Source organism: Gossypium hirsutum, chromosome D11 (assembly GCF_007990345.1).
Source record: "Gossypium hirsutum isolate 1008001.06 chromosome D11, Gossypium_hirsutum_v2.1, whole genome shotgun sequence".
In the NCBI taxonomy this organism is placed as follows: domain Eukaryota; kingdom Viridiplantae; phylum Streptophyta; class Magnoliopsida; order Malvales; family Malvaceae; genus Gossypium; species Gossypium hirsutum.
In genome coordinates, this window is record NC_053447.1 from 28,559,311 (window position 1) to 28,631,399 (window position 72,089).

The window sequence follows — 72,089 nt, forward strand, 5'->3', positions numbered from 1 at the left end:
AAACAAACGGCATCAGTATTGAAGCCCCGTGCAGGGAGATATCCAAGTCGTAATGGGCAAAGGTCAGTGTAGTCGACCCCTGCAACTTGGGGGACTTTGACTAATAAACTGTACTAATTGGCCCAACCAAAAATTCTAGAAAAAAATACATAGATGGGCACATGAGTCTAGTTTCTGGGAAAAATTACGAAACTGATTTTTGAGTTACGAAACTCAAGATATGATTTTTAAAACGACTAGTACACAGATTGGGCAGTGTCTGGAAAAATAAATTTTGTAAGGGGTTAAAGCCAGTTAACACCTCGTGTTCGACTCCGGTGTCGGTTTCGGGTTCGGGGTGTTACAGTGTCCCACAAGAAAAAGGATAAGACACCATATGATTTATGGAAATGTAGAAAACTATCCTGCAACCACTTGAAAGCGTGGGGTGTCTTGCTAGTGTAATGTATAATGGTAAGTCGAGACACATGCATCGTCAACATAATACTGTTAAACAACTAATCTTAAACGAAGCTATCTCTATTGATTTTGTAAAATCAAAAGGGTAACATTGCGAATCCCCTAATTAAAAGCTTAAATTGAGATCATGTTGATAAAACATCGAAAGAAATGAAACTAAAGCCCATGATCTAGGTTCAAAGGGACAACTTAATTAAATAGACCTTTTGAGGTCACTGTGGGGGTACTTATCCCAAGTTCGTTCCTATGATGTAAACAATGACTAAAAAGGGGAAAGGTTAAGTAATGCTTTTAATGACCATTGTGTGTTTCGGTGAGCCAAACAACATAAGTCACCTATGTAAGAGTGAAGTAAGGCCGCTTCGAGGAGACTATTGGGGCATAGTTCTCTCAAACTCTTGCACAACCAGAAGATGTTCGCGGGTATATGAACATACCCATGAGAACTAAAATCTTGCCAAGAAGGTAGTTGTGTGAGGTATATCATCGTTTACACAAAAGGCAGAATAGTTCAAGGACATCACGTCTACTGGTCAGCTAGTAAAGTAAATGTACTTTCACAAAGGAAGGTTTAATACCTATCCTATGCTACTATCGATTATAGATTTTATCACCACATCGAGTCAATGTTTTTTCAATAAAACTATCAATTTTCATTCATGTGGAGGATTGTTGGAAAAATTGTAATTTATGGGAACTTTGAGGTATATTCTCAATAGGTAAAGGTAGAGAGTTGAATCATAAAATTATGGTTTCATATTCTACTCCATGAGACTTTTACAACAGTATATCATATGCTCAAAATGGTTGAGTGATGAATGAGAAATTAATGCTCAAAGTAAGCTACTTGGAAATATTTGTTGAGGAAAAGAAAAGCTTAGATCCCACATTGGTTAAATATTAAGTGTGAGATGCGTATATATATGAGAACCCTCTTGAAGGGTGATTGAATGACTAAGCTTGGAACCCTGCCTTGTGTACAAGGGGGTGTAGGTCCAAACCCGTCGGGGTTAGAGTGCACCCACAAATAAAATCTCCTCAAATGACTAACTATCAATACTGGAGTATCTCGTAGTAATGAATATGCACGTGATTTGGGATAGAGTAATATTGTTTGTTATATCTATGTAAGACAAAAAAACTCCACCTTGGAACTTCTAATTGAGATATGAATACACTACACCGGTTGCACAAAAAAATGGGTTTTGCACCAATGTAAGTAAAGTCTGAAAAGAGTTTTATAAGATTAAAAAGGTCCGTTAAGCGCTTCATGGATATGTCATAATAGATCCGAACACTTGCCTCGGATTGACTTCCAAATCATAATTGCTCTAGTGAATAACTAAAGAAAAAAACAAATAGATAAAAAAATAGATATAGATAGATGAGAGATAGAAGAGAAAGAAACTAATTATAAGCGTCTCTCATAGGTTCACTAATTACTGACTATTGGCAGGTCTCTTTGTATGTGTTGTCCAGAAAGAGGAGGACTCAATGATTATTTGTTCGCCGAAACTAGAAGTAAAAATTTTGGTAGATAGGGATCCCGTAAAAACTTCTTTCGAGGAATGGGCTAGGCTAGGCCATTTCTCAAGAACAATAGCTAAGGGACCCAATACTACCACTAGGATCTGGAACCTACATGTCAATGCTCACGATTTCGATAGCCATACCAGTGATTTGGAGGAGATCTCTCGCAAAATATTTAGTGCCCATTTCGGCCAACTCTCCATCATCTTTCTTTGGCCCGCACGACGTGGGCGACGCGAAATGTCTGGATCAGTTGGGGACCAAAATGGGCCTACTGATATTTTAGCCCAACACGAAATTATTTTTTCTCAACAAACATACAAAATCTATTTATAAAAGGACATTTATCTTATTTGATTCCAATCAATTTGATTTAATTTTAATCAAATTGATTTATTGGCTCCTTTAATAGTAGCAGATTTTGTGGAAATTTCCAAAATTCCACCATACTAAATGCTTGTAAAAGGCTATGAATTCTGATGAATTTTTCCACACTCATAGTCTCTCACACCGAATTTATTTTACTCTCAAATTTCTTCTTTTCCTCTACATATTTTCCAACGTTCTAGTAATAGAAAAATGCAACGTTTATTCATTGATAACTGCAGAGGTGCTACTGTTTTGATCATTGTGTTGTTGTATCCTGGGAGACATTCGACCAACGTTTCTCCAAGTACCGTAGGAGCGGCCAAATCTGTCTTAAGGAAATTATGTTAAACAGGCCTCAACGTTTAGTAAATCTCTATTCTTCTTTTGGATTTCAACTTTTTGTTATGATTTTTTTTGTTCACGTATTTGACAATTTAAATATAAATTATTCTATTTATATTTTATTTTATTTTATATATAAATAATATAAATAATTATTTATTTATATTTATATATTTTGTTCGCTAATGTATTTTGTCCAACATTTTGCATATCGAAAGAAGGTGCACCGAAATCCGGTAGCTGTTTAGCATCAAACTATATATTCTTCTTCAAGTAGTCAGCGAATATATGCAAGAGATTCCTTTATTACAGCAACATGATTAAATTTGTTCATTTTTCTTGTGCTATTTAAAATTCAACTAAAATCATATTCAAATATAATTTATGCTGTGTTTGTTTACCTGTAAAACATTTTACGGAAAATATTTTCCTCCTTTTCCACTGTTTGTTTGGTGGAAAATGAACTCCCATTGTAAAAGCTTTTCCAAAACACGGGAAAAGAACTCTTCATTTTAGGAAAATGTCTTACCGTTTATCATTTGGTAAGACATTTTCCAAAGTTTTTCTCTTCAGCAGTAAATGTAACCCAAAGCCTCTTCCCCTTCCCCCTTCCTTCCCACCCTGATTTAGTGCTTGCCGCCAGCCAGCAATGGTTCCCAACACCAACCGCCGGCATTCATCTTTGATTTTCCTCCTTTCCGCCTTTCGTTGTCGAAATCTACACTGCACCAATCGACGATGGCGTTCATCTTCCTCTCTCGAAGGTATGAATGAAAAGGAAGAAATATGTGGTTGTTTTTTAGTAGCAACATGTTGTTTTGGCCCAATTGGTTGCTGGTTAATCCCTCTTTTTAATTTTTTATGGTTTTTGTTATTTACCATTTCATCTTCCTTGAACTGTGCAAGTTGGATTTTTTTTTGTGGTAATGAAATAATTCAGATATAGTAATGGTGGTGGTGGCCGAGACACAACTAATGAGAAAAAATTCAAAGTCTTTAAGTTCACACATTATTTGTTCAAATGGGATTAGTGGGAATGTCTTGTAGCCGTTCCCATTCTGTTAAACCTCAATCTAGAATATTTGATTCTACATCTATGGAGTGGTTCAAAGAGACTATATCAATCTATTTGGTATATTTGGATATTAATCCTCATGTGTCATAATAATTTTCATTTTCTTCCTCGGGGAAAGATAACTTCTGCCTCATTCATGTCAGCCTAATTCCTGATCTACTTACATGTCGCTTAGCTCAGGTACACTGCCTCCTGTGTACTTCTTGTGGTAGGTGATTTTTCATTAGAATCGTTTGGGGAATTACATCATTGTATTTTATCTTTCTGGAGTATTATTGTGTTGGCTCATTGTAGCACTTTTATGCATTTTTATTAGTTTTTAAATGTGTTGGCATGAACCTATGTAATCATTATCATCTTTGTGGGGTGCGGCATTATGTTGGCGCTTTACTTGCATAAGTTTTGCTGCAAACTGCTGTTGAACTTGTCGTATAAAACTTGGCATTGTATCTGTAGCATTCATATCATAGAAATATTTTGTGAACAATTGCATTTTCTCAGCTTTAGCCCTTGGGTTTGCTTGTGTTTTCTCCTATCTTACTGGATATCCTTTTGATTTCTTTGTTTTCTTGATCTGAGCTTTGTCCTAAATTGATGGTAAATACACCCTTTTGGTTGGTGACTTACAGCCATTATTGGATAATACAAAGATGAAACTTTCACAATTTTGTCACGTTGAGGTAAATTTGATTGCAAAATTTGGTTTGTATTCTTTTGGGTTAGTTTGGTCATCTTTACTAAGGATTGTGTTTATCCTTCTGGTTCTTCACAGGTTGCGAACATCCTAAATATTCATTATGTTCTGAACATTTGGCATATTCCTCTCTTACTTAGAGTATGTTCTATAGCAGTTCTTCCATTTGTCTGGAACTTAAAGATTCCTAGTCTCATTCTTTTATTTTCTTTATGATGATGTTACATATTGTATATTGCTTCAGAACCAAAATGCGCATCATTCAATTCTGAAACAGCTCAATTTGCTTAATTTAGTTTTTGGTTCAACATTTCATCATCCCTCTTTCTCTAAGTATCATCAGATAACTAAGTTTGTTATAAATTTTACTTTGTTATGGCTTAACTCTTTACTGCACAATACGGCTGGCCTAGGCAATCAATTTGGATTGAGGTACTAATTGTAGGAAGTTTTGATCAGTTTTACTAAGAGCTATAAAGTTCTGTTTCAGCATTGCCACACCTCCAGATTTAGAAGCTTGGACCAAGAGAGCAGAAATAATGAAGTGTTGTGATAAGGTTAAGAAATATGATAAGGTTAATAACTCATGGAGTGTTGTGAAGAGACTACCTGTGAGGGCGGACTCTTCCTACGGTTGGGGGCTGGCATTTAAAGCATGCGGAAACAATTTACTAGTAATAGGAGCTGGAGATCATGGAGGGCATGATGATGGAGTAATTGTTCTGCATTCTTGGAATCAAGATGAGGAAAACAGGGATGGACAAGAGTGGAATGTGCTTGCTGTCAAGGCACGGGCAGGTACTTTTGTGTATAATTGTGCGGTAATGGGCTGTTAATGAGAGTTGCCGCATCTTTAGTGCAAACATTGACATCTGGAAGACCAAGATAAACGATCATCTGATATAATCATTGCAATATATGTAAAAACAATTTAAAATATAAAAATTTATTAATATATATTAATATATGTAAAAACAACTTTTTCGAAAAATATTTTCAGGAAATCTGCCAAACAGCAGAAAATATTTTACACAGATTCAATCAAACACCAGAAAATATTTTCTAGTAAATCATTTTACAGAAAAGTAAAACATTTTCTAGAAATTATTTTACGGAAAATATTTTACTGGCAATCAAACGGACTCATTAATGTCAAATATAATTGATATTTTTAAATTTTTTATAGTTTGTAAATAAAATATTTTATTTGAAATTAAATTGTAACTGAAATAATATTTTTATACATAAATCGTTAACTTTCTTACAATTTAAATTTATTTAATTATTTTCTAATAATATAGGATTAAATTTATTAAATAATAATAAATGGACTAATTTAATCTATTACCTATAATACAAAATTCCTAAGAACTTTAACCCAAATAGTCCACCACCGTATTCACCTCTCGATTGAGATGACCAAACCGTACAATCTATTTTGACCTGCCAGTTCTTCATTGCTTAAAAAAAATACTTCTGACTCCAAAAGTACTTTTGAAGGAAAAGCTGTGAAGAACAAGCTGCTTTTGGCTGAAATTTTTAGTTTTTCAGAAGTACTTTTCAAAAGCACTTCTGAAAAGGAGCTGAAAAGGAGTAGTTAAAAATTTTAGCTTTTCTTCTCCCAAAAGCACTTTTGGTACTTAATTACTTTTTCACCCCTCTAATAACATGGTATTTTTATTTTTTTTCTTGGTGCTTAATTGCAATTGTGTTAAAATCATTAATTAAAAATAAAAAAATATTTTTTAAAATACTAATTACAAATATTTAATGGTTATATTTAAATATTTAAAATATAGTTTATATATTCTAATTAAATTTTATAAATAATTAATATTTATTACTTAAAAATATTTAAAATTTATATTTCATATATTAAATATTAACAACAAGTTATAATAATTTTTTTATATTCTTACTAAAATATAATAATATTAACTAATTTAAATATTATTTAAATGCATATTTGTTACTTGATAATAACATGTCTAAAATGGACATTTTATTTCTCAAAAGCATTTTTTGACAGCAATGCTAAACACTCAAATTTTAAACTAAACTTTTCAAAAGCACTTCTCAAAAGCACTTTTCCATAACACTTTTTAAAAGCACTTTTCAAAAGCACTTTTCAAAAGCAATGAAGAACTAATCAAATTCTCGGTATGGTCATAGCACGTTGTGCTCCTGTCAAATGAGTAATAACCTTCTTTTTACGAGCAAATGGAAGTTTTTTTCTTCTAAAGCTTAAATTTGTATAACTTTTAGAATCTTTCCAAAAATTTAAATTTTTTTAGCAATTTTTTTTATAGTTTTTAAAATTTTTTAAAAATAATTTTAGCTTAAATATTAAAAATAAACCTTGTAAAATTAAGCTCCTAATAAAAAAATCTTGTCATCATTTTTTATCTCAATCGCTCACGTCATCACTTAACAAACAGTTATAAACTTCAATGAAAAATTTAACTTCAATGGCTCAATTGATTGCTAATTTTTCTTAATTGAGTGTCGGATGCATCATATCAATATATTATTTTGAATCCTTGCCTATAGATTAATGAAGTTCACATATTATCCTTTCTTAATTTGCCTACTTGCTTTGGAGTTTAAATTGTCACTTGTATAGTTTAAATTACGTATGGTTTAAGCCATATATAAGTAATTTACCAGAAAAAAAGTATTATGTACAAGAGAAACCCAAAACATACACAAAAGTCTTAATAATTTTTTGGGATCCCTCTAACAACATTTTCATCTTCTCATACATTTTCAAATCAACAATAAAAACTGCTTAGATATGCTAAACCCTTAACACCAACTAACCTAACCCTTAAAATTAACTCCCCATCATTTCATCACTCAAAGCACAAATCTAGATTCCTCTCTCTTTCATTCTTTCCTTCTCTATTGTTCTAACTTTCTTTAACAACCCCAGCAAAACTATCCATGAACATGCCGTCAGTGGTGGATCACAAGCATTTCGAAATCCACTGCCATACTTCTTGAAACCAAAAAACCTCCTACCTGAGCTATTATTGCACCAGGAAGTTCTTAACATGGTTAGGTTTCCATAATAGCAATCTGAGATCATAGTGGGTACATTCATATCTTCTTCTTTTCTTCCTTTTTTCCTTGATTGTTTCAAAGTCTGAAAAATCAATTGAAAAAATTAGCTTCTTTAAGGTTTAAATATACTAATAAATCATTAATTTTTTAAAGTCTAAAGAAAACATAAATGGGTCTAAATTACGTGGAAATCCACGTTTGCAATAAGTGGCAACTAAACGTGTCATATCACATTCACGTTACTTCAGTAACAATAATAAACAGTTAAGTGGAATTTCTGTAACAACCGAAAACGTTTGTGGTATCTTTGTAAGTTTTAAAATGTCAATGACAAAAATGAAAAATTAAACAAAATTCAATAATATATAATGTAGTTTACCCACATATAAATATAATTTGATAAATTTAAAGTAATAACAAAATATTTTCTATTTTGAAGATTGATGGTTATTAAATTAACTATAATTACGACAAAGACAAGCGCACCTATCGAACAATAGTATAGCTATGATGAGTAGAGAATATCGTATCCACGAGGACTAAAACTACTAGTAATTACGGTTTTTTTATTATTTAGCCGACAAATTGGAGTGATTGTTTTTAATCAAAATTTACTAATTTAATTTATCTAATAATGCAACAGATAATGAAATAGGAAAATAATCAAAGATAACCAGTGAGATAGACAATACCCAGGAAAGAATCCACCTAGATTTCACCTATTATTATGAATCTGAACTAAACGATTTATTCACTTGTGTCTTGATCCGTAGAAATCCCTAAATTATGTTAATATCTCTTTCGTGAGTAAGAACAACTGACTCTAGGTTGATTAATTGAAATCTCTTTCTAGTTAAAACATCTATCGTTGCATTAACTTGATCTATGGATTCCCCTATTAGATTTGACTCTAATCCGGTAGATTTATGTCGTCCTATTTCCAGGATTGCACGCAACTCCACCTATTATTATGAAAACGATTTATTCACTTGTGTCTTGATCCGTAGAAATCCCTAAATTATGTTAATATCTCTTTCGAGAGTAAGAACAACTGACTCTAGGTTGATTAATTGAAATCTCTTTCTAGTTAAAACATCTATCGTCGCATTAACTCGATCTATGGATTCCCCTATTAGATTTGACTCTAATCCGGTAGATTTATGTCGTCCTATTTCCAGGATTGCACGCAACTTCACTCAATTATGCTAGAATTACTCTTAAACAGGGACTTTTGCTCCACTGAAATAAGCACATTAAACATGAATTAATATCCCAGAAATATTAAAATAAGAAATAAGCATACATAATTGAGAACAAGAATCAAGTATTTATCATGTAAGTTAGAAATCAAATAATAAGATTCATCATAGGTTTCATCCTCCCTAGGTATCTAGGGAATTTAGTTCATAATCCTGAATATAAACATCTCAAAGTTAGGATAACCACAAGACATAAAGAACCTCAATAAAACTCCAAAAGAAATTAAATGGAGATCTTCGATCTTGAGGGAGATCCACTTCCGAGTTGATTCCGACGGCATTCTTCGAGTGTTTTCTTCAATCTTCTCTGATTGCCCCCTTAGGTCTTCTTCTAATTGGTATTTATAGACTTTAGAATGCTCAGAAAACCTAAAAATTAGATTTTTTTCACGTATCTGAGAAGCAGGGTGCGATATCGACATGAGCTGGCACATAAGCGTGTGGCTAGCCCGTGTGGAATGCCCAAACCGTGTGGATCCTGAAAACAGCTCTTGTTGTCCGATTTTGGCTTGTTTTTCGCTCTTTTCACTCCCCTATACTCACCCAAGTATAGAAACATGAATTTAAAGGATTAGGAGCATCAAATTCACTAATTTACATAATAAATAATCCAAAAACGCATCAAGAATGTATTAAAAATGTCACTTTTATGGCTTATTAAAGATCAACATTCAAATACAAACATTAGAAAAATATCATTATATTAAAACTAAATAAAATATTTGAATAAATAAAGTCTAATCAATATTAAATTTGTTATGAATATTTTATTTTTAAGTGGATGTCCATCAAGATAAGTTTGATGTACTTTAAAACTCTAATAGTCATTAAAGTTGAGTTTTATATCATGTATACTTCTTATGTATATAAATATAATCTTTGGAGAAGCTTTGTAAACATCTCAATTGATTAATAAAAGATACATTCTCTTTTGCTCTCATATTGTTCTTTTACTCTTTTTATTATTTATTTCATAACACGTTATAAGCACGATACTTGATTTCTTTTCTTCCTTCCTTCCCTTCTTTATTTTTATTTTATAACCCTTTTCTCTCTTTTTTAACTCGATTTTTAAAAAAAATCTTTCTCACAACCATCCCAATAGATTGAACCCAAAACCCTTAAAGAACTAACTTCATTCACTCCATGCTCACCACTCACCTATCATGAGAATTTTAATTTTATATGCGAAAAAAATCTATGAAAATCAATTAGATATGGATTCAACAAAAAAAATTCGCACTAAGGATGGGATTTGAACTTGCAACCCTAATAATGTTGCATCAATCAACCTATTTTAACCTTTTTACCTTAGCCACTAAAATGTTATTGATATTTTGTGTCAGTCATTTATAAAATCCATTGATGCTAGAGAGTTAAAATTACAAAAAAAATATTTGAACTCACGACCTCTTATAACCTTTAACATCTTTTACAGTCAACCACCTTTAAACCTTTCAAAATTTATTTTATGCCAAGAAATATGTAAAACATGTTTATTCACATCTGGTTGGATTTATTTATTCGAGAATCGAAGATCATATCTATTCTCTGAGGTCTTAGACACAATATGCGAGAATTTGTCGAAAGTTTTTACTTAATGTTTCATATTGAGATTAATTTTTTATCTATGATTAACAATAACTAATTTAATTAACTTGTTTTATTTCTATGTTGTTAAGGATTCGACCTCAGAATGGATCTTAATTCTTATTCTTGACATTTGATTTACCATTGTATAAGCACAGGTAAAGTTCATATTTGGTAAAAAGCTTTTATATTTCGACTATATTTTTTCAATTGTGGTATATATTGAAATTATTAAGTGATTTTTTGTGTGTGCACTATTAATGAATAAAACAATTATGATCCTATTTTGCTGATCTTATTGGTTTATTTTTCTGATATTATAGAATTTATATTATCATAACAATATTTTTATGTATGTATTATGAGGCAGTATTCTATAGTGAAATAGTTTGAAGTAGGTGGTGTTTCTCGATGAAGCACTAAGAAATTATATATATGTTTTTTATATTGATTCTTTTTACATAAATAATATATTGGGACTTTTAGAAGTCCTCCCTACTAGATCTTTTGCATTCCTCAAAATGAATGCAAACATAAAAATAAATTTAAAGGATATAATTATGGATATGATAAGTGGAATAGGAATAACCACTAGAAGTTGAAGCATGGTAATAAATATGAGAATAATGAGAGTTCTCAAAATAACCCTTCAAATGGTAGAGATAACTTATGTTACCAATGTGATATTAAATATCATTGGTTGCATACTTGTTGTATGCCCAAATATTTTGTAACAATGAACATCATCCTTAGAGGTAGAAAGTATTTATCTTATTTGGTACTGAAACAAACCAATATTATTACAATATATGATAGTACAAAATAATTGAAAGCTCCAAAAGAGCTAATATATCAATGCTAAGATTTTATTGATCAAACTTCATCATTTGGTCATTTATTTATTTGATTAGTTACATATGATCCCTAAATTAAGTTTCTAATTATTCTATACTATTCTAATGTTATTTTACACGTTTAGAAGCCCATTATATTGAATCACATTCCCTAAAGTGAATGCAAGCATAATAATAAATTTAAAGGGTATAATTGTGAATATGATAAAAATTTCACAAATAAAAGTGGAAGAGAAGCAACTTATGTTCTCAATGTATGACATGTACCTATTATACATCTAAATATTTTATCACTCTATTAAGGAAACATATGTCTCGTATATAATACAAAAATGCATATTGTCCTTTGCGAAAAAAAACAATTTTCTTGTTTGGTAATGAAACAAACTAAACTTTAATAGTGCAAAATTAATTTAAGGCTCTACAAGAGCTAATATAATGTCACCCTATGTTCAATATGACAATGAAACACACTAATATTTTGAATTACAAAATTAATTCAATGCTCCAAAAGAGCTAATACATTGTTATCCAAAGAAATAAAGTAATAATTAATATATTATGTTCTAATCAGTCTCAGAGAAATTATTTTGTCTTAAAAGATATTCTCTGTGATGAATCTCATATTGAGATTGTGATTGAAAAAATAATATTTAGTATGACCACTCTTGCAATAAATATCTACATCTTTTATTGAATTATATTATGCATAATACTAGGATACTTGATAAGCTATAAAAGTAACATATTTTAATCTCACTCTTAATGCATTTTTGGATGATTAATTACCACTCTTGCAATAAATATCTACATCTTTTGATACAAAAATATTAAGTTATTGAATTATATTATGCATAATACTAGGATACTTGATAAGCTATAAAAGTAACATATTTTAATCTCACTCTTAATGCATTTTTGGATGATTAATTATGTAAATTAGTGAATTTGATGCTCCTAATCCTTTTAAATTCATGTTTCTATACTTAGAAGAGTATTTGGGAGCGAAAGGAGCGAAAAACGAGTCAAAATCAGACAAAAAGAGCTATTTTCAGGATCCACATGGCCTGGGCATTTCCACACGGCCTGGCCACACGCCCGTGTGCCAGCCCGTGTCGATATTGCACCCTACTTCCCAAATACGCAAAAAAAAAACTCAATTTTTAGGCTTTCTGAGCATTCTAAAGTGTATAAATACCAATTAGAATAAGACATAATGGGGCAATCAAAGAAGATCAGAGAAAAGACTTGAAGAACACCATCAGATCCATTTCAGAAGCGGATCTCCATCAAGATTGAAGATCTCCTTTTAACTTCTTCCGAAATTTTGTTGAATTTTTTTATGTCTTGTGGTTTTTCTGACTTTGAGATGTTTTCATTCAGGATTATGAACTAATCCCTTAGATACCTAGAGAAGATGAAACCTATGATGAATCCTATTATTTAATTTATGTTTTACACGATAAATACTTTATTCTTGTTCTCAATTATGTATGCTTATTTCTTGTTTTAATATTTTCGGGATATTAATTCATGTTTAATGTGCTTAATTCAGTGGAGCAAAAGGCCTTGTTTAAGAGTAGATCTAGCATAATTGAGTAGAGTTGCATGCAATCCTAGAAATAGGACAACATAAATCTACTAAATTAGAGTCAAATCTAATAGGGGAATCCATAGATCGAGTTAATGCGACAATAGGAGTTTTAATTAGAAAGAGATTTCAATTAATTAACCTAGAGTCAATTGTTCTTACTCTCGGAAGAGATATTAATTTAGGTATTTCTACGAATCAAGACACAAAGCGAATAAATCGTTTAATTCAGATTCATAATAATAGGTGAAGTCTAGGTGGATTCTTTCCTGGGTATTATCTATCTCATTGGTTATTTTCGATTATTTTCCATTTCATTCTCTGTTGTGTTCTTAGTTAGATTAGTTTTGTAATTTTAGATTAAAAACAATCACTCCAATTTATCGGCTAAATAATAGAAAAACGGTAATTACTAGTACTTTTAGTCCTCGTTGATACAACATTCCCTACTTACCATAGCTATATTATTGTTCGATAGGTGCGCTTACCTTAGTCATATTTGTAAAGTCCAAAATCTGCCCGGGCCTAACAGTCCAATTACAAAAAATAAACCCAAACAATTATAGCCCAAATAAATCAAAAAACCCTAGCCCACAAAACTTAAAAGCTTTTCAGCCATCAAAGGAAACCTTAAGCCTCTACGCCGCATGCCCAGGCTCCAGCAATGCGCGCTGTTCCACCTCCTCGCACGCCGCCACCGCCCAAGGCTCACCTACCACTGGTCGCCCACGCGTCTGACACCTGCAAAAATTAAATGCAACGGCAAAAAGGAGGCACGCGGGTAGTTAACAGACAGTAAAGAAGAAGAAAGTGTTTTTTAATTCGGCTATAAAAGCCCGAATCTAATCGTTGTATTTTTTTTCACGAACGCACATCAGAAAATCGAAAGTCAGAAATTGAAATTCTAAAGGTTGTTTTTTAGAACTGTTCTTTCGTTTTTTTATATAGTCTTTTTATTATTATCTTTTTTCGTTTTTAATCTATCTTAAAACACTAAGTAAAGATAAGGAAAAAGAGGAAAAAGAACTACCTGAATCGGCCCTTAGATCTGCTGTCGATGGCGCTTCACCGTCGCCGAATGCGGGTTGAGGGAGGGGCCAAAGCTTTCCTCTTTCCCTTCATCTCTCTATCTCGTGGCTTCGACCTCTGAATGCGCTTCAATGCGCTGATGGGAGGCTTTCTCTCGTGGCTCCGGCCACCGGGCAGTGGAGGCGTGACGGCGGCGGGGCTCCTAATCTTGGAACCCTAGCATAGAAAAGGGACCCCCCCTCTCTTTTATTTTTTTTGATTCTTTGCAAAAGAAAATGGAACTGCAGGAGGCGTTTTTTTTAAGCTTTATGTTGATTTAAACGGCGCCGTTTGAAAGCTTGGAGGGCTGCGCATCATTGCCCTAATGGGTATTTTACGCAATTAGTCCCTCTAGTTCTGTGGCACATTCAATGCACTCTTTATTTTACTCGATTTCGGCCATGTAATTTCGCGTCTTTTCCAATCTGGTCCCGCGCAAATCAATGCGCATATGGTACGGGGAATATTGTGCAATCGGTCCCCCAGGTCCTCAGCGCCTATTATTTCAACCCCTTTACCACCTATTTCATATATTTGTAGTTTAAGACCCATTTCTTTTTTATTCTGTTTCAACCACGTCCTTAATATGTTTAATTTTTTTTATATATACTATTTTACCATTATTTGTTTTAAGCCTTTATATTTATTATTTATTTGAAATTGCTTTGCATTAAAATTTTTTATATATTTAAAAAAAACTGTTTCTTTTATTGTTTAAGATTTTCTTTTGTATATTGTTTTATTTTAAACTATTTTAGATTGACTAGTATTTATCTAAAGTTTTTATCTTATTTATTTATTTGGTTTAAATTTATATATTATCATCTTATATATTATTATCTATGTTAAAATATTTTAATATTAATAATTTCAAATTGTTCATACATTTTTCATAATATATATTTCCGTACATACTTTTCATTTATTATAAATATATACTTTTTATATTTCATATTTCATATTTTCATATATACATAGATATAGGTATAAATATACACATTTTAATTCATATATATATATATATGTGTGTGTGTACTTGTACATATTTAAATATATTTTTCATATTTCATAATTCTTATATGCTTACATATATGTATACATATTTTACTTCATATACATACTTATATATATTCTTTATATTCTCAAAAATATTTTTTTTATAATTCACATACATATATTATTATATTATTACAATTTGTAAATATATATACACGCACATACTTACATTTTTATTTTATAATACTTACAGATTTTTTATTTAATATATATATTTATATACATTTTTATACTTATAATTTATATGCATTTCTTATTTTCATAACTTAAAATTATACATGCATACATATTTTTTACATAATTGTATTTATTTCATTTATCATCATTGTTATTTGGTGTTTATTTATTTATTCATGTACATTTTACTTTTCTAAATTGTTAGTTCTATTTATTTATTCGTTTGCTTTATTTATGTAATTGCCTCGTCATTTCATTTTGCCTATTATATTTATTTATTCGTTATTGTTTTGTCATGCTTATTAATACCAAACATCAAAAGGAAGGTTTTTCTAAATAAGGCAATATTTCGCGTTTGGAAAATCGAGAAAACGTGCCCTAACGTGCTGGGTTTCGATTTCTCGTTCGACCAAATAGCCAAATATCATTTTTAAACTTTTAAAATCAATATTTCGCATTTGAAAAATCGAGAAAACGTGCCCTAACGTGCTGGGTTTCGATTTCTCCTTCGACCAAATAGCCAAATATCCTTTTTAAACTTTTAAAATAAGGCAATATTTAGCGTTTGGAAAATCAAGGAAACGTACCCTAACGTGTTGGGTTTCGACTTCTCGTTTGACCAAATAGCCAAATATCCTTTTAAACTTTCGAAGTGAGGCAATATTTGCATTTGGAAATTTGAGAGAACGTGCTCTAACGTGCTGGGTCTCAATTTCTCATTTGACCAAATAGCCAAATATCTTCTTAACTTTCAATCTATTATTCGAGTTTTTTAAGGATCGTATTTTTAAAACTCTTCAAAGTTTTCAATCTTCGACATTAAGACATTAACTAATCAACTAGGTACCAATTTTTGGGCGTTACGAGGGTGCTAATCCTTCCTCGTATGTAACCGACTCCCGAACCCGTTTTTCTGAATTTCGTGGACCAAAATCGTTGTTTTAATAAAATTAAATCGTTTATTAAAAATAACCATTTTTCAAGGTGATCCGATAACACCTTATCAAAAAAAGATTGGTGGCGACTCCCGTTTTTTAATTTTCGTTTTCAAAATCCAAGTCGACCCCGTTTTAAAAAACATGGTGTCAACAATATTTATAGTTACTTTTGTGACCATCAATACCTATCTTTATTTTGAAAAGGATAGAGAAAGATTGAGTTTTGATTGTGAAAGATCCACTTGAATTGTGGATTAATTTGAGAGAAAGATATGACCATCAAAACATGATAAATTTGTCTAAAGCTCATTATGATTGGATGCACCTGAAGCGATATTTTAAATTTGTAAGTGAGTATAATTATGCAATATTTAAGATGAGTTCTCAATTATGTAGGAATAATATTACTATTGAGAACTTGTTAGTGAAAAACTTTTTCAACTTTTCATGCTTCAAATGTACTTCTGTAGTAGCAATACCATATGAGAAAAGTTTTTAAGATATATTATGAATTAATGTCATGTTTACTTATGATTGAATTAAATAATGAGCTATTAAATGAAAAACAATAAAGCCCATTGTATTAGATATGTTCCATTCCCTAAAGCGAATGTAGCAATATATAAAGACATAATCTTGGGTGTGGACATGACAAGTGGCTTTATAGTAATCGTAAAAGGGATGGTTATAATAATTCTTCCCACCACTAGAAGAGGAAAAATAAAGATAATGTAAAGATTGATGATAACATTGATGTTGAGTGCATTTGCGGTATGATTATTTACTTTGTTTAATTTTGCACATATAGCCATGCAAAGGAAAATATTAGTTTGTGCACATTTTGAAAACTGATAAATTCTATTAGCAACAAATGCATATGGGCTGGGCTTTTATTTTATTGTATTGAGTTTGGATGTTTCAAAGATGACATCTATGACTACCTCTAGTCTTATTAATTTGGTGTTTTCTTCGATACAATGCTAGTATATTTGTTTGTTTGATCACATGCGATGGTAAACCAAAAGGTTACATTAGTATTCTTGAATCATCTGCATAGTAAAACAAAATTTTATTGTTCCAGATATACTAATTAGTTGGCATGACTGACTAGATCGTCCCAATCAATAATGATGCGATAAGATACGGATTTACATGGATATTTAACAAAGAACCTGAAGATTCTTCATTTATCAAGTGTTATTTTTTCTCAAAGAATATTTATTAAACCTCATTAGCAAAAGTTGAGATTGAATCTATTGCATTTATGAAAGAAATATAGACCCATTTTATCTAGCAAATTGATGATTTGATATGATTTTAGTATATGCGTTTACAAGATAATCATATATGAGATAATCAACGCGCAACCTATAGTTTGTAGGATTATTTGTTCAATTATTGATTTAAGAACAAAACTTTCAGAGTATGCAATCGAGATAATTTTTGCTAATGTTTGCGAGTTCATTACTTAGGCTTTAAATGATTATTGTAAGCTAGATTGTTGATGCAAGTAGCGATTGCAAAAGTTTGTTGTTTATACATACAAATGGTTTAATATAATTAATAATTAAATGCCTCTAGTTAGTAGCTAAACCATATTTTTTAGAACAATTTTTTTTGTATATATGTATAAGGATATTATATTTTACATGAATCAACATTTGTAAGCATCATGCCAATAAGCTATAATAAATACTCCCCATTGGAATTGGCTTTTGGTCAAGAGTGAAATACAACCAATTTTAGAATCTTTGAATGTGCAATGTATGTTTAAGTTGCTCCACCATAATACAGAAAATGGGTATTCAAATAATGTTGGGTTTATATATTAATTATGAATCTCCTTGTATTATTAAATGATCTGATTGAATTGGAGATTCAATTATGACATGATTTGGTGATTACAACTTAGATTTGACAGTTTGCCCGACATCAGGGGGAGAGAAATAATAGTTGGATAAATAAAATACTTAGAATAAATTATTATTATCTAGATCCTCATAGAAAGTAATTTGAACCAGAATTTTAAAAGGATAATTCACTTTATTGCAAGTTAACTACTATATTTATTTACTGACTTAATGAGAATAACCTTGTGTTATATACCAACTAATATTTTTATTTGAATCAAAGTCTCAGTAGGACAATCTATTAGATTAGATGAAAGTAAAACATGCTTGAAGCATGGTAGATCGATTGGTTCTATAGACAAAAGTTATCATAAAAGAAAAGAATAAATCTAGATGGTCATATAGTGGAGGTGGTGCTCCTAAAGAGACTTAATACATAACTAATTATTAAAACTCCAGAAGAGATTCAGGTATCTGAGGATGAAAATAACGGAAATAAAGAGATCTCGATGAATTATGTCAATACAAGAAAATATGGAACCGTGAAAATAAAAAGTTGTCGACTATGATTTTGCAATGTTGAAATAATGAAAGAAAATGAAGGTCTTGAATATGTTGAAAAATATAGACATTGAATAAACTGACCAAAATGGAAATATGCAATTCAAATAGAATTAAATTCGTGAAGTTTTTGGACTAAAGTTATAAAGCTAGTAATGGTGCAAATGAAGTAGTTTTGTAACACTCCTAACCCGTGTCCGTCACCAGATTGGGGTTACGAGGCATTACCATACTTAATGCCTATTTCAAGTTTTTTTTAACAAAAAAATATATATATACAAAAAGATATAAACAATTATATCAAATTTGCATGCTTAATATTTAAACCAAATACACATACCTATAATTTATTATTAATTTATAAACTTAAGAATTTAATTCCAATTAACATTATAAAATTAATTATAATATAAAACCAAATAAATAAGATCGAAAATAACATACACATAAATATGCATATCTTCCACTTCCAAATTTTGCAAAATCATATACACGGTTTGGTCATTTCCAAAGGACTTCATTTCATTTCATAGTATATTAATATTATATTATAAACTAAAAAAGTTGTGACTTGTCATTTTATATCATTTCATTAACCTAATTTCATTGTAACATGTCATTTCAATTCAGATATAAAACCTAATTTCATAGTTCCATACTTACCGAATATACCACATGCATTTACTTAAATAGCAAACCAAATATAAGTAGTAATCAACCTTTGCAAGCCTATTACAATTTATAAATCATAACCTATACTTATTTATTAAATCCAAGCATATCATACATATCACTTATGTATATTTATATATATATGTATATCACCTAACCAATGTGAATTAGCTTAATATTGTGTGTTTAAATACATATGATCAAATTATCCATTAATAAGCTTATTGCCGAATCACATAGATAAATATCATCTTTTTATTCAACTTATGTCTCAAAATTTTAATTCCTAACTTAAACCATTTATGTCACATACTTGTAACTTTAATATCTCATTCGAATGCCAATCATGTTCCAACGTAATCAAATTCAAGCATAACAATTAGACAAAACAAGCATCCATTCAAAATCACATGAATTCATCTTGAACAAAATGATCATGGACAACCATTTTTAAACCAAACCGAACATATATAATCAAGATATACCCAAATACATTATCAATACAAACCGAATCAATTTAACCTATACTTCCAAATTATAATCATCCAACTCAATTAATTACCAAATCAATACTTGCTACCATATTATAAATATACGTATATATATCATCCATTCACCATATTATCAATGAAACATAACTACCATATACTACATATAAATAAACCATAGCTGAAATGATATAATTAAACACATTAAACACTTAATCAAGAGTCCATAAAATCAAACTAATCACTAATGATCAAATACAAGCCATTTTCGCATGACTATGTATATTCAAGTCCCAAAATCAAATATTTCATCTAGGCTATACATGCCATAAGCTCAAAATTTAACTTAGTAATATACCGAATAAAACAATCGATAGTGTGATAGGCTTTGCTGACGATCCCGGAGCTCGTAACGACTTCAAAATCTATAAAACAAAGATAAATAAAAATACAAAGTAATCTAACTTAGCCTAGTAAGTCTTTAGCATAACATATAAATATATGAATCATATAATTCCTTAGATAATTTTACTAAAGCTGAAAATACATCATACAACATTACCAAAACATTCATTAATCTTAAGACATTTAGTCACAACTATTTAACATTATATAAACTTTCAAAATTATACCTAACATTAACATAAGGCCGAGTATACTTAACATATACATAGGCACACATAAGTATTCTTTTGTTACTTATAATCGACCAATGTACTTACCTAATCATCAAATAAGATATGAAATATCACATAACTGGTTATATTACTTCACAATCCCATTTGACATCACATTAACATAGAAATTTCTAAGCACATGTCTTGACATGATGCACCGGCACGTAGCCTACTAGGCCTGAAGCCTGATTTAGTTCACCGGCATAAAGCCTGCTAGACATAAAGTCTGAAATAATTCACCAGCATTAAGCCTACTAGGCATCGAGCCTGAAATCACAGATACGAAGTTGATCTTTCACAAAATTCTTTATAAGAAAATTTAAATATTCTTTATGATTCATATAAATTTTCTCAATAATCAAATCTCAGCAAAAATCGAATTATATTCAAATATTCGTAGCAAACATACATTCGAGTAACATATGTATAATTCATACTATTAAATTCGGCTCATATAACTCGAAACATACATTCGGTTATTATCTATATATATAATTTATACTATTAGTTTCAACTTATAACACTCAAGCATACATTGGCTAACATACATATAATTGATACAATTAATTTCAACCTACAGAATTCAATACATACATTCGGCTAACTTATATGAAATTCATAAAATTTTATTCAGCTTATAGAATACATATATATATATATATGTATTAATTTAATAACATTCGTTTGCTATTAGACTTATCTCGGACGGTGAAAATCAAAATAAGACGATTAATCGACGATTTTGGTTTTTCCTCGATCCAGCTCTGATTTCTTTTGTTTTTGATCTAAATATATTCAAAATAAACTAGTTTAAATATTATTCCATTCAATTTAGTACAAAAACGCATAAATGGGTAAATTACCATTTTCCCCTGATATTTTACACTTTTTACAATTTAGTTCCTATATCATAAAACACAAAATACACAAAATTTGCACATACTATGATGAGGCCGAATGTTCCTTGTCTTTATAAAAATCCACAAATTTCATTTATTTCACATTTTAACCCCTCAAAATATTATTTTTGTAATTTAGCCCTAATTACTCAATTTCATCAAAAATTCCAATACAAAACATATTAATCTAAAATATATCTTTCATTATTCATCATCAAACATCACATAACACAAATGCTCATTAATTGCACAACTCAAAATATTCATCAAAATTAAAAATTCAATCTTGAGTCGGATAGCATTCGAAGCAACGATCTCAAAAACGTAAAAATTATCAAAAACCGAACAAAGAACTAACCTTAATCAAGCTTCAAGCTTCAAAATGGCCGAATATTGCTTGGCTTCTTTTCTTTTTTTCTTTTACATGAATTCGGCTAAGGAAGATAATAATAACCTTATTTTTATGTTTTTTATTTTATTTAACATATATTATTCATTTATTGTTTTACTTATTTAGCCTTTATTAATTAAATTAATAAACATATAATATAAGGGTAATGTTAACTATAGTCACCCACTATCTTAGTTTTGGTCTTATTGCACCTTTAAACCTCCCATTTAAAAAGACAACAACAATTAGGTGCTTTTAGATCTGACCCCTAAATTTTCATTTTACGCGATTAAGTCATTTTTTTAATCGGTCATTCAAACGATAAAATTTAAACACGAAAATTTCACACAATCAAATTCACACATAATAAACACACAAAATAATATTAAAATATTTTTTGACTCAGATTTGTGGTCCCGAAATCACTATGTCCGATTAGGGTCGAAATCGAGCTGTTACAACTTTTGCGAAAACAAAATAAGGAAATTGTAGTTTTTCACCAAGTCCTATCATTGATTATGAAAGATACTCTTTTTGTGGTGGATGCAATAACTTTTAAATATTTTATTAGTTTGGCAGTTTATGAAAATTTGCCATGCGTCTAATGATTGTTGTTATAGTCTTTTATATGAATCGTTATATAGTGAAGTTTATATTAAAATCTTTGAAGGATTTAGAATGTTGGGAGCATATAAAATTCTTGGAAAATTTTTCAATATATTTGTGTAAATATTTATATGAATTGAAATAATTTGAACATATGCGGTAAACTTCACTTAGTGAATAGTAGTTGAAGGAAGATTATAAAATGATCCAAAATACCTATTTGTGTTTTTATAGAAGGATCATGATAAAAATTTATTATGATTATTGTTGGAACTCCTGAAGAGATCAAAATATATTTCCCCAAAAATCTTACTCACTCATGACTTCAAGATTGGTTTAAGTGATGGTTTGAAAAGTTAGTATTCAAGATTAAATACATAAAATATGAGAGATTATGTGATGTTGTCTTGAAGGGGAGTAAATACGTGTTTTACTCTTTTTCCCTTAGCTGAGGTTTTGTCTTACTAAGGTTTTTAATGAGACAACATGGTATGCGTATTATAGATAAATGTACTCTCTTTTTCCTCACATGGTCTTTTATCTTAGTAAGGTTTTAACAAGACACATTATCTACCAATAAACATCTAAGGGGGAGTGTTATAAATATTTTATCATTAAGTGGATGTCCATCAAGATCAAGATAAGTTTGATGACTTTAGGACTCTAATAGTCATTAGAAGTAAAGTTTTATATCATGTATATTTTTTATGTCTATAAATATAAACTTTGGAGAAGCTTTATAAACATCTCTATTGATTAATACAAAATACGTTCTTTTTTGCTCTCCTATTTCTTATTCTTTTACTCCTTTTATTATTTATTTCGTAATTAAATTTACACTTTTTATCATCATAAATTGCACTTTAAATTTTTATAATTTATTCAAATTTTTATATAAGTGATATATTATTATTTGAAATTATTTATTATATTAAAACTAATAAAAAATTGAATAAATTAGCCTAATAAAATGTTGAATTACACTTTATATTCATAATATTTCATTATAATTTGAACTATTTTTTATTAGGGTAAACTATCAAAATAGTCATTTTTGTTTGTCTCATGTTACATTTTAGTCACTTATGTTTGAAATATTACGTTTTAGTCGCTTACGTTGTTGTGTTGTAACATTTTAGTCCCTGAGCCGTTAATTGCCGTTAACAGTGTAACGGTAAGCTAACGTGACACATTAAATCATCATTTATGGAAAACATAAAAACTTACGTTAAAAGAAATAGAGAATGGAGGAAAACAGAGAGAGAAACAGAAAAGAATGGAAAAAAAAAAGGAAAACTAAAAGAACATAAACAAAAAAAATTAAATTGCTCAAAATGAAAAAATATAGAGACCAATTGTAAAATTTAACCTAAAAATTTTGTTTAAAATGATGATTTAACGTGCCACGTTAGCTTACCGTTACACTGGTAACAGCTCAGTGACTAAAATTTTACAACACAATAACTTAAGTGACTAAAACGTAATATTTTAAACATAAGTGACTAAAATGTAACCCGGGGCAAACAAAAGTGACTATTTTGATAGTTTATCCTTTTATTATTATATTCAAAGTAAATAAAAATAGATAAAAGTTTGATAAATATTTAATTACAATTTATATTTACTTTCATTATAATTTAAACCATTCAACTCTAAATAATCAATATTATATTATTTTAAAATATTTTTTACTTAAACATAAAAAATATATATTTATTATATTAAAAATAAAAATTTGAGTAGATAAAATCCGATAAATATTGAATTACGCTTTTAAATTCAATTATTTTCTATCATTATATCAGCATTACTAAAATTTTTAAATAGATCAAAGCCTGAAGAATATTTAATTAAACTTTATATTCATCTCGAATTGGAAATTCATTATGATTTAAATGGTAAAAGTACTCCAAGAATCACTGTATTATCAATAAAGGAGCAAACAGGCCCCTTTACTAAAAAAATGAAACAATTAAATCCCTGTATTTTTAAAATGTAAGTAAATTGGTAAAATTGTTAATATTTATTAAATAATTAAATGGATGATGTGGCACATGATAGTGAAGTTGTTGATGACATGTCACTGACATTGTTGACATGGCATTTATTAAATATGACATGGACATTTAAAAAAAGGATAAATTGCACCAATAGTCACTCAACTTTGGGGTCGCTGACAAAACTATCACTCAAGTTTCAATTCAGTCACTCAACTTTCGAAAAATAACTAAACAGTCACCACTAACCATTTTTCGTTACAGACGTAACGAATCTACCGTTTTCCGTTACAGACTTAATGGAGTTGCCATTTTCCATCCCCTATCACTACTCTCCCATCGCTCTCCCTCTTCCCCGCCATCCACTTGACCTCCGCTGCCAAAAAGTTCTCTTCCCAAACCGGATGCTTCGACAGCAAGAACCGGAGGAGCAATCTCACCACAAAAGAACAAGATGAGGAATAGGAGCCCGAAAGGACGGCGAAGATTGAAGAATCAAGCATTGCTGTTGGAGTTGGATTAGAGGACGTTGGTGGGAGTTCGTCTGAGATTTTGGTTGATGGTAAGTCGTTCCCGGATCTTCCGGGCCTTCAGCCAGATTTATGAGAAAGTCCCAAGTGGGATGTTCTTGGGTTTCTTTTTTCAGTATTTGTTGGCTTTTGGCATCGTTTTCGCGATATATCTCAAAGCTTTTTATCTTTTCTTTTCTTTTTTTTTCCATTGTTCAGTTTTGTTGTGTTGATGCCTAAAATGATTGATGTTTGAATTCATATAAGCCTATGAAGGATTAGGATTATGGGTTTAAATCAAAGTTACAAAATTTAACAATATGATAACTTCTGCATACTAGTAAAGGGAAAAAAAATCTACCTTGAATCCAAATGGTGGTTAGAACTTGAACTTGGGTTTGGAGATTTTAGTTGCAAAGTTCAAATGAAAATTTATGAGCTAGGGATGTGCCATAGGAAAAGAATGAAATTCTGCCTGTGTTAGAGTCCAAAGCTCCATTGTGGAGTTACAGGGAAAAGGACTAAGAAAGAATGTTCATACTTGAGAGATTTTTTGTAGATTACATTTCCTCCAAATTTGATAAGGGAATGAATTAAAAAGTTCAGATAAACACTAAATATGCGCCCATGAAATTTGGAGAATTATGGGAGACTAATTTGACATTTTATTCGAATTTGGTGGCTGCAACAAGGCAACCTGGACTATTTTTTGAGATTTTCTTTTCTTGGGTTTCTGATGGGAATTAAGGAAGGCGAACAACATGCAGCACCCAGACTTACTAGGCTTGATTTTGTGCAAACCAAATGTGAAGATGTGGTTCTCAAGTTTGGTGAAACATGGTGGGGAAGAGGGGGGGGGGAGGAAGAGAAAATCAAAGTAGGAAGGATGGTGGGGAAGAGGGAGAGGGATGGGAGAGCAATAATAAGGGGATGGAAAATGGCAGTTCCGGTAAGTTTGTAACAGAAAACGGTAGCTCCATTATTTCTGTAACGAAAAAGGGTTAGTGGTGACTATTTTATTATTTTTCGAAAGTTGAGTGATTGAATTGAAACCTGAATGACTGTTTTGTCAGTTACCCCAAAGTTAAGTGACTGTTAGTGTAATTTACCCTTAAAAAATTAAGGTTGTGATTCGTTGTAACAATTAAATGTGAATGCTTTAAAAAAAATCTTTTTAATTTTTAGAACTTATTAATTTAAAAAGTAATTAACAAAAATTAAATTAACCTAAAATAAACTTAATTAAAACAATTAATTGTTATAGCCAACCATAATTTTTTTTATAAGTTCAATGTGCAGTCATGTGCCACATCATCCATTTGAATAGTTTCGTTACAATGACTTTACTAATTTGCTTCCATTTTTAAAATACAATTGCTCCATTCTTTAGTAGAGGGACTTGTTTACTCCCTTATGATAATACAGGGACTTTTGGGTACTTTCACCTAATTTAAACTATTCAAATGCATAGATAATCAATAACCATATAATATTACTTAAAAATAATAAAATATTATTATACTAACAGTTTAAATATTGAATTACACTTTATATTAAATCTTAAATTATATTCACATTTATGGATAAATAATATCTTATTATTTTAAATTATTTATTAATTGAAGATAAATTTTTTATTATATTAAAACTAGAAAAACATTAGAATAGATAAATTTTAATAAAATATTATATTACACTTTATATTAAAATAATTAATCATATATTTTAAAATAATAATTACTCACATTAATTAAATAGAGTTTTAATATCTATACTTCTATTTAAGCCCCAGTTAATGTTATAAATTAACTAGACACCAACTCGATCAAAAAAATTATGAAAATGGCTTTTAATAATTAAAATAAGTTATATCATTCAAAGGTATTTTAGTCTTTTACTTTTTAAAAAAATCAATAAAAAAATCCCATGTGTTTAGATTTGAAACGGTATTATTTACATTAATAAAACATTAACTTTACTACTAAATCCAAACTTTATTGTAATATAATATTTAAATTTTAATTGTGTTATGTATGCTTTATTACCTCCGTCGATTATATATCTATACTAACATATTTATTTATTTATAATATATATAAAAATATGAGTTTGAAAAACTTTTGAACGGATGAAAATACACTTTATTTTTCATCATACTATTAAATTCACATTTTAAGATAAAAAATTGAAGTAAAATAGAAATTGTGATAATTGTTATACATTTAAAAGAAATTATAATTTAATTTGCAATTATTAGTTAAAAAATATTGTGCTAATTTTAAAATAGAGTTAGTACTTAAATAGAACTCTAATTATGAAGTATAGGAAAAAATTGTGATAATTATAATTATAATATAAATTGTTAGTTAAAAGAAATTTTATATATTAATTTTATTGATGTAAAATAGAAGTATTACTTGAATAGAATTTCAACTATTATTTAATTAATATATTAAAATTAATTATGTTAATTTTTTATATGTATTTTAAGTACGTACACATGTGTGATAACAATTTTAGTATAATTAATTAAATTAGAATAATTAAACGCATAAATATAATTTAAAGAAAATATAGCTACAAGTTACATTAAAAGTTAGTTGAAATAAAATAGTACAACTCTGTCACCTTAATTCTCCTGTACAACTTCTATTAGATCATCTTCAATTAGAGGTGAATGCCACTCTCCAATCACCTCCTCAAAACGTCTGCACGATGCACCAATGAAATTCGTTCGTGAACGCCACTCGCCAAAATTGAGACCGTTGATTGTTCAATCTATTTCTTCCTCCGAACTACTCTCACAGTGTTCTACGGAATCTTTTTCTACCAAATAGAGAAAATATTGTTTTTGCCTGTTTGACTTAAATTAGAGGTAAAAGATCCAATAGAATCTAAACCGTCCATAAATTTCCCAATCACTCACTATCAACGGCTGATATTTTCCTCAAAAATGAATAATTTCTTTTTCTTTCAACTACCCCTAATCCCACCGTAATCTGGAGAGTCCAATTTGGCTGTTTATTTATTATGGAAAGGAAATAATTCGAAGTAAGGAATTCAGTGAAAATAAATTTAAAATAAAAATAAAAATCAGCAGGCCAGAAGGGAGGGAAGGAAAAGCCAGGGGCTTTGTGAGATCTCTGGCTCTCTCTTCCTGTTTTTCTCTTCGAAAATTTACTAAAGAAGGCTTTTTTTTTTGTGATCTCTTCTAATGGGTTTATTGGAAGCTTTTCTCAATTGGCTTCGAAGGTAGGTTTTTTTTTGGTTTGTTGCAATGCCACTCTTTTATTAATTTCTGCTGTTTTGTTTTGTTTTTTTTTCTTTTCCTTTTTTAAATTTTAGGTGATGTATTGGATTGGATAGAGAATTATGATTTATATAAAGTTGGGTTTCATCTTTTTAAGCTAAAAAGAAGTAAAATTTTCATCTTTTGTTTGAGAATACAGTAAAATTACTTCTATTGTTAAGAATGTTATATCGAAATTAGTAAATTGATGTGTGGTTCATGAACCAAATGAATAATAGACGATTGATTGTTTTTCTTCTTAGAAAAAACAATAATGGTTCACTACATATTTAATGTAATTTTAATGAGTCAATGGTTTAATTTATTTTTTAATTTCTATATTAGAATGGGGGTAGATTACCATACCATCGCCTCTGCAGATAAGGAAATCTGTGTAAAAAGGAAAATTTTCAAAGACAAGGAAGAGCTGTGTGGATGGTTCAATTCTCTTCTGCTCCACACTTACTTGAGATCTAATTTAAGTTATGAATGCTTTTTGGGTTTCATGTGCTTGGTGGAAAATTAGTTTTGTTTTTATGGAATTCACATACTTTTCAGTTAGTTTTCTGTGACTTTTATTGATTTACATGTTTGGAGAATTCTTTAAATGAATGCTAAATTGCTAATTTGTGAGCTTTATCCTTCTAGATTGTTATTTAAGTTGACCTCTGTAGTTCAACCTTCATGGTATGAGGGCTTACTTGTTGTTTTGCAGCCTGTTTTTCAAGCAGGAAATGGAGCTATCTTTGATAGGACTTCAGAATGCTGGAAAAACCTCACTAGTAAATGTTGTTGCAGTAAGTAAATTAAGAAACTCAATGTAAATGTCACCGCAGTACTAAGGGTCCATTGCTAGCAATGTAGTATTGTTTTGCTTTATTCTGTGGCTTGACCTTAAGTTGGCTTGTTGGTTTTTTCTCAGACTGGTGGATATAGTGAAGATATGATCCCAACGGTGAGTCATCTTGTCTAAGAGGATCTGTATTTGCATCTTCACTTTTTTTTCTTCTTTTTAAATTTGTGAATTGGTATGATATTACTTTCCAAGGCTTTTTTTTTTTCTGTCATAGAAGTAAGGTAATTAAGGCCTACTGGCTTACATTCAGGTTGGATTCAACATGAGGAAAGTGACTAAAGGAAACGTTACAATAAAGTTATGGGATCTTGGAGGTCAGCCTAGGTTTCGCAGTATGTGGGAACGATATTGCCGTTCAGTTTCTGCAATTGTGTAAGAACTAAGAAGCTTCTTCTTTATTTTCAGACTTGTTATTTCCAGTAACTCCCTTCTAAATTGCTTTAACAATTTTAGGGCCTGAAAAGGTTTGCCTTTAATGCAAGAAAGGCAAATAATCCAGAATAATAAACCCTCAAGAATAGTCTGAAAACTTGCCCTTGTCCTTCTCAAATCTTGAACAGGATACTATCTTAATTATATGAACTGCATTTACGTGTTTCTATATCTATTAGCAAAACAACGAGCATTAGTGCAAGGAGAAAAAAATCTAACTCTAAAGAATGGTTCTTGTTAGGATTTCTTACTAGTTTGATAAAGTTGTGCCTCTTCCTGTAGCGCCTTACAAATAGATCAATGAAAGGCAGGTATTGAAAACTTTACTTATAACCTATATCATCGGATCAGTTGCAACCGGTTTCAACTGCTGTACTTTTTGTGTATGATCATATGTTGTTCCCATTTGAATCCTAGCTTCTTTGTTTAGTTCTTATAGTAGTGAAACTAATCCAAATCCCATAAAAAAAACTCTAGGTGCATTACATTTTTATGGATCCTCTCGTGTCTCACACTGTGTTTATAGTGAAATTACATGTAACCTGAATTTGGGTGTAGTTATGTGGTGGATGCGGCTGATCCAGATAACTTGAGCATCTCAAGAAGTGAGCTTCATGATTTGCTGAGCAAGCCCTCACTTAATGGCATCCCTCTTCTGGTGCTAGGCAACAAGATTGACAAGCCTGAATCTCTGTCAAAACAGGCATTGACTGAAGAAATGTAAGATACATTTGTCATAATTCACTAAATTAACTGGACAAGACAACATGGAACTAAACACATTGTCATAACAATGCAGGGGGCTGAAGTCAATTACTGACAGAGAAGTTTGCTGCTACATGATATCATGCAAGAACTCAACCAACATTGATTCTGTTATTGATTGGCTTGTAAAGCATTCTAAATCAAAGAGCTGAAAAAAACAACACTCTTTCTTTTTTATTCAAATAAAAAAAATCATCTTTGCTGAATCTGTGTTTTATAATTCGAGTTTCCCATCTGTAATTCTGTGGATGTTTGGGTTTTTATCATTTATGTCAACGCTTTCTGTTTTGTTGATTTAATGGTAAGATGTAAAGAGAGAAGATTTTCACTTTCTTGTCACTTTAACAAGATTTGCAAGTAAATAAAAAAAATGGAATTTTATTTTATTTTCTTATTGATTTCATCAGACTTAAATTTTAAACCTTAAATTTAACTATCACAAAATTCAATCTAATTTTATGCCAATATATTATGGCTTCTTTTGGTTTGGTTTTTACAGCCAGTGAGGTGCAGTTGAGGGGAAAAAATGGTACCAATCTCATTGCTATGTTGTTTGGTTCAGCAAGTCAATGCAGTGAGTTTGCATTTCCACCACACTGGTCAGTTGAAAATTAACTGGAGATTTCAGCAACAATAGAGGTGCAGTAAGGTGTTGGTACTTTAACTCTCCAAAAATACATTTACTTTTATTTATTATTTTACCAGAAAGTTAAACTAATTTTTGTTAGGCAAAACACGTTTGAGATCAAGTAGCCATTGAAAGGAAAAAAAGTAAAGCAACAAAACAGATAAAAAGAAGAAAAGAATATCAAGGTGACAAGAGATGGAAATGATGATGGTTAACAAAGCACAATGCCAAGGAAGCCACCGTCGCCAATTGTGCTCAGTTGTCAATGATGAGGTTCAAGCCCTAAGGTATGTGAAGAGACGGCGAAGAACTCTAGGTTCGGTTGCGGTCGGATTTGATGGGAATCAAGGACTAGTTCAAGTTCAACCCCAGCAACAAAATGAACAACGACCCATTGCTGCTACTACTGTGAAAAGAAGTTCAAGGTTTCGAGGTGTCAGCAGGTACGAACTAGGCCATTCTAAAGTCGAAACCGTAAAATAACGATTGTAACATTACGTTTTTAAGGTTGTTTGACTGCAATTAATAATGGAAAATTATAGACATAGATGGACTGGACGGTATGAAGCTCACTTGTGGGATAAACTCTCTTGGAATGTTACGCCGAAGAAGAAAGGGAAACAAGGTAATCTTTTTTCTTTCTTTGTTATAAAAAAAATATTTAACTATAAAAAATTAAAAATAATTATCATTTTATCTAATAAACAATTTTAATTAATTATATAATTCATTAAAATATTGGAAGATACATTTTAATATTTTATTAAATGAATTTATAAATTCACATATTTTAATAATTTTAAAAAAATAAAATAATTTAAAAAACTTCTATTATATATCAATTCTGATCTGATGTCCTTAATAGTCATTTTTTATCCTCACCGCTACAGCTGCGTTTGAATTCAAACACGCACTCCATCATTGTTTCTAATCTCACCGCTACAGTATTCAATCTCACTGCCATCGCTGTTTTTAACCTCACCAGAAGTAAACACACCGCTCATCCAAACTAGCTCTATATATGTGTTACAGGGTCTTTCAAATGTGTTCACTGGTATGAAAATAAATAAATAAATTTTATGGAAGGTAAAATTACAACATAAACCCTTCCTATTTTTTATATAACTTTTAATGGTGTTTTATAAATTATATTTCATAATAAAATTTTTTCAATTTGCTTATATTTAATTATTTAACATGCTACCTTTTAAATTTTGTTTTATAATAAGTCCTCCAATATGTTTCAAAAATTCTATAATATATTCAATATATCATAATAAGCCCTGCAGCAGCTATGGCCTTCTTTACAAACATTTAAGTAAAATATACCATCTTGACGAAAAAACTGTAATTTTTAAAATTTTAATTACAATTAATTTTAATGCTTAATTAAAATACCTTTTTTAATTAAAAACTCTAGTAGAATATACTTTTTTTTATTATTAATTTTTAAGTTAAATTAGTACCACCAGTTCATGAATTATTTGGTCTTTATTTTTAAAAGGTATAGGCTACTTTTAGCTAATATTATAGATTATGCACATATAATCATCTTATATACAAGTTTTTTAAATAAATATGTTTAAAATTTTGAAATTAAGTTAAAAAAAAAGTTGCATATTTTTAAAAAATAAAACTATTTCTTAAAAATTAGAAATTTTTGAAACAATTTTAACTTTTTTCAAATTTAAATTTATAATTTATTAATTAAATATTGTAAATAAAAATTGGATTTAAAACTTTAAAATTTGGAACACACGCAGATGCAGGGGATAAAAAAATTGAGTAGGATATTTTAAAATTTTAGAAGGATAATGGTACGAACTCCGGTGGAAGCAATATGGACGCTTCAATAGTCCCATCTCCTAAGCTCCCGCCTCCCCACTTCCAACCTAACACCGAAAACATCAAACGGAGGCTTCTCCGGAAAGGCGTTTACCCTACTCCCAAAATTGTTAGAACTCTCAGGAAAAGGGAAATTCTCAAACATAACCGCAAAACTAAACAACCCCAGCCTGAAACCCCATCCCTCTCCGCTTCCGACCTCCAGTCTTTGGCTGAAGAGTCTCACTTTTTAACCCTAAAACGCGAGTACAGACGCTTCTCCGAAGCTCTCAACCCCAATAGGGAGCGCCAAAGTCCTTCCTTGGCGGGAAAACCATGGGAGAGAATCGAGGGACCCAAACTCCCGGACCTCGTTTCAGAAAACGAAGAGTTCCACGGGGAGAGCTTGAAGAGACAGAACCTTAAAGAACTCAGAGAAATGTTCGAAGAGGATCTCCGTTGGGTCCTGGAGGATGATGTTGACGTGGAAGACGATGGTTGTCTGTTACCCACTGAAAAGCAAATGCAGGACTTGGACACTTCAAAACGTTGGCGTAACGAGAAAGAAGCAATTCGATTCCTTGTTGACAGGTTTCGGCTTTTTGTGCTTTCATTTTCTTTTATCATCAATTTCCTGTATTTTTCACTTTTTTTTCTTTAATTAATTCCAGGTTAAGTGAGAGGGAGATAACGGAAAGGCATTGGAAATTTGTAAGGATAATGAAGCAATCAGGGTTGCAATTTACAGAGTGGCAGTTACTTAGGATTGTTGAAGGACTTGGAAAGAACGGGAAATGGAGGCAGGCAATGGCCATTGTCCAATGGCTGTATGGTAATAAGGAGCGTAAAGATTTCAAAAGCAGGTGATTCTTCTTCCCTTTGCATTCATTTCAATCAATTTGCAAAGATTATTTTTTTTTTTAAAAATTGTGATTATTTCTTTTTCGGCTTATCAATGTTAGTTGGAAGTAAATTAATTAGACAATTAGGTAGTTTGATGTTGGATATGAGGTCATAAGATTGTACAATATATGAACTTATTGAAGCTTCTTGTAGGTTTGTTTACACAAAACTGTTGTCAGTTCTTGGGAAGGCGAGACGACCCCAGGAAGCTCTTCAGATTTTCAAGCTGATGCTTGTTAGTATTCACTTTCACTATTTTATTTTATGCAGCGGGTGATCCTTTTGCCTAATTATGAGATGCTGGCTCAATACTTACTCTTGACTTGTTTAGGGAGACTGCCTTATATATCCCGATTTAGCTGCATATCACAGTATTGCTGTTACATTGGGGCAAGCTGGTCTTTTGAAGGAATTGCTGAACATAATCGAGTGCATGAGACAGAAACCTTCTAAAAGAATTAAAAATATGCGACGCAGGAACTGGGATCCTGTGCTTGAACCTGATCTGGTTGTATATAATGCGGTATGTGAGGATTTTTACTTTTGGCATTCTCTGACATCTTTTGGTCCATAAAATAATTCTCTTGCAAAATGCTTTTCAGGTTCTGAATGCTTGTGTCCCACTGCATCAGTGGAAGGGTGTTTCCTGGGTGTTTGAACAGCTTAGAAAGAGTGGTCTGAGACCTAATGGAGCGACATATGGGCTTGCAATGGAGGTACTTATAATCTATGATATGCGCACTTGTGCTATGGTTCAGGCATCTTACTTTTGGTCCTAAGCAATAAAAGCAATTGTTTTGTGCTGGCAACATGGTCAGTTGAATGCCACTGTGTGTATTAAGCTCATGTGTTATCTTTTTTGAGTTATTTTTCCTTCTGAAAAATGCTAATTGCCTCAGCTTTGAAAGCTTTAGATGTCAGGCAGTGGTCCAAATGCATTAAAGTGGGAATTGTCTATTTGTTTCCAACGAAGCTTAAATTTTAGAAATGTCCTGTCAAGGACAGTACTCTATCTTTCTGTGTGTTGGCAGAGGAATTTGTTTATCTGCCACTATATTTTGTGTAATTAGAAGCGTGGGAGTCCAGAATATTAGTTTTTGGTTTGTCATACCCACCTTACGACCTTAGTGGAAATATGCTTCATGCTTTGATCGAAGGACAGTATATCTACTGCAAATATTGTTTTTCCTCAAGTTATATTTCTATTCGAGTCTTACAGGAGGTGCTTATTGAAAGGTAATGTTGCAATCTGGGAAGTATGATTTGGTCCATGAGTTTTTTAGAAAAATGAAAAGGAGCGGAGAAGCTCCAAGAGCACTTACTTACAAAGGTAATCAATTTTCTTATCGCTATCTTTAGCACATGTGTTTGTGTTGTGTTTCTGTTGGAAAGATGTTCTCTTTTTCCTGACTCAATAGACCGCTTGATCTGTGGCTTTCCAGTCCTTGTCAAAGCTTTTTGGGAGGAAGGAAAGATTAATGAAGCTGTGGAAGCGGTCCAGGATATGGAACGGAGGGGAGTAATTGGAACGGCCAGTGTCTACTATGAGCTAGCCTGCTGTCTTTGCAGAAATGGAAGGTGGCAAGATGCTATGATAGAGGTAACTTTGTTGAATATGGCATAATGGAGCATGCATACTCTTTAGGGGGTACTGGGTAGTGGTCCTCACCTCCATGGTGAGTGAGAAGGGTGGAGCATGAAGAAATCATATTATGGATGTTATTAACTTTACCTTGCATACCTGCACTTGTTTTAGAATTGATGTTCCGTGGTTCAATTATTTTGCAAACCCAAAGACTTCAAGCTCATATTTTCACAATTAATTGATGTTATTATTGTTTATAGCACTAGCATAGGCCCTGGGGAAAAAATATTCACATATAACATAAGGCTTGACCCAAGGAACCATAAGGAATAAGAATCGTTAAAGCTTTGATTTAGTGGCTTGTTTGAAGAGTTACATGGTATTCAAACGGGGTTCTCTTTTAGATATTTATATTATTTTACTTGTTCTGGATGGAACAAAGTCTAATAATAGTATTTCATGTTTCTTTTTGTATTTGTAACTCTGCATCATTCTGGCATTGATTTAGCTTCATCTGCTTGCAGGTGGACAAGATTAAAAGACTATCTACTAGGAAACCTTTGGAGATCACCTTCACTGGTTTGATAATGGCTTCCCTGGATGGTGGATATGTTGATGATTGCATTTCCATATTTCAATACATGAAAGACCATTGTGCACCCAACATAGGAACCATAAATGCAATGCTTAAAGTGTATGGCCAGAATGATATGTTTTCTAAAGCCAAAGAGTTGTTTGAAGAAACCAATAAAGCTAAATCTGGTCCTTATAGTTCCCTGAATGATAAGTTTGGTAACCTTATCCCTGATGGCTTCACTTATAGCTTAATGCTGGAGGCGTCTGCTAGTGCTCACCAATGGGAATATTTTGAGTATGTCTATAAGGAGATGGCTCTCTCTGGATATCAGCTAGATCAAAGTAAACTTCCAATTCTACTTGTGGAAGCATCCAGAGCTGGAAAGGTAAGCTATATATATATCTTCTTCGTGCTTATGAAGTTGTTAAATATTAGTTGTCCCTTGTATTATTTCTAATGCTGTTAATTCCCCATCACACCACCAAAATTCTAATTAGCAGGTCCTTTCTGTTGATTAGTCATTATTTTGGATCCAACATGATTTTTTATGGAAATTCATGATCTCATTTTACTCGGAAGTTGCTAATGTATAGAATGAATTATGGATAAAGTGACTAGCTTGCTTTGATGTTTGCAGTGGTATCTATTAGAACATGCCTTTGATGCCTCTTTGGAAGGTGGAGAGATTCCACATCCTCTGATCTTCACTGAGATGTTGATACAAGCTACTTGGCAAAGTAATTATGAGAAGGCTGTCACCTTGGTCAACACCATGGCTCATGCTCCATTTCAAGTTAGTGAAAAGCAGTGGACTTACCTTTTTTTGAAAAATAGAGATAGGATTACTCAAGGTTGTTTAGTGAAACTGTTTGATGCACTCTCCAGTTCTGAGTTATCATCTGAAATCACAGTCTCAAACTTGTTAAGATCTCTGCAATCTCTTTGTGGATCTGCCCTGTCTACCAGTTCCATGTCCTTTGGTAACTTTGGGGAAACTTATGGTAGTGAGAGATTAAATATTCCAAGTATTTCCGGGAATGAGAAAGGAAAAGCAGCCACATATCCTCCATTAAAAGCAACTGATACATCATTTGCTATGTTGTCTCTTACCAATGCTGGAAAGAACGAAGAGGGTGGTGTCGATGCAGATGATAGTGCATCCAAAAAACACAGCTTCACAAGGGATTTTGCTAATGATGTTACATCTGGTGAGCCTACTAATGGTTCAGGTAAGCAGGTCCCTTTGTTAAACCTAGATGAGTATACCAAAGATACCGATGAGGCTGAAACCGACCTTCCAGTTGATGGCAATACTGACATGGATTTGCTAATCGATGAGGATAGTGATTCTCTTACGTCAAAACTGCCTTCTGCACAAGAAATATTGGAATCATGGAAGAAAAGCAGGGAAAGTGATGGGATATACTTCCCTTTCCATCTTGGGCAGAAGTGAGTGGAACCATTTCCATAGCATTATCAGAACTGAAGTTTTGGGATTAAAGAACAGGTCGGCACCCAGAGGCAGAGGTGAGGATCTTCGAGGGGAAGAGAATGAAGCAGAAACAGAAGTATTTCCCCGGAAGTGGGTCCTATAGAGTAATCCTATTATCAACACTTCAACTTCTTAGGAGATATTGGCAACAGATCTAACATTCTAGGCAAGCAGTGTTAAACTTGATTGATGTAAAGGTCGAGGCTTAGGCAATGGGAGAGGAAGTATTGCAGGAGCAGATTAGAAAGCAAAATGGTAACAGTTGATGTGTGTGTATATATATATATAATGTGGATAAGAACTTGGCTAATGGCTGAGCTCTTAAAGGGTTTGAATTTTAGAAATTTGCTTTTCATGTCTTCATTGCCAAATTTATGATATACTGGTTATTTTTTTGTCTATGATCACATAATTGTCAATTTTGAGATTCCAGGTTAAAATAGTTGCTCTGTTGAAGTCCCTGAAACTTGTATTTTAACTGTCGTCTCCTACAGTACTACCCAATGGTACTCTTAATATACCCCCAAAAGGTTAAAAAATGGTTGAATAAGGAGTGTTTTTATTATCGCATGCAGGGCAGGATTTAGAAAATGTCAATTATCGGTCTCATATGAAAGATCCTTTGTAAGCTTCCACAGCCCACTCAAGGTTTTCTAATATTTAGTTGGCCCCTACTTCTTTCTACACTTAAATTATTAGATGCAAGCATATTGAATAATCTAATTATTCGTTTAAATTCAAACTTTCTAATTCCCATTTTTACTTTTATTTCTAACTTGTTGATTTTATTTTTATTTGTTTATTGTTAAGCGGATGCTAATTTTTTTACTTGCTATTATGTTTTATTATTATTATTTGTTTATTATGTCATATCTTTTATTTATTATTTTTGCTTGTTATTCCTAATTCTCTAATTTAATTTAGTATTTTACTTGTTATTTTAATTAATTATTATGATTGATTTTTCCAACATGATTTTGTTCATTTAGAAATAACTTAACTTTAGAGTGGGTATAAAATATTATAATTAAGCCCTAACGTGTTATAAAACTAATGTGGTACTATCCCTAGGGATGGGCGTTGCAGGGCTGTTAATAGTTACCATACTCCGAATTTAAGTAGACCAGAATTTATTTATTTTTGGATTATTTACTTAAGCTTAAAACAATTCTAAATTGTGTACATTCAGTACATGATTAATCACACCTAATTTAAAAAATTTAATGGTGTCTTTATCATTGAGATTTCGTGTTTAGTATGTCGAATTAATTTTCGACACGTCACAACACTTGTATGATATCTTAAAAGGATTATAGTGAGACGAGAAAGGCTTTAAGTCTTCAAGATGTAATGTATCAAGAAATCATTATTAATCTTCATGGATGTCAATACCGATAAGTTTCATTGATGTCAGTCTACTTGTAAAATGTGATATCCAGAGTCTTATAACTTTCTCATAATTTAATATTGACCCACAATATTACGTGAGATTTGATAAACATCATACTTATACAATCGGGTCACTTCTATCTTCTGTATAAATTGATCTCAACTTGAGTACTCCCAACATTAGCCATCAATGACTTCTCTTTTTGGAGAGAACAGTCAAAGTCAATACATCAAGACAACCTCTTTCTATTTATTATAATTATCATCACTCAAATAAAAAAATTTATACATTGTTATCAATATAAAAGAGTAAACAAATATACTTACTAAATAACATTTGAAGTACAATCCTTCAAACAAAATGATGAGTTAATGAATGCAAAATCATATAATAAATAGTAAATGAATCAACATATAATAAAATCTTTAAGACAATACATAATATGATTAATTTTCTTTTAGGGGTGAAACTATTACTTATACTTTATAATGCTTGTGGGTTAATTAAGAACCAGAATAGCATTTATTTCATCCTAATTAATCAAGAAAGTATAATTCTTTCTTATAGGTAAAATAAATATATTAACATGATTAATTATAATTGATGTTATTTACCTGATGATTAGAATATCACTACTTAATGCATATAGATGTTGTGAATAGTCTAAAACACATAAGTGTACACAATCATATGACATCAAAAGATAAATTAATGCAATATTGTATTTAAACATGGCATATAACAAAATAATGCAAATAGTGAAAAACATCATATGAGCCATAAGATGCTCGAAAACACCCTATTACATATATGCGTCACCCATTGTCAAACCTTCAAATAGAGGCCCATGCATTGTTACGTGTTCATCAATTGTCGATCAACGTTTTAATTTTTTTATTATTTTGATTTGACTTGATTTCATCTGACTTGGACCGCCTTAACTCGATTTGATTTAGTTCATTAACTTGGACCGATTTAGCTTGACCCTCAATTTTAATGAGTTTAAGTTTTTCTTAAAAGATATCAATCTCATCCTAATAAAAGGATAATGAGTTGGACTTGGAATTTCTAATAGCTTATGGGTGTTTTAATGAAATTTTATAAATTGGTTGAAGGTAGGTTATAAATTAAAAATATTCAGGGTTATAATGATTGAATTTGGCCATTTTTTTATTACCTATAATGGTAAAAGATCATCAAATATCACAACTATAAAAATGATAAGCCCAATACACAATTTTATGCATAAATTCCAAACCAAGTATGAAGAACCTTAAACATATTTCATATAATCTAAGAAATGTAAAAAAATCAAAGAGACATGGGTAAAGATTAAACGAGGCTTTGATAGATTCAAAAATAAAATATGAATCAATACATGCTAACCTCCACCCACGACACTTGGAATAAAAAAAAAATGCTCAAAAAACTTCCAAAGCACTATGAAAATAGAATGGGTTGAAGGTTTATTATAGGAGAGTGTTATCATTTCAAAATTTTAACTCACTTCAATTTCACCTTCAACTATACTCAATTTTCAACATTTTTTTAATAATGTTAAAAAAACGTGATACTTGACATTCATATTTATTGAAATAAAAAAATATATATAATCTAAGAAATTCAAAAATAAAAACTTAGATTTCCCAATCCAAACAAAAATAGTTTAAATTTAAATAATCTAAATCTGAAATTTTTGAAAAATCTCAAAAAAAAAAATTAATCAAATCTAAATTAATTTGATCTAATTTGGCCTCCAAATTTGGATGTATCTTAAATAGGGATGTAAATTTGATTTGCGAATTCAGATATTCTTAAATATCTAATATATTTTTATGTATTCAGATATTGTGGATTTAAATATTATTATTTAACGCGGATTTAGAGTAATTGTGAATAGATATCCAAAATATTCATTACTCAAATCAATATTGCTTATTTGGATAACAAATGCTTATTTACATTTAAATATTTGAATTCACTCAGGATTGAAAGTTTTGATTTTATCTCTCTTTGAATTTAAATATGCGACGAATGATAATATTTAAATAGATTTGAATTCAAATAATAATACTTAAAGAATTTAGGGATAATTAACAATATTAAATTTCTCCAATTCAAATATTTTATCGCAATCATTCCTATTCCTTTGTGCATGACGTCAATTCTTTTTATTATAAAATTATGTGTGGCAATGGTATTACTAGCCATATTCTTTCTATACCCGAGCTTAATGCAGACGTGGAGTCCACGTTGCAGCGTGGATATTCCACGTACAGTAGTTTAAAACTTACAACTCAGAATGAATAGTGCTTCTAGATTTGTGCAGAGCCAGGCTTAGCAACTTGCCTTGTTTCTTTATTTTTGGTCAGCTCCCCTCCCTGCCCGCTGCCCTAACGCTGCTGGCTTTGGCACCACTCCAAAATGTTGCCCTAGAAGCACCCTCTATAAAACCTCATGTCTCTGACCTGCACTCTCATTGCCTCCCTTTTTCTTCTCCTCCTTTGCAGTAACCAATAAGGTCTCTGGGTTTTGTGTATTCTTTTTCAAAGCTTTTAAGTGCCTTCACTCCTCTCATACGTTTTATGAAAGTGCAAAAAACTTCCATCCGCTTGTGATAAAGTACAAGTTGAGCAAAGCGGCCATATTTTGCACAGATTGAGTAAACAAAGTAGTCAATATTCTACTTGTGCTTTTTTATCTAAATGGGTTTATGTTGTCTTTCGGACATATATGTAAACCTATTTGTGATTATAGCAAACACCTGTTACATTTCATATTTTAATACCTTTTCTATTGAACTCGTTGAAACTTTTGGGAGGGAGGCAGATTCTATTTTTGGAAGGTGGGACAAGGGGAAAATTTGATCTCCTTTTTTACTACTCAAATAACCTAAAAATAATTAATTACATAAATAACCCTAATTAAAAAATAATCATTTAAATAACTTGAAATGATCAATAAATTGGGTTATGGGAATTAGATAGCTGATGTTATTATTTTTCTGCCAAAAAATAATTTTTGGAGTTTTGGACACTAGATGGTTGATATTCATGTGTTTTTTTCAAAATAATTTTGAGGGTTAACACATTGATGGTCGGCATTCTTTTATCTAATTAAAAAAGCTTATTTTTTTGAGGTGTTAGTGTCAACCAACAAAGGCCTAAACTCACCTAACAAAAGGGATGAGAATATTGCAATGTACCAGCACTCAAAAAAATAATTTTTTAATCAGATAAAGGGGTGTCGGCCATTAGTATACCAGCACCTATTTTTTTAAATGCATGAGTATCGGTTATTTAGTATTCAAAACCCTAAAAATTATTTTTAATAAAAAGTGGTGTCAGTTATTTAATTCTCATAACTTAATTTTACTGTTCATTTTAAGTTATTTAGGCGATTATTTTTGAATTAGAGTCATTTACTTAATTAATTATTTTTTTAATTATTTGGGTAAAATAACCGCAAAAGAGGAGTACTTCTCCTCTAATTACTTAAAAGATAATATTGCAAAAGATTTTTTTATTGGAAGGGATGCATGGCAAGAAAGGAAAATGGGTCCAACTTTTGTAAGCTTTATTTTTATATTAATGTTAATGGTGTACAGTAGTCAGGGTTCATCCTTATCTCATTACTAAAATAGGTAAAAGGGTGTTATGATTTGTGTATTTTTAACACTTCAAATTTGGCTTTTACCATAATAATTATTTGATACACTTTTACTAAAATATTTTAGACTTTATAAATATTAAATTTTTTTATTTTTATAATATATTTGTCAAATTTTTATGAAAAAAAGTTATTGGTATATCAAATAATTTTGATAAAAAACAAAAAGTTGGATGCAAGCACTTAACCAAAAAGCTTATGAAAACAGAATAGGAAAAACCTATGGGCTTAAATTAATAAAATAGATTCTTACAAATAAATTGTAAAATAAATGTGCTTAAACATTAAAAAAAATATGAAAATAGAATTTTTTTTAGTTTGATTTTAATATTTCGATTTTATTAATATTTTAATATTTAAATTATACTCGGTTTCTATATAGGTAATTAAATTCTTTTCTTTAATTTTTAAGTTCAAATACCTAACTCTATTTGTAAAATAGCTTTCTACCAATATGTGTTCAGGTCAGATATTTAAAGAAAATATTATAAATGTAATTTTTTTATCAATCTCTTCAATGGGTATTTCCTTGTTGCTAATATTCATTCCTTGGCTGAGATTAGTATTATCAGCCGTACTTGAATGGACTACTTTGGTTGAGTAACAAAAACAAGAACTATTCAACACCGGAGAAGTAGTCGAAAAATTTATAGATATAGAAGAAAATGCACTTCCGCACTAGTTATTATTTTGGAGAGATAGAAAATGTGGAACTCTAAAGCTGTAAATGCAAGTTGGTATTCTGGAACTCGGATAAGCCATGTAGAAGGTGAGTTCATCGGAGTTGGATATATCAAAGCTGGAATTCGACTTACCCAAATCGAGAGTGATATGGTCGATATCTAGGATGTTTGCTCGAGTTGAGGGATTCCTCGATCTTGGCTTGATTGAGGCTTCTCAACCTTTCCTTCTGTTCTAGCTCTTTCAGGGCCAATTGAAGAGGGTCTTTGGAAAGACCCATTGAGAGAAGGTGTTAAAGAGCCTGCTATTGTTGAGAGGTGAGGAACATCTCCTTGAGCCTTGTGAACGTTGTTTCTTTTCCATGCAGATTTTCATTCTTTGGCTGGCATTCATTCCCCGAAATTTTGGGTGTTGAAAGCGTTTGAAGTTTTTGTGAGTCGTCATTTTTGGAAGTTGATAGAGAGAAAGCAAGCTTTGCTGTTTGACTGATGCCAATATGGGAGAAATTCGGTTCAGAGGAATACGCTTTGTTCTTAGGGAGGCATATTGTTATGTTCATATACCGAACTTAAACCGAATACAAATTCCATAAGAAAGTATTAAGTAATGAATTTCAGACAATGATATCTCATATAATTGGTAATGTAATGAAATTGGAAAAAAAATTTTAACGGTTACGATTTGATAAAATTAGAATTTAATTTTTAAACAATTACAATTTAACAAAATCAGAATTTGGCTGTTGAGATTTTTTAGGAAATTGACTCTACAAATTTAACATTTTGCTCCTTCAGAAAATAATATAAATAAGAGGGAAATTACACGAGAGTGAAAATTTGTCTAGGAGATTGAGTTTTAAAAGGGACCATTTATGACCTCTTCAATCTTTCCTAGGAATTGAATCTAATGTGGTTTCGCCGATTTTTCTTCCAGTTTATTTTTCGATTAGATTTTCGACCAACTATTTTTGTTTTTTCAGTTTCGATTCCTTTCAAGAAGAGCAATACCAATTATGTTTCACCTTTTTTTTATTCAGGTGTACGAATATTAAAGTAATGTGTTAACTTAGGAGGGTTTTGTCAACTACACGATTACACGAGTCAAGGCGAATTTGCTTCTAAGGTGGTGGTTTTTCCATGACACAGTGATTGATTGATTTATTTACACTTAGCTTGGTTTTTTGTCAATGCCAACAATTTTGTTTTGCAATAGTATGTTTCCAACAATTTAGAAGTAAATTATGCTACTGTTTAAACATGAGAATCGTTTCCATTTCTCTTTGTTGGAATCAATGAAGGCTCCTATAGGCAACATGCTAGAGTACACTTGAGGATCGTTGGAGCAAGTGAAGTGTCCAATTGAGGCAACCAGTTTGAGGGCACCTTAGTAGTGCAAGAGTGTGCCTAAGTAGCGTTGGAGCGGTTGCAAGCTCCATCTGTGTTGGCCAGTGGGCCATTGCGATCAAGATGGGCTTGGAAGGCCTAGTGAGATTAAGCCGAGATGGGTCGGAGGTCTGTAACACCCCATACCTTGTATGGTCTCCGAACTTGGGCTATGGAGCGTTACGTTAGCCACCTAAGTGACTCTTCATTAACCCCCAACCTAACCTCCAACAAACCACAAGTTAAAATAAAGCATGTACAGGCTATAGAAAACACAACCTCGCGAACTCACTTTGCTTGCTTCATGATTTGCAACGGTAATAACATGCGAACCTACTTCTTTTGCAAGGACTTAACTTACTCTTTTCTTAGATTCATAAATATTTGAAGAAAGGAATTAGGAACTAGCATACCTTAAGTTCACAAGACAATATACAACTGTTCAACTATTTGACATTAGGGTTTGCATCATTGTTTAGCTCGTACATTCTAAGTCTTCGCAGAGTAAGACTCATTAAACAAGGTAAGTTTTACGAACTACCCCTACATTATTAAATTCTGCGAACTTGGTCCACAAGGTTTCTCCTATTTTGTTTAACATAATTTATTACGGGTTTGCAAGTACCAGTTCGCCAAAAGTTAAGGTTCGCACTTTGTACAGTTCTACATCCCTGTTGCTTTGCAACCATCGTGGCAAACTCTAAATAAGTTTTTAGTTTTATTATTTCATGTATGTGTTTAGAAATTAATTGCTTAAGTATGAAATTGTAAATTAAGAAAACATCAAATCTAACTCGTCCATAATATTGGTGTGTTATTGGATGGATGAATTCTGGGATAACTCTTTTATGGTGTGTAGCGGAGATGGGTAGGAACGTTTTCTAAAAACTATGCATTGATTTCTAAAAAATTCTGCATTTACGTTGCCATATGGCCAATGTGATATTCGAGATTTGGCCATAACGTCTAGGCCGGGTTTAAGGGATTACATAGACCCTCCCACTTCGACGAGGCTCGCTATGCTGCTGATCGTTTGCAGGTCTATTATTAAGAGTTGGTTTTGAAAGCGTTTTCGTCGGGTTCTGTAAATTTCTCGAAAGCTCCTCGAGTACCTTTTTATTCCAATGTTTGAAGTCATTCATGTAACTTTTTTCAAGGAAAGTAACATGAGTTGAGACTATAACGGTTTACTCTTTCGGGTTATAAAAAAAATCACCGATTGTTCTTTTGGATATACTACAAACATGCACCGTGAGTCTAACTTCCTCCCATCTTTATCCAATATGTGTGACAGGTATCCCTAAATCCTAAAATGATTAAGATTCGGCTTCCTGCCATGCCACAATTCGTATAGGATTTTCGATGCCGCATTATTTGACATATCATTCAAAATATAACAAGTCATTTGTACAATATATCCCTAAAAAAGAGATTGGCAGCTTCGAATAACTTTACCATGTCTAACAAAATTCAATTTCTTCTCTCTGTCATGCCATTCTGTTGTGGAGTGCCCGATGCAGTTATTTGAGATAGAATCTTATTTTCTATGAGATTCCCTAAGAACTAATAAGATAAATATTCCCACCTTGATTAAATTGAAGTGCCTTTATGGGTAAACCTAATTGTTTCTCCACTTTCGCATGAAACTTTTTGAATTTATCAAAGTTAATATATGGAATAATCATCAATAAAGGTTACATAGTACTTGTAACCACCTCTTACACTAACTCTCATAGAGCCACATACGTTAGTGTGTACAAGTTCTAGGAGTTTTTCGACCCTCGTTCTTTTTGCATTAAAAGATCACTTAGTCATCTTACCTTCCAAGCAAGATTCACATTGTGGAAGATCAACTTCTTTAAGCGAACTTAAGATGTTGTCTTTCACAAGTCTAGTGATTCTTTCTCGGTTAATATTACCAAGTCTCAAATACCAAAGGTACGCCTCATTAGAATGATAAGTTTTGAGTATTTTATTCGATATTTCAGTCTCAAGCAGTGTGGTTTCTAAATATTGCAATTCCATTATTAAAAGTCACGTTCAAGCCATCTTTATATAAACATGTAATATAAATTAAGTTTCTTTTGAAAATTAGTACATAGAAAACATCTTTTAAAATAATCTTCCTAAAATTATCAAAATAAATATGTAGATATCTCATTGGTTCAACTACCACACTTGTCCCGTTCTCAGTTTGCAACGATAAGCTTTTATCTCTAAGATCTTTCGTCTCCTCGAGGTCTTGCAGAGACACACATACATGATTAGTGGCTCCCAAATCAATGACCTAGTGGTCTATTGAGTCTTCCACTAAACAAGCTTTTATCATCAATAGTTCTATACATTTTCTTTGGTAGCTAGGTATTCTTTCCACTCTTTATGATTTGCCTTGAAGTGCCCTTTCTTATTGTAGAAGAATCATTTATACTTGGATAAGTCTTTTGGTTTTCTGGTTCTTTTCCTTTCCACTTGTGGTGGCCCAGAGACCTTAGCATTGCTTTTATTAGCGCACTTTCCCTTCCCTTTTAAGGAAGAAATATGACTATATTCATATATACTCTTTGGATAGGCTGACTGTCATTCAACATCAACTTATAGGATTGTAACTCCTTCATGATTTGTGTAAGCATCATGTTTTTGTTGCCAATGTTATATGCAGCTCGAAAACCAACAAAATCCTTGGACAAACTTTTGAACACCATCTCTATTTGGGTGTTTTGGTCCAAATTGGCCTCATTGTCCGTTGCCTTCACAAAGTAACCTATAAGAGTGATCATATGATTTTTGACCAGAGTGTCAGCCTTTTTCTAGGCATTCATTAAGCTAATTATAGAAGACTGTTGAGCCAAGATAGCTTGGCTTCTAGATTATCTAGAATTGCTTTAGCAGTCTTACACCTCTCCAGTTGCTTATACGGATTGTTGGTTAGGCTTTCCAGTATATAGCAATGAGTTATCTCACTAGATTCTTCCCAACCTTTTTTAACCTTAGCTTGAGTGGCCGGAGGGCACTTAATATCAATAACCGTTTTAAGTTTCTTACAGCTTAAGATAATTATCAGGTTCCTTTTCTATTCCTTATAATTGTTTTCATTCAATTTATTTTCATTGAGTATATTTAATAAGGGAGTTGGTGCCATTTTCAAACTAAAAATAAAAACATTCCTATATTAATATCTTTGTATTAAGCAAATGTTTGAAAATTTTTTGCAACATTACGATATACATTAAGATGATGCATGTGTTTTACATTAAACCTTGAAAACATTGGTATAATGTTGCAACGATAATTGCTAGACCCATTGAATCAAGCCACCGTATGTTTATCATGTAATTAGTAAGATCATGATTTTCCATCCAATTAGTACATGAATCTAATTCTTTAGGCATTCACACGTACTATTAATCATGTAACATTTGACCATCATTCTAACTTAAGTAGAGCTCTATGAGGAGTTACTTAACTAGAAGATCTTGAATGTATAACTGTAACAGCCTAATTTTCAGTGGTGTCGGAAACAGTGATTCAAGATCATTAAATCTGACAAGTTAGTCTTAAAATTTAATAAATTAATAATTATGGGTCAAGTGTGAATTTAGAAGAATTTTTGAATTAGTGAATTTTGTGATTTAAAAAGAATTTAATAGGTAAATTGGGTCTAAAACGAGGTATCGAGACCTCAATTTCATAAGCCGGGCCATAAATATTTTTATAAATATTTATGGAGTGGCATTGAGTTAGTATAAAAGTTTCGTTAGAAAATTTTAACGTTTGGATAGTCAATTAATTAAAAAGAACTAAATTGGAAATAGTGCAAATTTTGTTAAATTGTGATTAAATAGCTTAAGTGACTAATAAGGAGGGAGTTAAAAGGCAATTAAGCCCAAATTATATAGGCTGGACGGTTGGGCAAGAAAAATCAGCAGAAAGTAAGGAGAAATAAGGGCAAAATTGGAAATTTTACAAATTAAATATATAAAACAAAGATAAAAGTGAAAAATCTAGAGATCTCTTCATAATTTATCAGAAAAAATGCCATAGGAGGTCTAAAACAAGCTGGTTTTTCATATTTTTATACCATGTGAGTTCAATTCTTTCTTTTTCTTTGAAATTTTCATGTTTTGTGACTTTTACAACTAGGTCCAACTATTGAATTCATTAGTTTTTGATTCCATGGGTGATTTTGTAAGTTACTATGAATAATTTCTGGAATTTTATGATGAATTAATATATATTTGAAGTTTTAATTTCATTATATTATGATTTTATTAAGTGATTTTAGCATAAAATGATTTTTAGGACCTAATTGTGAAAGAGTTAGGAATTGGGGTTTTGAACTGAAATTCTGAACATAAATGGCTGTATAGTAGTCTAAAATGATTAGAAAAAGTATTATTTGAGGAAAAATTTGTTCAATTAAAGTGTTAATTGAGTAGGGACTAAATTGTAAAAATTATAAATTTTTAGCGTAAAGTGTAATTTCAAAAATTGAAGGGCATAAATTGTGAAATGAATTAGTATTGAATTATATGCTAATGAATGGAAAATTTATATTATAGATCGGGAATCCGAAGATAAACGCGGAAAAGAGAAAGCATCAAACTAGTGTCTGAACTTTTACAACACCTACAAATCGGCCCAGGTAAGTTCATATGGCTGAACTTTTATGATTAATTGTTAATGTGGGAATGATGTAATGTATTAATTCGTATATTGTTGTTAAATTATGATTATGGTAAAAATGAGAATAAGATGAGATTGTTAGTTCAAATTAAGGGATACGCAGGATTGAGTACATACGTTCGGTAACCAGTGATGAATTGACGTAGGTATGGTATTTCAGTGAAGAAAACCATACTGAGTTGTGAAAAGTAGATATGGTGTTTCAGTGAAGAAAACTATACTGAGTTGTGAAAAGTAGGTATGGTGTTTCAGTGAAGAAAACCATACTGAGTTGTAAAAAGTAGGTATGATATTTCCATGAAGAAAACCATACTGAGTTATAGCAATGTGAAATATTCAAGAAAATCATGGCATCGGGCAAATGATGTACTCAAACCCGTAAGATGATCCTTAATTTGACAAGTATTTAAAAATGCAATTGAAGCTAAATGTTGGAGTATAAGTTGACATCTGATGTTGAGCTCGAATGAATAAATTCATTGTTTGAGATTGTGGTTGGCAAGAAATGTTAAATTATTATTTTTTTATTAATATTGCTAGTGAAATTTTGGTAAGATTTTATTATGAGCTTATGAACTTACTAAGCTTTCTGTAAGCTTATTTGTGTGTGTTTGCTATTTCTTGTAGATTGACATATATATATTCGGAGGATCGGATCTACACCAACGATCACACTATCCAGATTTACTTCGATAGATTTTATTAAATAACTTTTTGACTTATATGGCATGTATAGGGAAATGAAGTAAAAAGTACTAGTATGAACAATTAAGTATGCAAAGTAAATATGAATGTGATTGTTGTGTTAGACATTGAAATATACATGTTTAGCTTGCAATTGTTGATTGGTTGAAATTTATTAGTATCTAAATGAATTAGTTGCAATACCGAAATTTGTTGTGATTTGAAATTTGCAGGGAAGGTTAAATAATTATAAAGGGGTTATATTGAATTTTTTTTAAAAATGTAATAGAATCGTTTTTGGACAGCAGCATTTATGTAACTTTGAAAAATCATAAAAAATAGTATAAATTGAATTTAAAGCTGAGTGAGATATGAAATTAAAGCTGAATGAGTCTATTTTCAAATAAAAAAATATAGTAAGTAAAAGAGTTTTATATTTTTATATATTTAAACTTTAGTGAGATAGGGTCAGAATAGCTTTTGAAATCCCCTATTCTTACTTTGAAAAATAATTAAAAATTGTAAAAAAATAATTTGGAGTTATAATTTATATTTTTAGATTCCTTAATGAGTATATTTTCAGTAGAAATAAGTGAAAGCACCATATGAAGTCTGTGCAAAGAGAATTTAATTTTAGTGACAAGAGGTCAGGATAGTCAGTCACTGAAACAGGGGAGACTTTAACTAATAAACTGTATTAATTGGCCGAACCAAAAATTTTGAAAATTTTATGGTAAAAATGTATATGAGTCTAGTTTCAGGGAAAATTTACAGATCTAAATTTATAGTTTTTTAGATTGAGTTTTAATTAATTTAGTGACTACTGCGCAAGTGGACAGCTTTATTAGGAACAGTGAAATAACTTTTAAAAGTAATTTTTTATGCCCTGAACTTTTAAATTAAGTCAAGTAACGTCTCATGCTCGACTCCGAAAACAGTCTCAGATAAGGGGTTTTACAATAACCATCAACTTGCATCATGCACCAAAAATGAGTCATCGTGAGACAATCTCATCGAGTAACATGCTTTAACTAGTTGTCCTCTTTTGAAGATAGAATTTCTTGACCTATCGCATGATAATGCCTACCAAAAGGACCAATCCAATTATCATTTGACCACAAGAGAATTCTTCTTGCTTTCAGGAAATCTCCTAAAATCCACATAGAAATTCTACCGTAGGGTAGTGCACTTGTCATGTCATCATAAGAGACCATTAATAGAGGTCGTAGGTCTTGTTTAAGGATTTTCTCCCACTCTATATTTTTAAAAACATGCAAGGTTTTTATAATTTTCGGTTTCAATCATGTATGATCAATATATGCATGACAAGTACATGTGACATTCTTTCATAAAATATATGGCATGCTTATCTTATATATGCATGACATGCTATGTCAATCAGACAATTTTGGTTCTCCATAATTTTTCTTTTAAGGGAAAAATCGAATAAGTGAATGTGAATTGTGCACCAAGTAGGTTCCCAGGAGAGGGAGGTGAATCATATTTGACCACTTAAAAATCATGTCTTTCCTTACCAAATCCAATCCTAGACATGCACCTTCTCATTAACACACTTCTCACAGTAATTGAATAACCTAAAGAAGTGAATGAAACAATATAACACATGTATTTTTTCATTATCACAGTTCTTATCTTTAATAGATCAATTGTGGATCATCTCATACATGTATATCACAATTATATCATAAAAAAAATTATTAAATAGATATATAAAGAGATGAGTAATGAAATAAAGTTTCCAGCTAAGGTTTCCATGGTTCGATTCTAGAAAATAAATGAAAAAAAATACATATTTTTTTGCCACAAGGCATTCCTTATGCCTTTGACCGCCATCGCTCCATCTTCTCCTTGTCATAGACTCATTTTCAGAAAAATAATCTTACATGGAGATGATAGTCCATGATCTATTTCCTAATAACTACAACCTTGGCAAAAATAATAATTATATAAAAATATATATAATATTGCATTCGTTCACATACATTCCCCTAAACACGCGAATAATTATAAGAATGTCACATCTTATCAAATATTAATCAAACAAGATGAAGAGAGATTCAGTTTCGATTTACACCATAAACATAACATAACTTGGTGTTTTGATTCTAATTATTGGAAAATCACGGTTTAAAAATCATTTTCTTGCGTAGTGAAAAATTAAAATTTTGAAAATTGACCCGATTTGTGATATTTATAGCAATAAACCTTAATAGAATTTGTACCTGTGTTTTCAGTCTAGCGGGCGTTTGTTGCTCCTGGATTTTAACTAATTGATCTTCTTTGCTATTCTCGTACCACGAATTTCTTCGAGTGTGGGCTTGAACCAATTGAATCAAAATATAAACCTAGAAAAAGTTTTCTCTTCTTTTAGGGTGAAAACAAAAATTCTCTCTTCTTAATAGAAATCGGTAGAATTGTTGTTCTGAAAAAAATTACATATAATAGTTGAGAATAAATTCTCTATATTTTTCAGCAGAATAGCAATATCTTAAAGTTGTGTTAATAGCTCTACTAGTGCCATCTATTTATAGGAAGAGAATGTAGAACCCTTGTTGAGTTGTAGTGGTTTATTTAAAATAGAAAAACAATATCCTACTTAGAATAGGACTAAGGTGGATGGTGTACCCTAATATTCCTATTAGGGTTGCCGCACCCTTCATGTCCACGAGAGGTATTTGGGCCTCTCTCACATTGGGTCCAATTACGAGTACTTCCTAGACCTTTTTGACCCAGTACTTTGTAATGTGATCCAACCTGATTCAATTTTTGTATTTCCCCAAATAAAATTTAATATTTATACATAAAACAAATTTTTTCATCCCTATTTTACCCCCATAAAAAATTTTGACGATTTTACCCCTGATAAAATTTTGACAAATTTACCCCTGGTAAAATTTTGAGAAAATATATTTAATATTTCACAACTCAACATGTTCACTATGACCAAATGATTTATTTTCTTTTTCGGGCTTCAAAACAATCCAATAATATAAACTCATTCTTTCGATATATAAGATTGCAAATGGATCATTTCCATTTTCATTTTCATTTTTGGAAACCTATATTGATTTCCAAATGATTCTATTTTTCTATTTAAGAGAAAATCATAATCATTCTTGAATATTTCATATTTCTCTTTTCCTATTTACTCCGTTCATTTCTATTCAAACATAACATGTAATTCATTTCTGGTTTCAACGAGCTAGCGGAAAGATAAATTTAACATATGTAGTTGAGGTTCAAATGATTTATAATTAAGTTCTGAATTTTTGCCTATTAATTATAAACTCATTTAATCACGAAGTCATTCCAGTATAGGATCGTGACTGAGCTCTCCCCAATGACATGCCATTATGAAAGCAACTACTTAGTACTCGTCCAATGACCTTGCATAAGTGTGTTACCCTCATGGGATATCCTTGATCTTTTTGTGATAATATCAATTTTCCTAATTTGATCCTATTTTATCTCATGGTAATCATTACATATTCCTTCATGAAAAGTCAATTACTATCAAATAGTGATTAATTCATCCACCACAAAGACGGACAACTCGTGATCATGTTTACTTTTCATCAACCATGTAATGTCAATGAGAGGATATCATTTACCCATGTTTTGGACTATGAATTCCACTATTGCAATTGGCATTACATACTAAAAAAGTTGTACACCCAACCCACCAACTTTCGGTTCCTTATCTATTTGAACTCAAACTTTTACTTACATTAATGTGTACGAGCTATGCATACATAGTCCGTCATCCACTCAGGATTGAGGTATGCCACACTATAAATGTCACAAGCGAATAAATCTATAAACAGATTCAGGATTTATTCTGCTTGGGTCCTGTCCAATGTACTATCAATCCAGTCAGTCACATCTATGTCTCTATCTTTTGGGAGTCATCCACTCGGTGTCCAAGACAAGGCATCTCCCTAATTAGACTTGATAGACGACATATTAGCCTTTCAATCAGTTTTCTTATTTCCGATTAGACTAAGGATATGTTTAGGTTTGTTTACTAATACAAGTTGTCTTTCCATACTACAATCCGACCACGTAATACCACTTAATATTAGTTTAAAAAATAGTGAACCAATAAGCAACATTTGCTTCTATTTTGCTTTGCATGCAAAAATCATTTGAGGACAATAATACAATGTATATTAATGTAATTTATTAATAATTTTATTAACCAATCTATTCGAAAAAATTACAAGTGTACTTAAAAAAAAAGACTACACTTATGGCACTAAATCCAATAGTAACCTGATGATTGTGTGTTGTGGCATTGAGTTCGAGTGTTTGATGGAGGAATGAGCATAGGCAAGATTATACCAACGGTTGAGATGAGATCAAGTTCGAGTCTATGTTTGATGTGTGTTGAATGGATCATATCCTTAGGCCTTAAAGGCCCAAGATGGACTCAAGACTGAAATATCAACTTAATGCAACAAGGTTACTAAAAATGTGGCTTCATGTCGTTGAGGGCATCAATATAGTAAGTGGGGGAGTGTAGTGGTCCACAAATTACTATGCATGTTATCAAAGTTGAGCTTTCCTCAAATGGTCTTAAGTGAAATTAAAGTATAATATCTTGGAAGTTGGAATTTTTTGGATACCTTGCAGTCCTAGAGGGATGCTGTGATGCAAACTAGGTAACTAATAAAGTTAGCTTTACAAGTGGGTATGTCTTTACTTTGGGTGGAGCAACTATTTCTTAGAAGTCTAGTAACCAGACATGTATTACTCGTTCCACGATGGAATCAAAGTTTATAACTCTTAACTGAGATAGGCAAGAGGCCGAGTGGTTTATGAATCTACTTGTAGAGATTTCTCTATGGGAGAATGGAGTACTTACTTTAGAGTACGTGAGGTCTGAAAGGAACCTAGCTGATCTACTAACCAAAGGGTTAAGTAGGAAAATGGTTTTTAATTCCTTGAGGGGGATAGATTTTAAAACCCAGTGGTTGAGGAATTCATGGTGGATACCCAACTTAGTTCTCTAAATTCAATGTGGTCAAACGAAACCATGGAAAGACTCATAATGTACATTCTACCTATCTCTGTGACGAACGATGTACATGTATAAGATTGAATTCTCACTCTTAATGAATTCATATCCCTGGATTTGAGTGGTTCTATTAAGATGGACTTGATGAATTCACCGACATGTGAGGTTGAGTTTATTACTCTTAATGAGTTCATATCCTAGAGTTTGGGTGGTCTTATTGAGACGGACTTGATGAATTCACTGAATTTAAATTTTGAGAGGATGAGCTTCATAAATGCTCTTAATGATTTCATAGTCTTGATTTAGGTGGTCTATATTGAGATAGACTTGATGAAATCACCTACGTAAGTGTGAATGACTAGCCACCATCTATAAAAGACATTGCAGTCATTTAGTGCACTTAGCAGCATTCCAAGGTGTATTGGCTAAAACTTGTTGATCTATCGTGAAACATCAATGGGATCTGAGATTAGTCGTGTGTCATGAGCTAACCCCAACCTTAACAAGTTCAAGATTCGTTCACTTATTAAAGAGAATAATCACTCGTTTCACTACTAGTTCAAATCCACAAGATACTAGTGCTTAAGCGACTAATTTTGTCGTTGCTCTTCTCACATTTGACCTTTTTTTTCATGTTTACAAAAATTACTTTGCATTAGTGAGGGAATGTTAATAATGCAAAGAAATTGGGAAAAAAATTTAAACAATTATGATTTGACAAAATCAGAATCTAGCTTCTAAATGGTTACAATTTGACAGAATTAGAATTTGGCTGTTGAGATTTTTTAGGAAACTGACTCTGTAAATTTACCGTTTTTCCCATTTAGAAAATAATATAAATAGGAGGTCATTCTCCTCACTTTTCATATAACACAATAAGAGAAAAACAACTTTTCTCGTCCTTCTGTTCTTTAAATTCTGGGGTTCTGTAAAATTACACAAGAGGAAAATTCTGTCTAAGAGATTGAGTTTTAAGTGGGATTGTCTGACTCCTTTAATCTATCCTGGGAATTAACCTAGTGTAGTTTTGCTGGTTTTCTTCCATTTTATTTTCCGATCATATTTTCGACCAACTACTTTTGTTTTTTCGGTTTCGATTCATTTCGGGAAGAGCAATATCAATTATGTTCCACATTCTTTATTCAGGTGTACAAATATTGAAGTACTATGTTAACCTTGGGGGGCGACGTCCACTACACGATTAGACCGACTAGGGTGAATTTGCTTCTAAGGCAGTGGTTCTTCCACAACCTAGTGATTGCCTTACTTATTTACACTCTGTTTAATTTCCTGTCAGCGCTAACAATTTGGTTTTGCAGTAGTATATTTCCAACAAGTATACATTTATTTATCTATGAATTCATAACTAGTTTACATGCTTGATTTGATTATGTTTGGTTTTCAAATTATGTTAGCATCACTAAGCTCTTTTACCCAGCACGTGGATTTGTTTATGCGCACAAGTGATGATTAGGTCTTATGAATTTGAGAAGATTGGCAGCATTCAAGACTTGCTTCTCAACTCATCTTCAATTTTTAAGGATTCAACTTTCAACAATCCCCTATTTTACAAAACTTTTTCTTTTTAAAATCCCGGGTTTATTCAAATACTAATGACATGTATGCAAATGCAACAACAAAAAATGCGAGAAAACGGAAAATAAGAAGGAAGAACTTCAACTTTAAAGAAGATATCTATTGTACATTATACAATTAAATTTTAGTGTTGCCTAAAATATATTATTTTAGTAAATGTAGGCATTGACCTCTAAGTATGTGAGAGTTGTTCAGTATTTATAATTTGCTGGAATCTTAAATGAGTCTGTAGAATATAAAGAAAGTAAAGATAATTTATCAATAATCATGAATAGCCAAAAAACATGTTAGCATGATCTTTTATTTAAATTTTTTATTCAATCTATAATATTGAAACTGTTTATGATATGTTTTAATTAGATTAATTTATTTTTTATATGAATATTTTATCTCAAACTTTTACTTTACTTACTAATTAAGAAATTATACAACTTTTATTTTAGTTAACTCAAAAAAAATATATGGTTAAAGTTATGATTTTGTTTTACTTAACAAAAAAAAAAAAGAAGGTAACCATATGTGCATGACACCTAAAAGTATGATTTTGTAATAAAATCGTATGTCGTGTAGCTCGAACAAAAGTTTAAAGATAGAATTGTGAAATTTTTGTCACAACATGAATTATATACTTTGATCAATTCATTGATATGGTATACCTGGATCAAATCTTTATTGCTGGAAACTTTGAACAAATAAAATATGTAAATACAATTAAATTACCTTTTTTGGGTTGCCAACAAGTTTAGTGACATTATTATTTTTTATTTAATGAAATTCAATTAGAAAATAAGAACATGAATATAATAGAATAAATTGATTCCGCTTTTTTTAGTTAAGTAATCCAAAAATATTAAAAATTTATAAAAATGATTCTAGTATTAGATTATTTAGAAAAATGACTTAGTTTCCACAGTGTCAATAGGTGCTGCCACTTCGAAATGTGATACAATCATTATCTCATAATTATAAAAATCATTGGATGAAAAAAAAATCATTTTTTTGTGCTGCCTAGCGGCACCTTTATAAATTCTACACTGCACTGTATTTTCATGGGTATTTTTGAAGGTAGATGAAAAAAATTATTTTTTTATTAATTTTTTGTGCCACCTCCTTTAATGGAGGTAATAAATTGAATAATTTTTTTTGGTTACATGCTTCTAAGTGGCGATACCAAATTGGATTAAAAGAAATATTTGTTGGTGTCGCCTCCTTCATTGGAGCCACCAACACCAATAAATTATTTTTTTCTCTCTGGTGCCTACTCCAGATGTGGTGGCACCAATATTTTTTTGGGAATTCTTTGGTGTCGCCACTTCACATGGAGTCTCCAAAAAAGTAAAAACAAAACAAAACCTTTTCCTGGTCCTTACTTTAGATGTGGTAACACCAGTATTTTATTTTTAAAATTTTTTGGTGCCGCCACTTCGCATGGAGTCACCAAAAACAGTGAAATTTTTTTCCTGGTCCCTACTCCAAATGTGGCGGCACCAGTATTTTTTTTTGAAAATTTCAATTCTGCCACTTCATGTAGTCATTAGAATGAGTAAAAATAATTTCCTGGTCCCTACACCAGATGTGGCGACATCAGGTAAAATTTTTTTAATTTTTAGGTGCCGCTTATAAACGTGGTAGCACCAAAATCAGTATGTTTATATAAGCCTCCATTCTAGGCACAATTCATTATATATCTATGTTTATTGCTAACTGTTAAAGAGAGAAGAAAAAAAAGAAAGTTATTTTTTTAGTTAGAGTGTGCAACATAAAGATTGTATAAAAAATGAATAACCAAATTATCGTTTACGTTCATTTTGATAAGAGTCATTTTAGAAAGAGTGGTTGGTTGTGTATTTGAATATCATCAGAAGGTTGGAATGAGGTTTGATAAAAATGTAGGGGTGTAAGAAATGAAAGAAAAGATTGGTACCACAATAGCTCGACGTTGTGGGAGGAAAATATTTAGACTATTCTATAGATTTCCAATTTCCTTCAATCCGTTAAAATTTCAACAGATGGAACTTGTAGATGAAGAAGACTTAGGCACAATTGTGGGAATTTGTTGCTCGAATGGGGACAACAAAACTAAACCAATTCAATTGTTTGTCGAGTAGTCGACCTCGAGCTCGTTAAAAATTTCGTTGTCAACAACACGGGTTTGACTTTGATACCAATGTCAGATGGATAGAACAATCATGTTATGGAGGGCCATCAATAGAGCCTGAAAATACACAGCATGGGTCGGCAACATATAATAACTCAATTCTTGAAGTGAGGGGCACTGATGCAAACAATGAAAAAGGGTCCGATAATGATGTTCATTGTCACCACAATGGTGAAGAATATAGTGACCTCAATCAAGATGAAGTCCTGGATGATATCAACGATGAAAGCATAGAGGAGGGTAAAAATCTATAACCCGTTTCGATCGGGCACTCGAGTTATGGGATTATTATAGGAAATGACCTTGGGGCAGACATGTTGAGTGTTAAACCCTGAAGTGGCACATGCATTTGAGTTCCCCAAGTACGAAGATATACTACCTGCTCATCGGTTGATGTCATCTTTAGAAACGAAAGATTTATTCGTAGGGCAACGATTCCCAAGTAAGCAGAACTGCTTACATGCCATCAAGCGGTACAACATGAAAGTGTCGGTGGACTACAAAGTCATTAAGTCTACACCGACATCATATGTTGGACAATGTTGGAGGTTTGGGAAGGGTTACCAATGGTGGATTCAAGCTGCATTGGGGCAGAAAACTCAATAGTGGTACATTTGGAAACTTATACATGCACATCCACATGTATGACACAAGACCATTGCAAATTAGATGCGAAAACAATTGCAACTGCATCATGCCGGTGGTGAAGAACATGCCCACCATTCCTGTATCGATCATCATTGTGACATGCAAACCCAGTTCTAGTACCGGTTGTCATATAGCAAAGCATGATGGGTGAAACAAATGGTGATGGAGTAGTGGTACAGTGATTGGGATGTGTCGTAAAACGAACTTCAGGGATGAATAGTCGCGATGCAATAATACATGTAAGGTACAGTCGTGGAGTTGTAGACGCAACTTATTATAGCTTAGACTACCAACTTCAACTTGGGAGAAGATTTTTCCACCAAACATTCTGGACATTCGATCCATGCATTCGAGCCTTTACACATTGGAAGCCGCTTGTGCAAGTTGACAGTACCTAGTTATATGGGAATATACCGAGATACTCCTCATTGTGGTTGCACAAGGCGGTTTCACAAGACGGGAACCGAAACATCTTACTAATTACGTTTGCGATCATGGAACAAAAGGACATGAAATCGTGGGAATTTTTCTTGATAAACTTACGGAGTTATGTTGTTAGAGAAGACAACATTTGTATTATCTCTGACAGATCGAATGGGATAATTGTTGCGATTCGACGATATGGGGTTCCGTGGAGATTCGTTTAATGTATCCGTCACATTGCAGTTAATTTCTATCAGAAGTTTAAGAATGCGAACTAGTGCAAAGATTTGGTGAAAATGGGTAAATTCCTAAATCACAATATTATTTAAATATCTTGAATACATTTATGTTATATAATGAAAACGTAACATGTCATATCTAAATACATACGCAGGGTACGAGCTAGAACCACATTGTTTCAGGCAAATGATGGCAAGGCTTGAGACTAATATGCACTATGTGATTAATCATTCTCTTCAAGAATTTCTAAGTATCATGAAGCCCTAGCAATGGGCTCAAAGTTTTGATGACGGGTCTCAGTATAGTCATATGACTACTAACCTCGTGGAGGGGGTTAACTCCGTCTGAAACGTACACATCATCTCGTCATCTACCAATTACTGTCGCTTTCTCAGCTATGTTCTACAAGCTCACAACATTGATGCTAAGAATGAGGCTTAGACAACTGAAGCAGTTGGAGATAGGACACATGTTAGTGGAGGAGGTGTAGAAGGCGATGGATTTGAACAACCAAAAAGAAAGGTTGATGAATGTAGAACTATATTCACGGCACATAGAAATTTTTTGGGTGACTGAACATATGATTGTCAAGCGAGTGTACCAGCTAGGTCCTATGGCGTTGATCTCCAAAAGAGGCAGTGCTAGTGTGTAAAGTTCTAGGCCTTTCGATATCTGTGTGCACACGTTATTGCTATATGTGCATGGGCCAATGTGGATTGTGAACAATATATCGATGATGCCTACACGCTATAACGCACATTGCGCATTTGGGTTAACAAGTTCCCTGTCTTGCGGGATGTCTCGACATGGAAAGTGATTCCTCTTGAGTTCGAGTTGATCCTGGACAAGCGGCTTCGTAGGAAACCCAAAGGTTGACCGCAGGTCACCCAAATTCGCAATGACATGGACATAAGAAAGCTGTTAGGAAAAAACCATTGTGAAATTTGCAGAACAGTCAGTTGCAATCGGAACAAGTGTCCACATCAAAACTACCATCCTAGAAAATCCTCGAGGTCGAAGGGATAATAAAGATTGAACAGCCCCATTCATTCACAAAAATTAAAATTAAAATATATGAAAATAATTTATTTATCACTTAATGCATTTAATCCGATTATTTCACTTCTTGCACATTTTTTAAGAGTTCCATTCTTTCTTTTGTTTGATTTCATTGCAAAATTAAAATCTTGTTCAATAATAAAATAGATTTAATATTTACTTTCATATTCATTTTAGGATTAAATAAAAAACAGCTTACACTTGATTAATTTCACTAGTAATTTACTCTAAGTAATTTTGTCAATTTATGATATCTATGGAAGTAATTAATTATATATGATCATCTACTTAATACATAATTTATGGAAATTAATATCATTCTATTCAAGCATTAACACAAATTACATACAATATTTAATCAATATTTTTTCGACACTCAAAATTCATTCGAGCCCGAAGTTGTGCCTGGGGTGTACCGTTGAGGTGGCTTTCTTTGCCATCGAGGGTGAAGGTCATTGTCATCATTCTCTTCATGTTGCCTTGCCTTGGACCTTGGGGTGTATTGAATAAATCCGATAAATCAAATCACCCTAATGTTTGGTATTCGAGGGTGCTGGTGGAAACATATCCTTCATCATTATTGATTGTGGTTGCTCAAAATTTCTACTACAATCGCCCATCTCCCTATTATATGGGAAATAGCTAGAAACTCTCATCTCCGAACGATAAGAACTGGCCTCAGACTATGAATGTAATTGCGGATGCTAGGGATTGGGGTCTACCTCAGAGTGTGGCTCGATGTATGTGTCTCGGGACTACGATCAACTTTCCCTAAATAGATATAACACGTCTTTCTCCAAGTACCGTTGCTGGAACTCAATAGAGGGGTTGAATTCAAACACATTTCAAATTGACGCTTATGTTGCAACCCGGCATTCCACAATGCAATAAATTATTGATGCGCGATTGCCTAATTCTTTGATTCCTTCCCTCTCTTATTGATACCATGGATAGTGACGAATATGACGGGGTTGTTCGGAACAGGTTGTTTGCAGTCTAATTGTCGAAGAACTCGATTGTTGTTATACCATTCAACGGTCGAGAAATTCAACACCAGAGCGTTAATGCACCACACGGTTGAGTGTGCATGAGCCCACTATGAAATAATAGTGGCAATGTTCGGTGTGGAATTCAACATCCACATGAAATGCAAAATATTTAACATAGTTATACTACCGTGACGAAATAATGTAATTACTTAAAAAACATGATACAATTTTTATTGAATTTTTTTTTAAAAATTCCACCTCCTCTCTAGAATAAGCCTCGATCATTTGACGATACACCCCAAGCTATGCGGACCTCCCTATAGCGAGGCACGTAGACCATCTGCCAACAAAATAAAATTGTTAACAAATAAATTTATGCAAAAAAAAATAATTTTTGATTGAGTTATTCTTAATATTTACTTACCTATTTACAATCGGCCACATTGGTGGTTGGTGGCCCATTGATGCCAAAAATGGCATCCTATACAAAGCCCATGATTGCAACAGTATTACACAACCACCTATTTCTTGCGTATCATACTTTGTAGCCCAACATAGCTCACGATATAGTGTTTCCAATACTGTCGACCCCCAACTATACTCTCGAGCGGCGTGTAAATCTAACAATAGTAACAAGTACATAATGTGGACTCTATTATTGTTCGCGTCTGGCATCAGTACCCCCTATCATCTGTATAATATATGCTCGAGCAATACACATAAGCTTCGACTCTATGGCACTACTCTATACATTTTTGAAATTTTGTTTTAACTATCCAAATTTCAAATTGGTAGATTTATTCTCCCCATCGCCTGGTGATCAACCAAGCAAACGGTCACACAAAACAGCAGGTTCGGCCACTTTACTGAAACCGATGATCGCATAACCATCCACTAATAGCCCGAGTTGTAGTGCAACATCCTCGAACGTAATGGTGCACTCCTTACACGATAAATGGAATGTGTAGGTGTCTAAATGCCACCGTTCAACCAATGCGAATATTAAGTCAAGCCGTAGCTCAAACATCTCGATTAAACCAACTAATCCAAATCTAGCCATTTCCAAGTATAGCATTATACTGTGGTCAGGACAGTAGCCTAACCATGGCTACGCGCCCTCAAAACACGATACTCTTCCTATCAATTAAAAAAAATTTGATCAACTAAAAATAATTTCACAAATTTAGCATTTCAACTCGGTAAGACATAATTAAATTTTTTTTACCTTCTAATTGATCCTTCGTGCCGTGTGATCACTTGATCTGATAAGTGAACTCATCCTAATTTCTGTCACAATTATTATTTAAAATATTGTTAATCATTATTTTAAAATAATAAATAAACTAATATAACATATCAATTATATTAATAAATATAATTCCCCAAACATTAAATAAACTCAAATAACCAATTATAAAAAATATGTCCATACTGTAAATACGAAAAGCCGTTATAAGATTTTTCAAAAACATTAATAAAATAAATTAATCAAACCTAATAAAACACAACAACAAAAATAATTTTTCCTTCAATACGAAAAACTAATATAAGATACCACAAAAATATTAATAAAACAAATTAATAAAACCTTAATACAAACTTAAACCTAATAAAACACAACAAAAATAATTTTTTCCTTAAATACAAAAAACTAATATAAGATACCACAAAAATATTAATAAAACAAATTAATCATACCTTTAATACAAATCTAAAATTAGTAAAACACAACAAAAAAATTCCTTCCCCTTAAATACAAAAAAGTTGATATAAGATACAACAAAAGCATTAATAAAACAAACTAATCATACATTTAATACAAACTTAAATCTAATAAAACACAACAACAAAAAATCTTTCTTTTAAATACAAAAAACTGTTATAAGATATCATAAAAACAATAGTAAAACAAATAAATCATACTTTTTTTTGTGAAACAAAATAAGCCTACTAAAAGAAATTAAACTAATCCCTCCGGTGGGGGATTTTCCAATAAGCGAAGTCTTGTTTTCCTGTCACAAACAATCTTAATCAGGCCATCTATGAAAGCATTTTCTTCTCGAGGAACATCTTGAATATTCCAATGTCGGACTTTTCCCAAAAGCTAATGTACTCTCCTAATCAAAGTTGACTTGCGCTCTTCAAGAGTATCTTTTTGGACTGTATGAATGGATTCAAGGTTGTCAGTTTGAATTAAATTGTTCTAAAAACCCTAATCTAGTGAGAGATTCAACCCATCCAAGATGCCCCAAAGTTCAGCTTCCAAAACGGTGCAACTACCCAAGTATCTGCAAAAACCAAAAATCCACTTTTTATTAGAGTCTCGCACAAGACCCTTTGCTACTGCAAAACCTTCCTCAATCTTAACCAAATCATTGGTATTAAGGCATACCCAATTGGTTGGCAAGTGTGAACTAGTGGGAAGACTTTGTGGCTTGAAAGAAAACAACTTAGAAGTAGAAGAATACTGTCTTGCCCAGCTATAAGAGATCTTGATAATTTCATCCGTACTCTAAGATTTGTTTTGGAAAATAAAAATATTACGATTTTTCCAGATGCGCCAAGAAATTATCCCAAATAGACAAGACCAATCAACCCCACTCAAACAAAATGAGTGTTTATTTTGGAGGTTTTTTGTCATCCATTCATGAAGGGAACCGGAGTAAAATCTTGCCTGCCTACCAACTGGAATGAGTTTATTCCAAATGTCCCCAGCCACAGGGCAGTCTCTAAGGACATGCAACACCTTCTCAGAACCATGTCAACAAATTTTACAAAGACTGTCATTGCCTAATCCTCACCTTACCCTTTCTGCATTTTTGAGTAGCCAATGCTTTAGAGCAAGCCAAATGAAAAATATAACTCTTTGGGGTCCTTGAAACTTCTAAGGGAGCTGCCAAACAGACTCTTTTGAATTCCAAACTCCCTCTTGAATTTTACTATATGCACTTTTTAAGGAGAAAAAACCAGTAGAAGTAGCCAACCAAATGATCTTATCCGGACCAACAGTTAGACGAGTAGATGGAATTCTTACAATCTTAGCAATAAACTCCTTAGTAACCCAAATGCAAAATAAATCTAGATTCCATGAGCCGTCACTTGTTACCATATCACTAAAGGAACATTCCATATCTATGTTCGAAACAGAAGGGATCTGTTTGTATAAGGGACCGAGATTTGGAATCCAATGATCCCTCTAGCAATTAATATCTTTTCCATCACCAATAGACCATAGTAAGTTCTCACGAATAAGAGGTCATACCTTAATAAGGGCTCGCCATAAAAAAAGAGCCATACCCTTTCGAAACAGACTCCAGCAAATCACTTTGGACTCCATATTTCAATCTTAAAACTCGAAACTAGAGAGCGTTGGAGTTTGTTACAATATTAAAGCCTAACTTCATCATGAAGGAAGTATTATGATCCCTCAAGTGCATCAGCCTAAGACCTCTATGTGATCTAGGTTGACATATTGAATCCCAACTCACTAAAGCCATCTTTTTATCACCATTCTGGGAACCCCATATGAATCGTCTGTCCATTAGCTTGATCTCATCACATAATCCCTTAGGGATCATTATTGATTGCATGAAATAACTTGAGACAGAGAAAAAATCGATTAAGCCAAAGTGATTCTACGTGCTAAAGAAAGTTTCCTAGCATTCCAACTAGAAAGTTTATTATGCACCTTTTCCACAACAAATTGTAATGTATTATTTGTTACCTTGTCATAAAAAAGAGGCACCTTTAAGTAAAGACCCAGGTTTTGCACTTTTTGAAAACCAAAAATGTTGCTTATACATATTTCTAAATCACTGTCAACACAACTCGAAAAGAAGATATTAGTCTTCTGCATATTAATCTTATGTCCCAATAACTCACAAAAGTTATCCAAGACCCCTTTCATGACCCTCGCTTGATGTTCACCCACTTGGCTAAAGAGGATCAAATCATCTGCAAAGAAGAGATGAGGCAATGGTGGACCCGTACGAGATAGACGGATCAGGGACCAACCTCCAGAATTGATAGCTAAGCGAATACAATTCCCTAACCATTCCATACAAAGTATAAACAAATAGGGAGATACCGAACAACCTTGTCTAATGTCTCTTGTCGGTCTGAACTTTTACATCGGAGTCCCATTCCAAAGAATCAGCATAGTAGAAATCAAAATAGTAGACATAATGACATTACAAAGAGAAATAGGAATACTTACGGCTTGTAGTGACGCATCAATGAACTCCCAGCGCACAAGATCATCGGCTTTCTCGAGGTCAATTTTGATATACATCCATATTCTATTCTTCTATTTACTTTTCATTGAATAGATAACCTCTTGCGTGATAATGATATTATTTGTTATATTTTTGCCTTTTACAAATCCAGCCTGCTCAGAAGCGATGATATTCAGAAAGACTATTTTGAACCGGTTTGCTATGATTTTCATGACCAGTTTATAGAAGGTTGAGCAAAGACTGATAGGGCAAAACTAAGAGAAGCTTTTCTACTTAAGGAATAAGCACAAGGAGCATATTGTTTAAGTCTGGATCAATGCACTTCCCAGAAAAGACCCTTTTGACCCACTCACAAACCGAAGCCCCATCATGTTCCCACTGACTTTGGTAGAAAAAATCATGAAATCCATCACTACCAAGAGCCTTTAAAGAGGGCATATCAAAAAGTGCAACCTTAATTTCCTCATTGGAGATCGATTTACTCCAAAACTGCATATCACCATCGTTAAGGCACAAGAAGGCTTTCGGAGGAAGTCCTCTCATTTGTCCCGGAAGCTCACCATATAACTTCTTATAAAAATCAATCGCCTCAAGTTTCAACTTCTCATCAAAAATCCATTCACCCATGTCATTTTTAACTTTGCGATTTGATTCTATTTTCTTAGTCACAGTGTGCATGAATGAAAAAAGTTAGTCTTACGATCTCCTAAAGACAACCAATCATACCTTGCCTTTTGACGCTATAAGAGTTTTTCATGATGTAACACATTTTTCAACTCCTCCCTAACCTCCATTTCAACCTGATTAAGATAGACAGACCTTGCAACATCCGATGCTTTCTGGATACTATTCAACTTCCTAATTAACTGTTTTTTGCGCAAATAAATATGGCCATACACTTCCTTATTCCAATGTCTAACCTGATCAGTGAAGACTGAGTGAATCTTTGACATACTTCTAAAGATGCTCTATTTTTGTTTGACAAAGTCGAAGAAAGTTGGATGCTCAACCCAACCAGCTAAAAATCTAAACAGACAGCTCATAGAAGAGTGGTAATCAGGCATAAGAGATAAGCAAAGTGATCTGTGGTCTGAATTTAGTCTCAGTAGATGATTCATCGTGCATTGTGGAAAAATAGAGCACAAAACTTCATTACAAATGGCTCTATCCAATCTCTCAAACCCCCCCTTTGCCAAGTAAACTAAAACCCTCGAAAACCCAAATTAAGAAGCTCGTTCGAATCCATAAAATCATCGAAATAGGAACATATTCTCCCTAAGATACACCCCTCTCTTTTCACTAGAAAAAAGTATATCATTAAAGTCCCCAATTGCAAGCCACAGGGTCCCGTCCACCGAATGACACTTTCCAAAGCTCCCCAAAGATGCATCCATTTACCACTATCAGGGCTTCCATAGACAAAAGCTACTAGCAGCGATCTTCTATGAATGCTTTCTGAAACTCTGGCTAAAATGAATTGAAGGTGACATTTAAGAACCTCAACATAAATTGAATCACTCCATTCAATCCAGATACCACCTGAAAAATTAACCGCCTCCACGCAGTGAGCATAATGAAAGCCAAGCTACACTATAATCGAGTATGATTTTTCTCCACTAACCCTTATTTCTAAAAGTCTAATAAAATCTGATCTATGCTCACAAAAAAATCATGGGAACTTGGTACTAGCATGCCTCTGACAATTCCAACAAAAAATCGTAAAATTCATAAATAAAAAAAAAAGGAGACAATGGGACCAACCACTAAGTAGCAAAAGGAGATCCAACACCATCTTTATGGCCACCCATACAACAAGCAATTTTATTCGCCTTAAGATCAACTTGGGAGCTAATAAGCATTGCCATAAAAAACATGGCACCAGGTAGAGGGACCCGAAAACTGCAGTTAATCTGAAGCGGCCTCCTCGACCACGAATAGTTTTATTCAAAGCCTTACCAAACAACCACTACCACATTTTCCCTCCAGGGTATGCCCTTTAGAGACCAAACTAGATTTAATAAAATCAATTGACCCTTCCTTAGTAGAGTTCTTTGTAACATTTGGACTAGAATTTTCTTTAAAAGTTACAGCCGAGTTGGAATCAAGAAATTTGGAATTTAAATCTACCATCGATTCAATTGGGAATTCGAAAGTGGGATTGAAATGCATTAAAGAATTACTTGCTTCTTCAACCGCATTTACGTTGGAATTAGAGTTTTGTTCCACAGCCACTAGCTTCACCAAGGCCCAATTAAAGGCCTACCCCTTATCAACTCCAGTAGTTAGACCTGAACCAAGGGCATGGCCCAACATTCCATCAGACTCCACCAAGGCCTGCCCACTAACTACCCCTCTATTTCTATTTTTTTTGTTTTCCCGATTTAAAGATGAAGCCTTAAGTCTTGTCACATTCACGTAGCCCACACCACGAGAAATTTTACTTTGGCCACCCACAGGCCCAAAAACTGGCCCTATATTTCTTTTTTTATTTCTTTATAAAATCTCCTTGTACAAACCTAGTTTCTGGAATGTTTGACCCATAATCTTTCACACCAGCTGTTTCTTTCTCCATTAATGCCAAAATATCAAATCTGGTTCCTTCCCTTTTTTCGCCCTTTGATTACAGTTATCATTTTGATTTCGCCTGGATTTGTGTTCGACTACCATCCATGCAATAAAGGGTTTCTCAGTCTCTACCGAAACAGGATTTTTGGTTGTCTGGCCAAAATCAGTAACCTTGTTTCTAGCGGAGTTTTGATCAGCAACAACAGAAGGGCAAAGGCCTTTCAAGTGCCCATACCAACCACAGGAAAAGTACACTGTCGATAAGGATTTGAACTCCACCCTTTGTACTCTACCATTAACTAGGACTTGCGATGTGAGCGGCTTCTCCAAATCTACATAGACCAGCATTCTAGCAAACCTACCCCTTGTACCACTGTCAGTTTTGTATCCAACCTAGCCATCTTACCCACTAGGCTGCCAATCTCCTTCAATACCCGTTGCTTGTATAGAAAACCCAGTAGTCCAAGAAAATGGATCCAGTTTAAGACCACGCTTGGAAAGGGTTTCGACAAGTTAAGGTCAACTGTCCACATTTAGACCTTGAGATAATGTCCAAAGATCACCCATGGCCCTTGGGTAAGCACCATTTTGTAATCATCTTTATTTTAAAATCTGACATAGAAATACCCGTTCTCGATATCCATAAGATGAAAAGGTTGTGATGGTCTTCAAAGCACAGAAATTCGATTATGAAGCACTATGTATCCAATATTGTGCCCCAATAGTTTAACAACAATAGTGGTCTCCATATTTTTAACCAGAATATTTTGAATTTTGTCAGAGAATTCGATAGTCGGGATTCCATTAACGGTGGAATTCAATGTCTCCAGCCGAAAAAACGAATCCTCGCTATCCATAATATCTGAACTTATAGATCCATTAGAATTTCTTCCCAGCTATTTGTCTTTCCAAGAGACATCAAGCGCCCGAACCACCTCAGTCTCCATATTCATCTCAGGATCTTCCCTCGGTTGCCGGAAGCAGACTTTCCTTAAGTTGCAATCTTTAATAGGGCCATCACTATCACCCCCTCCATCCCCGTCAATAACAAGTTGTCTTCCATCGAATCTAATAGTAAAAAAAATGTGTTTTTAATAATAACAAATCATACTTTTAATATAAACTTAAGCTTAATAAAATACACCAAAAAAAATAACCTTTCAATTTTCCCTACGCAAGCAATTTTTTTCCGTCACTAATATCTTCTTTTTAATTGTTTTTTTTTTAATTTTTATTAATACATCAAATTTTTTTTCAATTAAATTTTCATATTTTTTATCATCTTCAGATATTATTTTTTTCCTCATTTCTTTTATCATTTCCAAATTTCTTTATTTCACTCGGATTTATTTTATTATACTACCATCATCTATCGTATATTTTTTTTCTTTTACTATTTTTCATCCGATTATATGAAATCTTACATTTTTTCAAAGAAAAAAAATAATTATAAAAATAAAAATATTTTTATTTATGTATCAGATTATATGGAACAATATATTTATTTTTCTCATCATCTAAACATTTTTCCCTTCCACTAACCATATTTTATATACATAACTAACAAATTAAATATTTCTTAACACAATAACATTTCAAATATTACAATAATAATAAAAATTTAATTAAAATTATCACATTATAGAGTTGATAATTTAGTAAAATCAATATTTTGTCCAATTCTATCAACTTCTGCTTGAATGAGGTCGATCAAGAACCATGTGGTATTCACCTTTGGTTGCTTTTGGGGTACAACATTCTGGTAGCACTTTCCCAGCCTGAGAGCACTTTTCACAACGATGCTTCTCCCTTGACAACATAACCAATTTGCGGTCATGACCGCGTAACCATTGCCAACAGGAACTCTTGACCGTGTAACCACTACCAACTAGAAGTTTCATCTCCTTTAGTGTTAAATGGGGTATTTCGATTGGGGGTAGACTATTAACCGCATAACCACTGCCAACAAAAACTCTTAACCACATAACTACTACCCTAAAAACGACATTATGTTTTACGATTCGTTTATATATAAGGGTGATGACGTAACAATTTTTCCATAAAACAACACCACCATAATAATAAATATCCCCCTTCCTTCAACATAACACATTTATTTCTTCCTTTTTTTTTCTTTCAACCTAACAACAACAACAACAAAAAAAATAAGACCTTTACTTGTTAAGTTGGCGCTGAGGGTATATATAGTTGGTAGTGTCGCCACATCTAAAGTAGGGACTAGGAAAAAAAATGTTCACTGTTTTTGGAGACTCCATGTGAAGTGGCGACACAAAAAAATTTCAAAAAGAATATCGGTGCCGCCACATCTGATGTAGATACTAGAGAGAAAAAAAATTACTGGTATTGGTGGCTCCAATGGAGGCAGCACCAACAAATATTTCTTTTAATTCAATTTGGTGTCGTCACTTAAAAACATGTAACCAAAAAAATTATTCAATTTGATGCCTCCATTAAAGGAGGCCGCAAAAAAATATATAAAATATATTTTTTTTTCATTTACATCTGGAAATGCCTATGAAAATATGGTGTAGTGAAAAATTTATAAGGGTGTCGTCCTAAGAAGTGGCAGAAAAAAAAGATTTTTTTCATCCAATAATTTTTGTAATTATGAGACAATAATCATATCACATTTTGGGATGGTGCTACCTTGGAAAGAGATGGCACCCATTGACGCTATAGAACTATGTATTTTTTAAAATAATCTGATACTAGGGTATTTTCATAATTTTTTAATATTTTTAGTTATTTATCTAAAAAAAACTATCGATTCGGTAAGAATTGAGTAACTGTTTTAAAAATTATACGTTGAGATATGCATTGTGGATGTGGTTGTGGTGGTTCCTCTTATGATGGTTGTGGTGGGGGGGAGTCCGACCAGAAGAAAAAAAAAGACTATTACATGCATTGTTTTGGTTTTGGGGTCTGGTCGATAAATCAAGAATCAACTTGTAACAGTCATTTACCTTTTCCTGTTCCAAAAAATATATAGTCTGTTTGATTGGCGGAATTGATTTTTTGGAAAATCAATTACAAGTTTTCCAGTGTTTGATTGGCGGAAAATGATTTCCTATTGTAAAATATTTTACAAAACACGGGAAAAGGAGTTCTTGTTTTAGGAAAATGTCTTACCGTTTTGAATTCGGTAAGACATTTTCCGGAAAATGACCCATTCTTCTCCCCTTTCCCCTACCCCTTCCCTTTCCCGTTTCGAAGCCTACAATCGCCTCCAAGCCATGGCAGTGGCCTTCAGAGAGAAGTTGCCAATTCCCGAAAATTGTAGCCCTCGGCAGTCAATCTGATGGAAAAAGCTCTCTCCTTGAAGCTTTGCTTGGATTCCGTTTCAATGCGCGTGAAATTGAAATGGGTACTCCTCAACCTCTCATTTTACAGATGGTTCATTACCGTTTTGCACTTGAGCCTCGTTGTCGCTTTCAGGTGGTTTTTGCTTTTAGAGTTGGGTGCTTTTGGTTTAATAACTTTATATATTTTTAGGGGGTTTGTTTTTATGTTTCTATTTAAAGTTTTTTATTGATTTTTTTATATGCTGAATCGGGCTTTTATC

General features: G+C 32.2%; 4 protein-coding genes, 1 long non-coding RNA gene and 1 pseudogene across 8 annotated transcripts in view; 4 read left to right on the forward strand and 2 right to left on the reverse strand.

The window, feature by feature from the left end:
* Positions 1–3,114: 3,114 nt before the first annotated feature.
* Positions 3,115–5,452, forward strand: LOC107913290 (F-box/kelch-repeat protein At5g60570). 3 transcript variants are annotated; one of them, XM_041104005.1, is made up of 5 exons: positions 3,115–3,464; positions 3,888–3,955; positions 4,405–4,455; positions 4,548–4,610; positions 4,960–5,400. In XM_041104005.1, the coding sequence occupies exons 1-5, from the start codon at positions 3,350–3,352 to the stop codon at positions 5,020–5,022; spliced, it is 360 nt and encodes a 119-aa protein (XP_040959939.1). In that variant the 5' UTR covers positions 3,115–3,349; the 3' UTR covers positions 5,023–5,400. The 3 variants fall into 3 exon arrangements, with proteins under 3 accessions (XP_040959939.1, XP_040959940.1, XP_040959938.1); XM_041104006.1 differs by lacking the exon at positions 4,548–4,610 and having other exon boundaries at positions 3,122–3,464; positions 4,960–5,399; XM_041104004.1 differs by lacking the exons at positions 3,888–3,955; positions 4,405–4,455; positions 4,548–4,610 and having other exon boundaries at positions 3,136–3,464; positions 4,960–5,452.
* A 22,116-nt stretch (positions 5,453–27,568) lies between these two features.
* On the forward strand, positions 27,569–30,263 carry LOC107913292 (ADP-ribosylation factor-like protein 8a). Its single transcript, XM_016841837.2, has 6 exons — positions 27,569–27,967; positions 28,720–28,801; positions 28,927–28,959; positions 29,111–29,232; positions 29,851–30,012; positions 30,092–30,263. Exons 1-6 carry the CDS (start codon positions 27,930–27,932, stop codon positions 30,207–30,209), a joined length of 555 nt encoding a protein of 184 aa, XP_016697326.1. The 5' UTR covers positions 27,569–27,929; the 3' UTR covers positions 30,210–30,263.
* A 2,177-nt stretch (positions 30,264–32,440) lies between these two features.
* Positions 32,441–37,467, forward strand: LOC107913293 (pentatricopeptide repeat-containing protein At5g67570, chloroplastic). The gene is made up of 9 exons (XM_016841838.2): positions 32,441–33,100; positions 33,181–33,372; positions 33,566–33,647; positions 33,744–33,935; positions 34,015–34,128; positions 34,649–34,742; positions 34,855–35,012; positions 35,522–35,959; positions 36,212–37,467. Exons 1-9 carry the CDS (start codon positions 32,526–32,528, stop codon positions 37,025–37,027), a joined length of 2,661 nt encoding a protein of 886 aa, XP_016697327.2. The 5' UTR covers positions 32,441–32,525; the 3' UTR covers positions 37,028–37,467.
* A 24,253-nt stretch (positions 37,468–61,720) lies between these two features.
* LOC107913294 (uncharacterized) lies at positions 61,721–68,100 on the reverse strand. 2 transcript variants are annotated; one of them, XR_001688461.2, is made up of 5 exons: positions 67,703–68,100; positions 65,923–67,480; positions 62,932–62,993; positions 62,131–62,843; positions 61,721–62,046 (listed from the first exon to the last, which is right to left on the reverse strand). It is a non-coding gene; the product is annotated as an uncharacterized lncRNA (long non-coding RNA). The 2 variants fall into 2 exon arrangements; XR_001688460.2 differs by lacking the exons at positions 61,721–62,046; positions 62,131–62,843; positions 62,932–62,993 and having other exon boundaries at positions 63,439–67,480.
* Positions 68,101–70,598: 2,498 nt separating this feature from the next.
* LOC107911114 (cyclin-D3-1-like) overlaps positions 70,599–72,089 on the reverse strand; it is a 5,690-nt pseudogene continuing 4,199 nt past the window's right edge.
* LOC107913296 (dynamin-related protein 5A) overlaps positions 71,490–72,089 on the forward strand; it is a 2,625-nt gene continuing 2,025 nt past the window's right edge. The window contains exon 1 of the mRNA XM_041104008.1: positions 71,490–71,962. Coding sequence (XP_040959942.1) covers positions 71,888–71,962 — 75 coding nt within the window. The 5' untranslated portion in view covers positions 71,490–71,887. The remainder of the gene's footprint in view (positions 71,963–72,089) is intronic.

Coding starts and splice junctions, on each gene's coding strand:
- LOC107913293 (XM_016841838.2), top strand. CDS start 32,526: ATGGACGCTTCAATAGTCCCATCTCCTAAGCTCCCGCCTCCCCACTTC. Junction 33,936..34,014: donor ATCTGGTTGTATATAATGCG/GTATGTGAGGAT, acceptor AATGCTTTTCAG/GTTCTGAATGCTTGTGTCCC. Junction 34,743..34,854: donor AAGAGCACTTACTTACAAAG/GTAATCAATTTT, acceptor GTGGCTTTCCAG/TCCTTGTCAAAGCTTTTTGG.
- LOC107913290 (XM_041104004.1), top strand. CDS start 3,439: ATGGCGTTCATCTTCCTCTCTCGAAG. Junction 3,465..4,959: donor TTCATCTTCCTCTCTCGAAG/GTATGAATGAAA, acceptor GTTCTGTTTCAG/CATTGCCACACCTCCAGATT.
- LOC107913292 (XM_016841837.2), top strand. CDS start 27,930: ATGGGTTTATTGGAAGCTTTTCTCAATTGGCTTCGAAG. Junction 28,802..28,926: donor CACTAGTAAATGTTGTTGCA/GTAAGTAAATTA, acceptor GTTTTTTCTCAG/ACTGGTGGATATAGTGAAGA. Junction 28,960..29,110: donor GTGAAGATATGATCCCAACG/GTGAGTCATCTT, acceptor GCTTACATTCAG/GTTGGATTCAACATGAGGAA.